We start from the raw sequence: 60,948 nt of genomic DNA, 5'->3' as shown, positions 1-60,948 counted from the left end.
ACAATGAGTATGTGGGGAGTGGTTGGGTAGTGGGAATGGTCACAAACTGCTCCACTGGAAGAAAGTCTGGAGAAACTGTAAGCATGGATGTGTACTTGTGTGTGTGAGCAACGATTTGTACTTGTGTGTGTGAGCATGGATGTGTACTTGTGTGTGTGAGCATGGATGTGCACTTGTGTGTGCGAGCATGGATGTGTACTTGTGTGTGTGAGCATGGATGTGCACTTGTGTGTGTGAGCATGGATGTGTACTTGTGTGTGTGAGCATGGATGTGTACTTGTGTGTGTGAGCAACGATTTGTACTTGTGTGTGTGAGCATGGATGTGTACTTGTGTGTGTGAGCATGGATGTGTACTTGTGTGTGTGAGCAACGATTTGTACTTGTGTGTGTGAGCATGGATGTGTACTTGTGTGTGTGAGCATGGATGTGTACTTGTGTGTGTGAGCATGGATGTGCACTTGTGTGTGTGAGCATGGATGTGCACTTGCGTGTGTGAGCATGGATGTGCACTTGTGTGTGTGAGCATGGATGTGCACTTGTGTGTGTGAGCATGGATGTGTACTTGTGTGTGTGAGCATGGGTGTGTACTTGTGTGTGTGAGCATGGATGTGTAAGTAGGGTGAGATGGGGTGTGTGTTAGTGAGTATGAGTAAGTGTGTGCAATTTGAGGGGCAAAGGGGCTATGATGGCACAGACTAGCCATTGAAGTTGTGAGCTGAATAGAATTTGTTCATGTCTCCTGTGTATGTTAAAGTTTAAATGGACACAGGTATAGCTGTTGGATGTAACAAAGCCCTTGGGCAGATTCTTATTCACAAAAATGTATTAAATACAGTAACCGCAAGTATAAACAACTAAATCAATAATTAAGATTATAATTAATCCTGTATTTCAGGAAGGATGGCAAAATGCCGTAGACTCGAGGAAGAAGGACATGAGTCGGAAATGTATAAACCATGTAGTATTTTCCACATTAACTGTTTTCTAATTATTGTAATTGTTATTATATACTGGACTGAGGCTGAAAAGTGGCCCTAGCACTTTAAAGCCAGTGGCTGTTAAATGGCATCTGCAACGGCTAGCTCATTACGTGTGGCCGCACAATATGCATTTTCCTGGTTTACCAGATGGCCAGTCCCAGCCTGCTTATCACACACTTAAACATTAATGCACATACAAGCTGATGTAATACACACATGCATATTGTGTGTAAAACTGATTCGTTCGTTGAATTGATGAATAGAGGTATATAATTGTGGGCCTTGTGGCTATATGAAAGGGGCCAGGTTAAGGATGGAATTTACAGACATAGTTCCGGAGAGCTCCGCACCCAACATCGTTCCATTTCTTATACTCTGAAAGACAGCACAGAGAACAAGATGAGATTGTGAAATTGAGACTAATAAGAGTAATAAGCACAGTAACGTATACCCATTATCATATGCATTATTTCTGAAGGGCTGGGATTGCTTTGCAAAGTATTCGATGTGAGAGTAATGAAAGTGTGCCGTGCACCACATTTTCGCTATCCATCTTTATTAAATGCAATTATTCTATATTTGAATAGATATGTGTTCTACCATGGAAACACACTAAGACTGCAGTCAGCTGCTTGCCTGCCAAACACTGTCATGAACAGTGACACAAATGTGCTTGTAAAGCATAAGATGAGATATACTTCTCCAAGTTAGAGTGTCTGTGCTATATATATATATTTGGATATATTGTGAGTGATAAATTCTGGGTGGCAGTGCTTATGATCAATACTAGATATGCGCATGAGGACCAAGATCAATGTGACTTTTTTTGTTGTTTTTTGGCTTATTAATTTTTGGAAAACAAATTTAGTTTCATTGAATTTTGGTTCAGATGAACTTTGGAGGTCCTTCCTTATTTTGGAAGCATAATTTTTTAAAATTATCATTCGTACAACTCTAAGGAATACTGATGTTTCCAGCCCCATTGAAGAACCAGCATTATGATCTACTTACTGGAACCACTAACAAGTACAGCACAGAACTCTTTCCCTTTTGCATTGTCTGGCACACCCGCTTTCCAGGCTGCATAATTGTACATGGATCCATCAGTCCACTTCCAGCGTCCATTCTGCAAAAGAAGGGCAAAACCCTTAGATATTAACCAATGTAACAGATAGCACAGAAAATATATATATATATATATATATATATATATATATATATAGTTGAAAGCCAAAAAAAAGCCATCTCATCAACAATGAGATCTGACTTTTTTAACTTACAAAGCACTGGTATAGGCAGGTAAACACAAAAATATAAGCATTGTTCTCAGGTGTGACATCAGCAACAGTGCCTCATTATTGCATGTGTGGGGCCATATCATGGAATACTATATGTCTTTAGATAGACAACTAGCTATGAAGAATGGAGTGCAGATGGCTGTCACTATTAGTTTGTACTCTAATGAGAGTTAACACATGTTACTGCTTTCATGAGATTATGATTAGCCATAAACATATGTGATATATAGATCCTCTGGGCAAGCAAAAGAGATTGACATTTGACTAGTTGCCTGGGCAGAGCTTTGCCTCAGGAGGAGTGGGTCTTGTTGGTTGTGTCATCTCTCATTGGAGTCTAGGAGAAAATACATTCTCCAAAGTAAAACCAGACAAATCCATGGGATCCAAATGGCATACACTCAATCTACATTTTATTAAAGCATTTATTGCTGTCAAATGGCATATATTCAGAAGAAGGTAAGATATGTCTTTTTGCAGATGATACAAAGGTCTGCAATAAGGTATACAATCATCACGGAACAAGGCAAATTGCAGACAGTAATACAATAAAGTGTCAGAAAAAGTACTGAGTTGTATAGCGAGAGGCATTAGTAGCAGAAAGGTGGTTCTGCCACTAGTTCTCTAGTCAAACTTCACTTAGAGTACTGTGTACAGTTCTGGAGATGTCATCTCCAGAAAGATATTGACATTTTGAAGACAGTTTAGACTAAAATGGTGAATGGTTTACACGATAAAAATGATCAGGAAAGACAAAAAGATCTCAATATGTATACTTTGGAGGAAAGTAGAGAGAGGAGACCACATGGGTTGAATGGTTCTTATCTGCTGCCAAATTATATGTTTTTATGCAATACAACCATTTCAATTGATAAAGGGATTTAACAAAGTACAAGAGGGAAATGTTAGAACAAGTTCATAATTTAAAACTAGAAGTCAAAAGCTTATATGTAATGTAAGAAAGTTTTACTTTAATAAAAGAGCAGTAAAAACATGGAACAGCCTCCTAGCAGAAGTTGTACAGGTTAACACAGTGACAGAATGTAACAAAATAAAAAGAAGCAATGTCAGGACACAAAATATCAGGTGTCTATTTGCCACTTTAGTTGTTCATAGCAAGTATTCATTTCACTTACCTTCTCAGGATCATGTAGGCCTATCCACACTCCTTCTGTATCCTGATTGGCTGACACATGGCTTGCAATGATCGCACCTTCGGAATCGTCCATAATAGAGGCCAGGTGTGCGCCATGTCCATAGCTTCCACACTCATACTGCAAAGGGACAGAGATGTGTACATAGGTAATTAAAGAGTCAGTATCAAGGGAGGGCTAGTAAGATGGCAGAAGGGCAATAACCCCCTGGGCTGGTCTGATTTTGCACCAGAACCTGAATTGTTTTTGAGTGTTTTATAGCCATTCTACAAATAGCCACCAATATGCTTAGAATGAGGACTAATTGCATTTCTGTAATGACCGGATCCTTTCTGTGCTCATGGAACATGTTCTCTGCCATATGTTTATTGGGCTGTTTTACTTTCTGGCCACATGAGGTGAATGCTACCAGCCCTACACTGCATGGCACAGATCAGTTAATGCAGAGGTAATTAGTTAATAGTTTTTGAAAGGATAATAAAAGAATACTGTACATAGATACTGCAATTTTTTTTAAACTAATAGCAATAAAAATCCAGTGATGCTTTAACACCAACCAGAACATTTTCAGTTTCCAGTGCCATCCAGGGAGGCTCCATGTAGGATATAATCTGGCTACGTTTAAAACTCTGCTGTTAATACTTTCACATGAACAGCTTTCTTTCTGACTGTACTACAGGTTAGCATAAAAAACACAACCACACAGGTTTGAATAAATGTTCAGTTACTTCATCAGACTCATAGGTTCTCTGATAGAACCCACAATGCTGTGTGACAAGAATAGGAAGCCTAAAAACTCAAGCTGTTGACTACAACTCCCTAGACTCCCAGCAACTGATTTACATATATACTCATTGATGGCCAAGCATCAATGTATGGGCAAAGTAACCAGATGGCTGTTTTTATATCATATCCAACACTGTCATACTAATAATCAGTATATAAATCTTCAGAAAATTCCAAACAAAATTTGGACAGCCCTATCCAATGAGTGAGGTGCACACTTTTCAAGCCTATTTTCAGACCACAAATTTTCTTACCCATGATAATAAGCATTAGCTATAATGTGTAATTCTTATAATAAGTGACTCACCTCTGCATCAGCCCAAGATACTGGGCTTTTACTCACAGCATAACAATGTGATCTGTAGAAGAACCAGCCAGGAGGGCACGAGGATCGGACAGAGGCACCTGGAATAATGGGAGAAATGTGTAACTAAACACTGGGATTGTGGGACCAAAAAATACAGTGCACAAATATCACACTCACTTTCACCAAAACACACAACAAAATAACTTCCTAATGCAAGACAAAACATGCACCATTCCCAAACAGAACATTACATTTTCTTTCGTATCTTATGGTTCCATTGGAATGAAATGTAAAAAATCTAAATAAACAAACATGAGCAAAAATGTGCAGTCAATTATGAAAAAATAATCAAAACGGAAACATAAAATGAAATATTTTTTTCACATGTAAACCTAAGGATCCATACTGAATATCACCTTGGTTTTCCCTCACTAAATTATTGCATAGTTCTGTGTTCTCCAGCAAGCTTATACTTTTATGTTGTAATGGGTATGGGGGTTGGTAAGTAGTAGTATATTGTGGCCCAAAGTATAATCTCATATCCCCCAACTCCCTCACGTAGTTTAACATAGACGTTGGTCGTCTGACATGTTCCTTGCTTAGCATTTAGGTACCACTAATTAAATCACTGCTTTGGAAATCAGTAAAGGTATGTTTCGTCCCCATTAGAAGAAAAACAAACCATTACTCACCCTTAGTTAACCCCACTGTCAGGATAAGACATCCTGTTATACTCACGATGACCACAGAGGAACATGTCATTGTGTATCTCTCTTTTACTTGAAGGTTGGGTACTTGCTCTTGAGAACAAAAATCTCCAGTAAGCTTTCTGTTCTTGCTTTTATACTGTCCTTTTACTTGTGAAAGTCTTTATAATATACAGTAAGTATGGGTGGACGTACAATCTGGGAGTGGTCTTCAGGGTGAGTCAGATCTGGGGTAGCTCTGGACATTTCTCTGGGTGGTGGGTCAAGTTGATAGATGGACATGTCTTGAGTTATAGCACACTGGCTCCAATCATTTCTTCCACACCCTGATAACTGTTCAACATATGACATCTGTTGTACAATACTAGTGATAAGACTATTAATGTTTTTAAACACGCATATGTTTCCTGCATATAAAGACTAGAAAACAAAACAGTATGGTTGCAATACGGGATTATGTCTACACATTCACAAGGTACTATAGTAGGTATGTGTCTGTTCATAATGATGCTTAGTTGTGATTACCGTATATGATTCCTAGAAGATAATTTTTTTACAGAACCTTTAGAATGCTACCCAAAAGCAAAGTACAAACAGAGCATATTTGTGTTTTCCTCAAATCACATTATGGACAGAACTGAAATGATAACGGTTTAAGAGGAAATATTTTATATATATATTGTATATCTCAAAAGGAACTCTGTTGAACCCTATACAAGCAAACAATTATCACCACATTGAAAAAAGTCTTAACTATTGTAGTAATGAACTATTGATATGGTTGTTAATCACCATAACAAATAATGGAATGGTCCTGCTAATTTGGTCATTCCATTGGATCTTATAACGTTAAGACTACTTTTAAAAACTTGCTAACAGAATTTATTTTCGTAAGTCATCCATTATGTTTTCATGCAAAGGAATACCTTGTAGGTTACATTAAACTGTGTTGAACCATATATCCTCTATTACTGCAGGCACTTTAGCACTAATGGCTGCACAGCGCCTGTTATTCTCATCTGGTTTTTAAGAGCACAATTATGAATTATGAACATCCATTCTCCCACACATCTTAAAGTTAGTTAGTGACAAATACCTGTATTTGCCATTATGTGCCACAGGCTGGAAAATTAGAAAATGGATGTATGTTTTCTACAGGAATCTGCTACAGTTCACTTAACACCTGAAGTGGCGAAGTGACACAATTTTTTGAATGTGGGAAATTCAATTCAAGTCTCAGAATGTAACAAAAAACAACAAAATCCAAATATAGGGGATTCACTATACAAACTTTATGCAAAAATGGTCCTAAAATGAAGATGTAGAGTATATGTGGCTTCATTTTTTAGCTCCCAAGCTCTCTCTAGCTCCATCCTTTTGTTATGATGTGCTTGACATAGCTGAGTTGGCTCTAATAAGATGAAAGAGATCAATAGATTAATTTCTGGCTGTTGTGAAACACCCCAGAATGCTCAGCCTACACCAGGGTTGGCGATTTAAGTGTTCTTATAGTCATATCAATCATAAGCATCACTATTAAAAGTTTTCACACATAACACCAAAAGTATCCAAAGTCAATTGACAGGTTTGGTTATTCTTGGCCCAGGCCAAATGAGAAGATGAGTGGCTCTTTTCCTTAGATATCAAATATAAATCCCTGCTTACTTATCTGTCTTCGTGTTTCTCTAACTGAATGTAATGCATGAATGAAACAAAATGCACATACCCATATTAATATCCTGACAACTGTCTTCTCTGCTAGCTGATGCCAAAATTCTGCTGTCCCTCTGTCACTGGGTGTTAACTTAATGTACTGTATGATCTGTCATTGATAGAGCATGGACAATTTCTTCCTAGCCCTTGATTACAAGTGATAGCTCTTCATCATGCTGGGGGACTGAAAGATAATTACTGCTGAAGCCATGGTTAGTGCTAGTTCTCATTTTCTGACACTTGATGATAAGCTTCACAATGTATGTAATTAACATGATTCGACTAAAAATCAGGGTCTCAGCAGACTTTGACAGCAATATTTTTTCACAAAAATATTTTGTCTCAGGTGTAACCAAAATGGATGTATTTGTGAAACCAGAGGGTCAGTGGTGTTAAGTGAATTAAAATAACTAAATTACCTGTTGTATATAGATACGGTGTTACATTAGTAACACTGGAAAATGTGTGTTAGCATCATCTGGAAATGACAGTTCAACAGCATCACCTAGTGAGAAACATGAAGAGTGCAAGATAATGTACTAGACTTTAGTGCGCTAGTCTTCCAAAAAAACTACTTTTCTCACCAATTGTATAATCTGTTCTCTTTACCTTTGACAGTGTTGCGCCACTGACTTCTCCACATGACCTTCACTACAACTAAATCACTCGCTGAAGCATAAACCTACCATCTGTCTCATTGCCCCTCGTCTTCCTAAAATATTGTACGATTACAAGAGCAGTGCCTTGTCCTTTTTCATAAATTTTGTATTTTTTGTCAATTTTTATGTTATTGGTTTAACCTTCTCAATAAGCAAATTTTGGCCTAGACTGACCAGGCCTAAAGCAGCAGAACTGGAATCTACCTTGTAACTGGTCCATATACATTATCAAGCATTGTGCCAGCATATGGACATCATAAGGAAAAATAAATGTATGGGAAGAACACCAAGCACACTCTTTAACGTATAAGCTTTATTTATATGAGATACAAAGAGGATAGTGTATAAGAACGAGGAGAAGTCTGAAAGCTGCATATTGCTTTTCTATGGGATTCATGTAGATACTTAATTTTCTCCAGTGGACCTCTTAGAGCCCAAACAGTCCTGAGGGAAAAATTAAGCTTATTAATGCTACATATAGTGTAAAATGCATTTTATTTGTCTACAAGCTCTACATAGTTGGCTGGGAAAAGACCACGACACCCTCTGCATGTTCCAATCCACCATCCTTCATCCAGCATCTCAATGTCTGTTATCAGATCCTGAGGATCAAAGGAAATCTCATCATCTCCACCTATGAAACAAACAAAAAATATTAAGAGAACATGTATCATGCCTACGAGGTTTTCAAGCTGATCCAATGCAGTATAGCACTGTTTTTAACTAGGCATTATAAAGCAAACCTTTTGTTAAATTTGAGAACTTGTAATATTGTTTATATTTCTGAGCAGCAGCAAAGAATAATAAGAGACCAATTATTAAGTTGTAACCTTTAAAGAAAGTGAAAATAATCTAATTGTATTTTAACAATTCACAGTAGGTAGGGATATTGGGATTTGGTGTCTATTAGTGATGTCACTCGTGGTCTATAATAATAAATTAGCTGCCCTATTCACTTATTTTTAACGTAGGGTCTAACTGGGAATGAAATTCAGCCCTGACCTGAAATTCTGCTGACCATAATCAACCTTGTTGGCCCAAGGTTGCAGCATTGTCTATGCTGGTATTTGCCATAAGTACATTAACTGTATAAAGAGTCTCAGTCTTACTAGTAGTAGTAGTAACCTAAATTGTTGTTACATTAGCCACCCCTAAATTTGAGCTCACTCTTGATGAACCTTTAAGATCTTAAACCCCTGGTTGCAGCAAAGCTTCATTAAAAAAAGGTTTGCCTTTTCAGACTAGCAGTTCAGAAATTAACATCTATGTCACCCACTAGCCTCTATTTTGCCTTCCTAATACGTGCCTGCACACTGGCACTTACTGTTATTAAGGGGTTGGAGTTATATTAATGGATGATAGGCATTGGGTTGATGCACTTACCCCTTCCCCACAAAAAAATGTACTATATTGAATATCAATCAAAACGTACACCATAAGCTTGCCTCAGTTGTAGTATTTTCCCCATATCCCTGATCACCCTAACCAATGGCTTTCCACAATAGACTCTGGCCTTCAGCCTGCCAAGCCACAACAATGCCTTGCTCGGCAAGTATACAGATAAATTCCATCCAGATATGGTGTATTACCATAGAGTATGTACCTGTGATTAAAATGCCTTTACCAAAAAATATATACATTTTTTCCCTCTTTTCCATTATTTCATGGTCTCTATCTCTACCTTCTCCCTGTATGTCACACTGTAACGAGGAACTCACAAAACAGGATACCCTTTCCTAAAGTTGTCCTCTTTCACACATCATGCCCTTAAAAATTATCAACAAGCACAAAGTTTGATACTCACAGCTTCTAAGTCCTCCATTTGCACATAGAGTGAGAACATTTTGGGGGATTCTGGGACAGTGAAAGTGTGGCTTCAGCATGGTATCAGTGTGTATACACAAGGAGTTTGCAATCTCCTGCACTCATAAGGTATGTGGGCAACAAAGTGGATGTGTTTAAGAGCATTTGCACTGAAATTCCCTTGAAATTTTACCTGCTTTCAGTCACAAACATTGAAATTATAGAGAAATATGAAAGGGTCTTATATACATTTTTAACATTAAAGTAATAGATCCCTGATACCCTTGCAAAGATCTGTTCAGCACAGGCTAAGTAGCTATCGTACAGCAGCACCAGACTAGGAATTAATATATATATATATTTTAATAAATTACTGAAAACAAAAGTTATTTAAAACAGAGAAATTACTTTCACAGTAGGTAATAAACTTTACAAATAAACTTGAAGCTCTCCTATAAAATGTTTATATGTGTAACTGCATGGTGTTGGAGTGTATATGTATGTATGTGTAAGTGTATGGTGTTGGAGTGTATATGTTTATATGTGTAAGTGCATGGTGTTGGAGTGTATATGTATGTATGTGTAAGTGTATGGTGTTGGAGTGTATATGTATGTATGTGTAAGTGTATGGTGTTGGAGTGTATATGTATGTATGTGTATGTGTATGGTGTTGGAATGTATATGTATGTATGTGTAAGTGTATGGTGTTGGAGTGTATATGTATGTATGTGTAAGTGCATGGTGTTGGAGTGTATATGTATGTATGTGTAAGTGTATGGTGTTGGAGTGTATATGTATGTATGTGTAAGTGTATGGTGTTGGAGTGTATATGTATGTATGTGTAAATGTATGGTGTTGGAGTGTATATGTATGTATGTGTAAGTGTATGGTGTTGGAGTGTATATGTATGTATGTGTAAGTGTATGGTGTTGGAGTGTATATGTATGTATGTGTAAGTGTATGGTGTTGGAGTGTATATGTATGAATGTGTAAGTGTATGGTGTTGGAGTGTATATGTATGTATGTGTATGTGTAAGTGTATGGTGTTGGAGTGTATATGTAAGTATGTGTAAGTGTATGGTGTTGGAGCGTGTGTGTCTGAAATTTCTTAAGAGTTTCAGAGTCTTGATTTGTTTTGTGCACTTATCGGTCTTTACTATTCTAGCAGCAATGCTGAATGTTTATGTCTTTTTTTTTTTTTTTTTTTTGCTTTATAAGTTGTGCGCTCCCCTTTTTGTTGTATATTTTTTGTGCTGTGCTTATTTTCACATTAAGATGTGGTGGGTAATGGCTCAATATTTTTCGTTTTTTCCACAATGGATTTTAAAACAAGATACTTAGACAAAATGTAATTACACTGAGCAGAACAGTTGAAGGACCAAAACTCAGGTAAAATATTCATGGAATAGCACTGTTTTGTGAAGTACTAGTAAGTCTACTTCCTGTTCTTCCCAGTTTATCAGGCAGTTTTCTGTGTTAATGATATAGCTTGTGTTCACATACATGAGTCAGAGCAAAGTATTGATTTACAATAGTAAATGTAAAAACTGCACCTTTTTGTGAACAAGCCTATCCTTATGTAACCACTGAATTCATACAGATGACTTTGCAGGAACAGAAAATCTGCATCTACCATCTGGTGAGTATGTCGGTCATTTAACAAAATTGCTGCATATATCAGTGAGAAAGTACAATGACACCTACACTATGGATGATAACATAACACAGCTGTTTCAGACTTTTTTAGAATGCCAATCAAGGTTATCATAGAAGGATTAGACCTTAAACTATAAATGTTATTGTTGGCTAAATCATTTAAATAGTTATTGAAAGGAGCAATTTAATTACTCACATTTGCTGACTTGGTGTCACACGTGACTCTGCTCTCTCCTTTATCCCTCACATCCAGTCCTTCACCTAAAAAATAGCTCCCAAATGCGCCCATTCCCCATCTTTACCCGTGCTGCACCCCTTCTGTGGAATTTCCTTCTTTCTATCAGACTTTCTCCCTCGTACGTCATTTTCAAAAGCTCTCTAAAAACCCACCTTTTTGAGGAGCGTACAACCTTCCCTCTTAACACTCTCAGTCCTAATCAACCCATCTGAATGACCAACGACCTCTACAGATCATCCTGACTCAATCAACTTATTCCTATCCAAGCGGTTCTCTCCTACTGTGTAATCTCCCCTTAACTACTGACTAGATTGTAAGATAGCAAGAGCATGTCCCTCTTCTACTTATGTAGAAGTTTGATATTATTTGAGATTTACATTTTTTTACTGTACCTGATAGCGCTATAGAATCTGTGGGCGCTATGTAAACAAATGTAATGTGTCACTCAAACCATTACTTCATTGTCACACTGACTTCGATAGGCAGCATTTATGGGATAATAAACCCTTGGTTGAACCCCGCTGGCACTGGCTGAGTTAATTACACACAAAAAGAAGAGACTAGTCAATTAACTTGGTCTTGATGGCATTCACTGAGATATTGTAGGGTAGGATCCATTTTGACTATTAACTAACAGAATAATCTAGTCCATTAATTATTTTAACTGTACCTTGGTTGTTTATTATCACATTAAAGCTCACTATCATTTTACAATTTACATCCCTAGACACATGTGGTGTGTTGATAATGCTGTGGTTACTTTTATTGTTAACCCCTGTTTTAAAATGCATCCAATAAATGGTCACTTTAATTTGCTAAAAGAGTGAGCACTGGTATTGAAATTCCTTAGATACTTAATGCTCCCTATATTATTTAGCCAAGCTAAGAAAAACATGGATAACATAAAAATTACTATAAATATAAGTGTAATTATCAACATACAGTTCTATAGCTATACAATATTACAGTCTTGCGCTTAAAGTCATTAAAGGGGCAGTGTGGTGTCCTAAAGAGGGCCACCAATAAAAAATACATTTTACTTTACTCACATGGAAAAGCACATATGCCTTTAGAAGAGGTGGCATCTGAATGTCTCCTCCCTGCTCAACAGTTTATATCAGTTTTGGCTTCTAAAAGTAGCCAGTCACTGGCAAGAAAGTGTTGCCACTGAAACCAAAGTGCTTTCATTGCATATGCACAAGCTTCTCATTAGACCCCCTACAACTTTTGTGCAGGGCAACACTCGAGTATTGCCCGCATGTGCATTGATATGCGGGCAGGCGGGCATCTCAACACACCTCCTACAAAGCCAAGGAGCTCGGGGCAGAATAACAGTACAAGTTACTTCCTCTGTGCATTTGTACAGGACAAAAAGCAACCCCAAAAAAAAAAATTTAAAGGAGACACGGTGGTTACATACCTCCTTCATAATCATAAATTGCTACAGCACAGATCCCGGATGTTTGTGTCTCACCCATGGGACATGGAGGAGCTGAAAGCAGAAATAAATATAATACATATCAGAGAGCCATATTAGTATTCAAAATAAAATATTTATGATACGATTCTATGTGAAATGTTATTACATACATCCCTAGTGTCCCTATTTAAAAGAGACAGACCCTCTTTGGGATCCAATGTCCCTTTTTCCCTCCTTGGGTATAGGTGTATTACAGTGTTCAACAGCTCTAAAACTCACACTAAATATAATTATACTGTAACTATCAATAGGCATTAGTCCAGCACCTCTAATGATACACCTAAAAAAGAGCCCATTTGAAATTTTAGGAGGTACTGTATTTACAAGAGGACTATTTGTATGTATGTATGTGTGTATGATTTTAGTCAAAAGTCTCAACAAATTTACATTTAGAGGGTTTATAGTAAAATAAAAGGGGTACATTTGGTACAGTTATATAATTAGTACAGTGGATCTAACAACATTTTGATTGGAGTATGCATTCAAATGGTATTTAATATTTATACATTTATACATTAGGAAAGGAGGTCCCTGCCTTGTAGCGCATACAGTTCACAATTCTGCCCTAACTGTACAGCCAAGAGTAGCACTCATTTAAATCTATGTTCTTTACTGGTACTCTTGAAATCATATATACCTGTCTTTTAGCTTTCTGAATCTAAAACTTCTGCAAGACTCACCCATTCCATGGTTATCATCCTTCTTAGCAAGCTCCTCATACAGGTCATCTTCTGTTGGCACAGGAGGTTCTAGGACACATTCATAGTCATTCTCATCATCATAATCATCTTCTCTTCTAGGTGGAAGATCTGGGATTGGCTCATAATCCTCCACTATGTCAAGAAGGGGAACTGGAATGTCTTCATACATGTCCTCCTCATGGTCCATATGAGGTGAGGGGACATTAAACTCCACACCGAAACCAGGATGTTTAGGTGGGACACAAGGGGGTTCCTCATACACTGTATCCTAGATCACATTGAAAAAAGTAATGAATCACACCTCCCAAATATCCCTTTTTAGGAGAGAAAGTCCCCATTTGGACACAAGTCCCTTAGTCCCTCTTTCTTAGAAGCTCAGAATGTTTGATGAATAAAAGTGTATCATAGTGTTAAACATCCTTAAAAGTCAAAAGAATATACACCTAAAAAGCAGGAAAAGTGTTAATCAGTTACACAAATAAATCTATAAATATGGCCAAAATAAAAGCATCCCTCTCTGGCCTTTTTAAATGTTAGGAGGAAGGAATAAACCATGCTCACGTGTGGAATAATCTTTTCATTGGTGTTTCTACTCACCTCTTTTTTAAAAGGCTGTAGTGGAGCAGAACTGCGAGGTAAGGGGGCAGGTGGCTGTACTGGGAGTTTTTGAGACAATTCATTATCACGGTCTCCTTTCTGTGGAATCTAAAACAAATATTTCTTGAGTGACATTCTAATATCTTATATTTAATGTAACCGTAAAATATGTTTACTTCTACATCTACATCACCTCATTGTCAACCACTATATGATTAAAACAGAAACACGGGAAACATCCTACCAGTGAATGCTCTGCATCTCTACTTCTCTCCATGCCCAAAGACAATCTCAGATATCTCAGTTCTGTCATCTATAATGTAGCATTTGATGCCATCTTATACTTCACTACCTGCGTACTTGACCCTAATCCCTCACATCTCCTGCTGTCTCTCCCCACTACCCTAACATAAACACATATAACCATATATTCAGTCTATCTTGGTTTGTTCTCCTACTGGGAAAGTGGGTACTGCCTAACTCACTTTCATTCATTCATTAATTGATTATTAGTTTTACAATCTAGTTTCTGTTCACATCACTCTACTGCCACTCTAATTTGAGACACCTCCACTTGGGATTTATTTGGATTGTGCCACTCTCATAATCAACCTATTTTCCTGATCCTGGTCTACCAAATGATATATTTAGCTGTATCTTTGAAATTGTTTTCTAGTTGGCATTTTATTATATATCCCTCAATATCTAAAAGGTATTGTGAGCACCCCACAACATCAACATCTGAAATTCATTGTACAGTTGGCAACTCTATATCTATGTCACAGCCCCATGTGTTAGACATCAACTTTAGGTTGCCACCCATAGGCTGCATACATCCGGTAGCATGTATGTAATTTAGTGGCCGCTGGCCTTAGAGTGCCAAGGCCACATAGTCGTTTTCATATTAGTCCTGTCCATGACTGTCTTTTATTACTTTAGCCTATACTGAATACATCTGCCCAAAACGTCTACCAAAGCCACAGCTATTTATCTTCTGCCTTGTTATTAGGTGGGACTGACACGGGGACAAGGTGGCATTTGCTCCTGGGCCAGTCCAGATTCTTCAAACAGAGCATCGCATTAAATAAAATTTTTCTGTTTTCGAACAATTACAATTTGTCAGGTAACAGAATGATTTAGATTGCAAGCAGGGCCTTCTCTACCTAATGTATTGGTTTGTTTTTGTCTGTCATTTCTAGTCTTGTCATAATCCTTTAACATATGTATTGTAAGAAGCGCTGCGTAAATTGTTGGTGCTATATAAATAAAAGATAATAATAGCTGGAATTTGAAAGGGTCTACTAGACAATCTACTCGTTATAATATTGCCTTGTGGTAAACAACAGACTCTCGGTTTTAATCACCCAGCGGGACTTTCTGAAAGTCTTTGGAGTAAATAATTGAAAATGCTTAGAAAGAAAAGTATTGCACGGACTGCTAAACAATTACTTATTTTATTTTGTAGTTAGGGTATATACACTTACTACAATTTGTGGTATATTTAAGTCATTTTGTTTGATACTCTTGACCTCTCTATACTATTTGATGACCCAATTTTTGTAAAATTCTGGTTTAATGTATTATTAAAATAAGTTGTTTGGTTAGGATTTTTGATAATGATGTTAACATTAATGTAAAATACCACACCACTTTTAAAATCTAATTTACATTTAAAAAGGGATCTTGGGTAACAAGGACATCTGGTCATACTACTTTACTAGCCTCCTTTGCTTGTACCTCTCGTGCTATCTGTCCTCTCTCCTCTTTCTCTCTCTTCTGCCGTCTTATTTTCTCTTCCTCTGCTCGTTGATGATTCTCTTCTTCTGCAGTTCTAGCCATGTTCTCGAAACGAGATCTGAGGTCATGAGTTCCACTTGTCACTGAAACACACGGCATTCACATATTTTGATATTGGTACATTGGTTAGGTCATCCGTACAAATAGTAGAAATATAGCGGATTTCACTTTTTAATTTTAAAATAAAGCGGAGCTACAAAAAAAAGAATGTCAAATATAACAAATATCAATATGAGAAAAAAACATGTTATAGTCAGCCAATAAGGCACATGAACACAAAGGAGCAATATCTGTAATATATAACCTATATAGCTCTTTATCTAACACAAATGAGATGTCAATGCTGGATTTATATTCCAGAGGCCATAAAACATACAGACTTCAGGTTCCCTGAACCCCCACAAACAGACATATAAGGAATACATCCTGCCAGCCAGGCTGCAATTAGATTAATTGAGTTCATCCGTATAAATTGTCCAGCCATGCAGGTGAAATGTGTTACCCTACTCTATAATGTATAGCATATTCATGTATACTGCTTATCTCCTTGTCCTTGTTCAATACTGTACATTGTGCATGGCAGGGACATTATCCACGGGGAGATGTTGCTTATTTCGATGTAGATAATGTTCACAGCAGCCAGCATCCACAATGTAAAGTAAAGCAAAAGTGCTTTAGTGTTTCTAAACTGATCACAATTTTAACTTACAGGCTTCCAGTGGCTGTGTTTTCTCGTAAGCAGAACTTGGAGATTCAATCTCACTAAATCCTGAGGCACACTGAGAACAGACCAGGGAAATAAAAGGGAAAAGTACACTGAGAGAAACAAAATCATTTCACCGGACTTGTTCCTTACTAATTAGTAATTACTGTACCTTTACATGAACTTTCCTCTAAGATGGGTTGCCAGCACATGGGTCAAATTTACTATATTGCATATTGTTACAGAAACTATTACTTGCTCTATACCAATCTATTTTTATGCAACATTTCTGTACCTATTCTTCCTCTATAATAGCGTGTCTAATGATATAATTACTATAGTGTATTATTGCTCAATTAATAGACAATTGCAAAATCAGTGTTCAACTGCACAAATGTGTTTAAAGATATAAGTTTGCGGAAGAGTTGCAGTATTAAGTGACTGACATCACTACACCTTATGACCTGCTAACTTTTTTATACTATGTGGGCTGGTCCTGCATAATGCACGTTTTAATCAGTTAGGGGGCTTTTAAGAAATCAGGTATAACTATACATTATACGGGGCCAACAAATTACTTTTTGCAGGGGAATCTCACTGGGGTCGATAAAGCCTTGTAAAGTCATGACTTGAAAGAATAACTTTGTTGCAGATTGGCCTGACAGCTCCTGTGTTAGCAAACAATTAATTGACCGCACTGTGTGAATCTCTTACTTTGTCTACACGATCAGTCTGTACACCATAACGACCACCGAAACCTTTGGCATAATCTAAATTTAGAAACAAAAAAAAAAACATTATTCTAGAAATAAGCCATTCCTAGGCAATTAAATGAATATAATATATAAGAAGACAATTTAATTCAAGACATAAGAGGCTAAACTGTAATTTTGAAGGAATATATAAAAATGTATTATTTGTTATATTTTGTACTTGATGGTATTTTTATTGTCATAAGTTTGCCATTGTACTTAATAGTATTTTTGCATGTATACAAGTTTGTGTTTTGCATCACCCAAAACAGGACAGTTGGAGATTTAGTACATTTTTATTTTTATTTGAAAGCTTGTCATCGTTGATCTCTTATTTAGAAGGTCAAATGTATGATCGTCTGATATTGCTTGAGTATAATAGTTCTTAAAGCCGTTCCGGCAGGTGAAAAGGTAGCTGCACACATATAGGTCACTGAACAAGACAAACCGTTTTGAATGGTGAGAAGACAGAGGACATCAATCTGTGAAAGTGACAGCTATGAACTTGGACAGGGAGAACAATATTGAACTGAATGAAGGCGTGCACACGTACAGAGATGGGGAGATGGACATGTGTGCGCAAGATGGGAAAAGACTAGAATAAATGGAGAGAATAAATGGAAAGATGAAAAGATAGGCTGGTTGTGAAGGAGTAAGGAATAATGTAATGGTGTTTTTTTCATTTATTTAATTAGGTGTTAATTAGTTGGGGAAAGATGTTACCAGTCTGTGATTCATGGGGTTTAATCTCTTCTTTGTAGCTCCAACTGTGAGCAGATTTATCTTGTCGATCTTTCTGGACTCCAAACCTCCCTCCAAATCCTTGGGAATAATCTGAAAAAGGAAGAAACGGAATGGATGAACATTAAATACAATGCTTGTTATTACTTGACTTGTTAAAAAATTAGATAATGAATATGGTTGTCAAGAGATCATTGTCATTGTAGGAAACACATGCTGTTTATCATTAGCCTGGACTTGTTTTTACATGGATGTGGATCTGTGATCAGTACCTGTCTGTGATTGATGGGGCTGTATTTCTTCTTTGTGACTCCAAGTGTGAGCAGATTTATCTTGACAATCTTTTTGGACCCCAAATTTACCCCCAAACCCTTTGGAATAATCTGTAATACAACAATGAGTAGAACAAACAACCACAAGAAAAAAGCACTAATAACCCCTAAAATGTAATGAAGTTCCATCATTAATATGTCTTTTTTCTCTCCTAGCTTTTTTTTTTACTTTCCTGTTCCCAACTTGTTATTCCACACTTGCCAGCATATCTAACAATGAGCTCCCAGCTCCCACCTTCAACGCAAGAGTCATGGCCTCTTTTGATTCCCTTTCACTTATTATTCTTTCTGTAGTCTTCTTTTTATTTCTTTTTACATCTCTGCCCTCTTCTTCTGTTTTTAAATTGGTTTAACATTGTTATGATCTAAGTTGAGGAGTGGCAAAACTTGACACCCAAGCTACTGGTGAAATACATATACTTCAATGTAGACCAGGATAGGTACTGGAGAAGAAGGATAGGTACTGCATGAGCGATGGAGTTTAAATAGTTGGTGTAGACTTGCAAGTTAGATCATTAGCTGGTGACAGTGGATACATTGTGGGTATTGAAGGATAAATAATGCCTGTGTGTTATAGGATATATATAATAAATAGAAAAATTATTATTGAAGTGATGATGGGTAGATATTAAATACATGTCAAGAGACGGAAATTGTGACTAGATACCAAGAGAGATAAAGATGGACAAATTTTAATGAGTAAATTGAAGGCTGTGTCTCATTGTGAGCATTGTAAAGAGATGGTTTACTTACCTTGTTGTGATGAATGCTGCTGTAACTGAGCCTTGTAATCAAACCCAACTGATGACTGAAGAAAAATACAAAGGAAATAGGAGAATATGCCCACATCATGGCTAAATGTCTGAAAGAACTAAAGTGGCAGGGAGTATGGGGCATCATCCAATTGGTATAAAAGGAGAACATCTACCATAATAGGACCTCTTGCTCTAAAACTACCATATAATGTGAATGTCATATTATTATTAACTTGTACATATCTCTTTATAGTTCTACATAATGATAAATAAGAGATCTTTCCAAGTGTGTCACCTTGTCCACACGGTCTGTCTGTACGCCATAACGCCCTCCAAACCCAGTTGCATAATCTGGATACAAAAAATAAAAAACAGGGTTAACTTCCTAAAGCCTTTCTATGCTATTTCATTTCTAAATGGTGGTTAGTGGTCAACTATGTGCCATTTTATTGTATGGGTGTAAGTTGACTCGTATCATTTTTGTTTGACAAGTGCCATTGTGGGAGCTCCTCACCTCAGACCTTCTGGTGAATGTTAAAGTAAACTGCTCTCTATGTGTAAATGTGTAAAAATATCTAAGGTTATGATATACTTTTTAGCAGGAAATGTATGGCTCTTTGGTGAGACCTATTATCCTGAAAAATCAGTTGCATATTATGAATTGTAAATGCTGTGCAGTACTCACCTTTCTGGGAAGAATGCTGCTGTAATTCAGCCTTATAACCAAATCCAACTGCAGACTGAAATATAAAGGTACTGCATCAAAATACATATGCTAAATCAGTTAAATCAGGTGCAAAGCTATATGGCTTATATAAAATATTTCACTTTAATGCCACTATAAATCTAGTTGTATAATCAAACCTACATGTAGCTCTAATATCAAGTGAGCCACTGCACAATTACTATTGCTTAATATCTATGATTTTCTTTTGTAACTACAGGCGATACAGTATATCTAGTAAGACGTCACTAAAGGCAAGTCATCTTAGTAGATGGGCATAGAACTGCATAAGACGGAAACTATTCAAGCCATTGTTGATTAACAGGAAGGACTTCATTGCAAAACCTTAACCATATAGCACAACAATCTGATAAATATCCATTGCCGAACAATGAAAAGACAGATGGACAGAAAGCAGACTGGGTGGATTCTGGCTTTTTAAACCCTGGATATTAGCATAGAGATACCACAGTAAAAACGGCTGGCGCTAGAATGCTGCCAGGTCTGCATCACTTACCTTGTCCGTCCGGTCTTTCTGCACCCCATATTTTCCACCAAACCCCTTGGCTGCATCCGTTTGGGAGGAATGCTTCTCTACTTCTGCCCGGTAGTCATGACCCAACGCACTCTGGGAAACCAAACAAGACCTTAGTTAGTGCCTGTTACAGGGTCACCGTACCCAAGGCTGGGTACCCCTGTTTGAGGGCTGAGGAATCACCAGTCAGTCCCTCATACGGATAGCACTCAGCTATCCACGGATCATCCAGACCACCATTCGTAGTAAACCAAGAAGAACTCTCTTTATTACAAACACACAGAACTTTATACAATCTCAATGCAATGTGTACCGAACCCAACCCCCAATCCCATCAGCCACATCCCATCACAAATCCCATCAGTATACAGGGGATGTATCAGGTGAGGGGATTACAGAATACAATGGGTTCCCCCACCTGTGTTATCCCCCCTGTAGTGCGGGTGCCGTCTGGGCAGACAGGGCTGTGCTGGCTGATTAAGAGGATCGTCTCTTTGAAGGCTGGGGCTGAAGCCACATCAGTCTCTGGGCCGGTTACACAATAAACACAACATAAAACATTACCGGGTCACGGTATACGGAACCGGACACAAAAGTGCTCCATGACCCGGCTAAACTTCATATGACCTATGAGCCAGCTAGCCTGGCCCTGTCACAGATCTCCCCCTTGACCAACGGTCCGGCAGACCAGGCAGATCCTCACGGGTCTGCTGCAGGCTGTCCGAGTGGACAAAGTTCAAAGGTGCAGGCCTTAGTTCATGGCCCCCTTTGTCAGAAGCATCCATTGAAGGTGGGCCAGGGCCCTGGTTGCCCAAACGGATAGTCAGTAGTCCTCTGTGAATTGGAGGACGGTCCCAGCTCAGCTGGGGGCACATGGCTATCCCCCTCACCGGGGTAACAGGGGCACCTGGAGACTCTTGCTCCCTAGTCTTGGGAACTGAGTCTGGGGCAGCTGCCAGGCCAGGGTGGTTGCATGGAAGGAAAACCCTGCTGATCGGGCCGGGGGCACTCGGGGAACCAGGGAAACACGTAGAGGTAGTAAGCGAGGCCTCTACCGGGACACTGGAGTAACCTAGGGGACACACTGGGACAGGAACAGGTGCCCTTACAGGGTTATTGGGCGAGCTAAGCAGCTCTGCGGGGTACTCAGGGGACCCAGGGGAATACTCCGGGGCAGGGACAGGTGCCAATACTGGACCACCGGGAGGGTTAAGCAGACCCTCGATCTTCCTCTCTGGGACAGGTGCCTCTGCCTGGGCACGGGGAGAGTCAGAGGAACACTCTGGGACAGTGACCTGGGCTTCTAGGAGGACACTTGGGGAACCAGGGATCACTTCGGAGAACACAGGGATAGGAACCAGGGCCTGCGCCAGGCTACTGAGAGGACCCAGGGAACTCGGCAGCCCCTCTGGCGTCCTCGCTAGGTTAGGGAATGGTTCCTCTACCGGGTCACTGGGGACTTCAGTGGGAACCTCTGGGGCAGTGACCCGGGCTTCTCCCAGGACACTCAGGAAATCAGGGGGACAGTCTGGGGCACTGGCTTCTACGGGCATAGCTAGGGGTTTGGTGAGGGGGATTGTGCCACTTACTCGGGCGGTGGGGACAGTCATCTCTTCTGCCGGGGTAGAGCAGCCAGGGTTGTTGGTGAGGACTTGGGTCGGAGCTTTTGGCTTCCTCCTCCGCTTCTTCTTGCTGGCGAGGACCTCGGTTCTTCTCGCCAGGGCAGGGGCCGCGGAGTAGGTGAAGAGGACCTCGGTCCCACTCCCGCAAGTTGTAGTACCATGCTCCCAGTCTCCTTGTAACTCCTGGAGCTCCACTCTCCGCAGCAATTCTTTATAGTCCCTCTCGAGCTGCCATTCCTCTTGGACCAGGCAATCCATAACAGTCTCCAGCTCGGGGGGAATAGCATAAACCAGGACTTCTGCACGGTTGTCCCAGATTGTATCCCTGCGGTACTGGCAGGGGCTTCCGAAGGACGAGTCAAATTGGAAGGCATCATATATCAGTCCTGGGTCGACGGGGCTATACAGCATCAGAGGGTCGCTGTGGTCTTCACCTGCTAACTGCTGGGAGAATCCCTGGTAGCGGCTCTGGAGGTCGAGCTCTGCATATATGAGACCCCTCAATTCGTCTTCCCACTCCGGCAACGGGTTCTCCCCCAGGAGTGGAACTCGTATATCCCACATTGTCCAGTACTGTGCCCAGTATGATTCAAAGTGGGGATGGGAGAAATCATCCCTCCAGTCTGCAGGCGCATACTCTAACTGCCATTGCTGGTGTTCCAGCTCACGCACCTCGGCTGTAACCTGGTCTGTCTCATCCTCTGGTTCTCGGAAGGGTTGGATATCCTGGTATGATATTTTGGTGGTCTGTTCCCCTAGTCTGGGAGATACAGACCCACTCTGGCTCAGTTCCTGGTGACACATTTTAATCACCGCCGTCACTTGCTCCGATGTAGCCCCTCCTGGGTACAGGGATAAGTGCCATAGAATGTTCTTTTGTAGAGCACTCAGTCCGAGGCTCTCCTCTGGGGCATCCTGGTGCCGGTCCATCTCTCTGCAGTCCGCAATCAGAGTAGCCTTTCCTTTGCTACAAACCTCCAGGAGCTCTCTCGGTGTCTCTCGTCTGCAATCCCAGTTGGTGGTTTGGATTTCACCCAAGTCGTGGGATTCTTCCCACCGCTGCCAACCAAATGTTACAGGGTCACCGTACCCAAGGCTGGGTACCCCTGTTTGAGGGCTGAGGAATCACCAGTCAGTCCCTCGTACGGATCGCACTCAGCTATCCACGGATCATCCAGACCACCATTCGTAGTAAACCAAGAAGAACTCTCTTTATTACAAACACACAGAACTTTATACAATCTCAATGCAATGTGTACCGAACCCAACCCCCAATCCCATCAGCCACATCCCATCACAAATCCCATCAGTATACAGGGGATGTATCAGGTGAGGGGATTACAGAATACAATGGGTTCCCCCACCTGTGTTATCCCCCCTGTAGTGCGGGTGCCGTCTGGGCAGACAGGGCTGTGCTGGCTGATTAAGAGGATCGTCTCTTTGAAGGCTGGGGCTGAAGCCACATCAGTCTCTGGGCCGGTTACACAATAAACACAACATAAAACATTACCGGGTCACGGTATACGGAACCGGACACAAAAGTGCTCCATGACCCGGCTAAACTTCATATGACCTATGAGCCAGCTAGCCTGGCCCTGTCACAGTGCCTTTATCCGTTTTTAGCAATAATCAGTTGTCTCCTGACCTACCCAACCTAGCAATCCCTTAATCCTCATTTAACAATTTCTAGCTAGCTTACTAAAACCAGCTGTCCCAAAGCAGGTTTTGAGCAGTCTGAAACCTGCACCTGACCTTTATTTCATAGAATTGATTGCTCCTATTGTAATTTCCCTCAAACACACCTTATCCATCCTGTCTTTCTCTGTCCCAAATTGTCCTCCATATCCATATGATGCTCGGGGCCCATCTTGAAGTTCTTTTTTCTTCAAAATCTCATGTTCTTTAGACACATTGCTTCTCAGTTCACGTATACTTAAGAAGAAGAAAAAAACAGGGGTGGATTAAATTAAAGTGTGCAAGACGGGTAGGTGCATTTTATACACAAAATGAAAACTTGATTCTGCTTTGGATGCAGTATATATGTATACAAATCCATATAACTATAGATGTTGTACAGTAAAAAGTGTTTCAAACTTAATAACTGCTAGAGAAGTTACACGTTTTCAGATACCATCAGAGGACATATTTGTATATATTAATGTATGCATAATTTCAAATGTTTTAAATAAGACATGCATAATATATTAAATGAGACAGCAATTTAAAATTCTAATTGTTAGATGCAAAAGGTCTTGCTTACTTGATATGTTGAGGGCGTCCTGAACCCTCTATAGTTTTTGCTCCCCAACGCTGCTCTTCTTCTGAGATGTCATTCTGAGAAAAAAACACATCTCAGATCTCATGAAGGGTAAAAGCACAATGAACCTGAGACAACTTCTAAGATATGCGCTGGGCTGTTGTGTGGAGGTGGGACTAGGTGGATGTTGAGTGGTCAGATAACAGAAACCCTTAGCACACCTACCATGTAGAGCAGCTCCCAGGTCTTACCCCACCAAGGCTTTCTTCAGCGAAAGTGGGCTCTTTGAAAATAGCACTAATGACATTTTCTGCTGTTATTAGTTGTTGTCATATCAAGACACACGTTTACATACATAACAGGTTACATTTATGGAAAAAATATTCCATTATTTTCATTATGTTAGCCATGCTTTGCGATGCTCCAACCGTGACAATTTTTTATAATAATAAGCAAAAAGTATAGTTTGATCAGATGTTTCCTTTAACCTAGGGAAAAAAGTCATATTTTATGTCTGAGGAATAAGAAACGTACTTTCTTAAGTTGTTAAATTCACCATGGCAGGCATTAAACATGTTGGAATCAGGAACAGGAAATAGGTTGTGAAACAGGATACCTGACTTTAGAAAATACGGCAAGTACCACAAGACTTAACATAGTCAATGTGAAGTTATTGGTTTTTGTAAGTGTATATTCCCAAAAAGAGATGTCATCAAAATTAATTTTCCACACATTGGCAGGTTGCTCTGTATAATGCATATTTAAAAGAATTCTCACTTATTTAACTATGCATTATACAGGGCCATCCCAAGCTCTTTTTGTTCTTACTGGGGTTGGGCCTTTATAATGTAAAGTAGGCCAAGTTGTTGAAACCTTAACTGTCCTCCAAACTCTCCTGGCAACTCTGTTTTTACCCCAGTTTGACATGCCCCGCTCCCCGCCCATTTTTCTTTTTAATAGGGGGTGTTCCCGCTGCCGTCAGTTGGGATGCCCCCAACGCCAGCGGGACCGCCCCCGATGTCAGCGGAAACTCCCATTGGCGTCAGCGGAAACTCTTACTGTCGTCGGCGGGAACTCCTACCGATGTCACGGGACCGCCCGCGTGGCCGGAGAAGTTCCCAGATATGGAGATTAGTAAACGTAAAATTAGTAAAATTGTGCGTCTTTGTCTTCGTATACGTTTTGCCACCAACATGTTCGTATTCGTTTTTATGTTTGCCCGAATACGAAGTCTAGAAATCGCTGGGTTAATTGGTCTTTGTCCATGATCTGTTTGAATTGAGTGAGTGTTTTGCATACTTTACCCTACACAGTATTAGCTAGTCTTTCCATTGCATGTGATCAAATATTATATAACGAATACAAAAGGAAATCAAGTCATTCAAGCTCAACGTCACATCAGATCCCAATCTACAGATTCACTAAACTAAGCTCAGAAACAGAAAATGCCTAGGAAAAAAAAATCACTTTACACTTTCAATACATCAAAACAAAAAGCTTTCCTTAATAACACCACATTGTGTATACAACTGATCCATATGGTGAAACACAGAAAAGCAAAATGATCCAATAGATCTGCGGCTGTTGTACACAGCGCCATGTGCAGTGCAGGAAGACTCACATATCCAAGTGTAGGCAGCGGTATGTTTGAAACAGGGGCGCTGGCATATCACCATAAAACAACTCACCACAAAGTCTGGGTCTGTTTCCCAGTCGTCAGATTCTGTTTCAGCCACTGTCACTTTGTGTCCCACTGCTGCCTTCCACATCTGGTATACAAAGAAGGGAACAATATTCTGGTTACAGAAGGAGAGTATTACATTGGTATTACATTGCTAGTTAATTGCTTTTATTTTATTAATGGAGATGTCACTATCAACCAAATAAATAAAATAGTCCAAGATTCTTCCATCAGACTTCGAGATGTAGAAACCCATTTCTGAAGGCTTCCAGCACACAGTGCTTGTGTTGATGTTGCTTCCAGAGGCAGTTTGGAACTCTATAGTGAGCGATGCTACAGAGGACATACAACGTATACATGCTACACACTTTAGAGCCCTGCAGCTGTGCTCTGTTAGTATGCGTGGACTACCACTTCGTGATTGAGCTTTTGTTACTTTACACTTCACAGCAATAGCACTTACAGCGGACTGGGACAAACCTAGCAGGCAAAAATTTCACAAAGTGATTCATGGCAAAGGTGACATCCTATGATAGTGCCACGTTTAGAGCCATTCTACTGTCAATGTTTGTCTATGGAGATGACGTACTTGATTTTATATACCTGTTAGCTATGGGTGTGGCTGAAACACCTCAACTCAATAATAAGGAAGGGTGACCACATACTTTTGGTCATATAGCAACACATATTTCTTAGTATTATTCTTTTTTTTTTTAAGTGGGAGGGGAAAAGCATTAACTTAGAATTTCTTCTGCTGAATGGGTGCCACTGTGGAAAAAGAACACAATTTATGTCAAGCAACATCCCCCAGTTATGGTAATACCACACATTGTTTTTTTATTAGGGACACATCTTTCTCTTACACAGTACTTTTGAGTTAGGGGCGGAGGTTTTTTTTGTAATCTTATACTTATAGTGGTACAAAGTATTGGGACACATTTTATATTGGGATTATTTGTGGATGTTGGTTTCCGATAGAGGACAGTTCCAATACTGCCCCTACTAGTTATACTAAACTTCAAATCCAAAAATATCAGCTCATTATTAACAAGGACACATGTGAATTTCAAGTTCATGAAAACCTCATTCAATTCATTATAATCATAGAAAGATGATGTGGTCATCTTGTCCAAATGAAAAAAGATATAATCTATGTATCGGTACTAGTAGGATACATTTCAAATGACAATATTCCATTTTGTTGACACATTGTTCAAATTGGCCCTCAAAAGAAAGAGGTTGTAGGTTAAAACAAACTCCAGTAATATCAATATATAGTCAGATGATAAAGTGCTGTCTTGTTCAAGAAAATAGCAGCATGCCTGAATGCCAATAGTACGTGGAATATTGCTATATAGCGATTCGACATATAGACATGCAAGGTTTCCATCTTCAGAGATCTGAATGTTTATTTGTTAATAGTGTCTTATATGAATGAAGGTAAACCGTTTACAAGTGGTCTCATTCCCTGAAATAATGGGTCTCTATGTGTGTGTGCGGTGCTACTGTTCTTATGAATTTTAGGTAAACAGTAGAAAGTTGCAATAGGGGGTTTAATGGGGTCATATATTTATATTCCACCTCTGCAATGTATTTCTGTCCTAACTCTCTTATCAACATATCTATCAGGCTTGATAGATACTTCATAGAGGGGTCACATTTTTTCATATATAAAATTTTATATGGTATGACTTTACCTGTCTTATCCAATGGCTTTATAATGACTTTTGTATCTGATGGAAATTGTATTTGTGAGAGGTTAATATTCTCAATTTCAGCTTTAGGACTGTAAATATTAATATTCCTTCTGTTTTTTCTTGATCATCAGCCAATGCTTCCAGATAGTTAAGACTATATTTGTTTTGTGTCCCTTTTGTTTGTTGAATTTGAAATGTAGCAATAATCGTGAGCAAATACATTTATGTTTGTAATCCAAATTAATTTGTGGGGACAAAGGGCAGGTCTTTGAGTTGTGCAATCATATGTCAATTGTAAATGTAAAGATTAGTTAAAAATCTGATTTTTCGACATCTTAATCTCTCTCTTTGACTGGTATTCTCAAAAAAAAAAAAGATACATGTTTCTTCAATATACAGTAATTATTTTTTGGAGGTTTTGTACGGCGTTAGAAAGACCACACGTATTAGAATATTTAACGGCACTGATCAGTAGTATTCCAGTTCTGGTTAAGTACCGGGAATTACTGTAAATTACTACAGCACTCAAAGTATCCAAGCCCAAGTGAGTTTAGTTGGCTTCTTTTTAGGTGAAGACATACAATGTAAAGTACTGTGCTAATTGCAATATAAATTAAGATTAAAAAAAAATCTGAATGTATAGTCATATTGTGCAAAGCGTTTTACGTGCGTAGGAGGAGACTACAGTTCCAAGTAACATTTCTCCTTATTTAGCACGAAATCTCTGTCTGCGGAGGCAAGTCTGTGGTGGCAGAGGAAGTAAATTGAATTTGACAGCAGAAAGAAAATAAATGCGAGAACAACTTGAGGGGACTTGAGGGGACTCTTCGCTAATTAAGTTTTGGGTGCGAATCATACCAGGAAACTGTTATGTCACAGTAAATTGCCTGGTTAAATATAAATGGTTTAATTCAGAATATCTTTACCTCCTAATAAGTAAGGGTTTTCATGCCTAATTATCAAAACCGTTTGGTCACCCACTGGCAAGTCACCCTAACATTTTTTTGATAATTATGAGAAAAGATTTAAAAACAGTACAAGGGTCCGTTCATTTAGAAAGATCTCAGGTTAAGGTTGTGATTCTGTGAAAAATACCAACGGTGGTGGTGTAGTTAACAAAAACAGAGGAGGGTATTTATACTTGTCGTGTTTTGTTTGTTGAACCCCATCACCCTGAGACATGCATAACTAAAATGAAAGTTGGAATTAAGTTTTTAAAGCAACTAGCTTAGAGCTTGCCGATATGCTAATACTCTAGACCGATATGCCGTAACGAAATAGAAGCGTGCTTTAAGTCTCAAACAAGATGTGGAAGGTATGTGCATTTCAATGTTGCCAATTTATTAACCAATATAATGAAAGCTGTTACTCACCCTTATGGAATTTCTTATAAGTTATCAGTCTGTAAAATGTCCTTCTGTCTCTCCAGTGCAATGTCTCTGAGTGAAGGTCTCTTGTCGTCACCAGTTTCCTGCTGTGACAGTTCCTCTCTTTCATTTTGTGTCTCTACAAACTTACTTCCTCTTTTGTGGTCTCTCTCTGCCTCTAACCTGCTGTACAAGCGACTTACAATTAGCACGCTCATCTCAGATGTGAACGCCTCTCAAACACAGTATACGGGACTTTATTCCAAGAGCCCCACTATATGTATATTTCATAAACTAATGACGGGTGCACAAGGTTATAAGAAAGGGTGGTTACACGAAACAGCATTGTAGATGCATTTGTAAACTATAGGAAAAACTAATGGTATAATGTAAACAGAAGCAGAGACCACTGCAGAAATTGATATAGTACAGAAAACAAAACACGTGTATGATGGGCAACATTAACTTGTAAAGAACAATCTCAATGCTGACTAGTAAAAGTTGAAAGAGTCAACACAAATGTCCCATTGGTTGCTGTGGAGACTGCACCACATTTATAACTTTGCACAAGGAAAGAGGACCGTTAACGTTTAGGAAGAGGGCCTTCGTTTTCTGCTATTCTGACTGTTCATACTGGACACAGTTGGCATCTTGGAAATATTACTACAACAGGTAGGCATTATTCTTGAGAGACTAATACATTCTTTTGGTAACTACAAGACCGGGAGCAGAGATAGGCCTCCAGTCGTGATGGCGGCGGAAAAATATAATGTGTACACAGTTCCTTTACATATAATAATGATTATATTTTAAATTAAGGACATAAGGGATAGATACAGAGTCTTGCTATTCTTGCCATTTTATTGTGAGTAATTTACCATTATTCAACATCACAGTCACCATTGGCTATCTAGCCAAGAGTCTACATGATTAGCTTTTTCCTTTTGTAAAGGCCTTTAAAGCAAATTTGATTAAAAATTAAAAAAATACATGTATTCAATTCACTCAAATAATTTGTTCCTTTCTACAAAGCCTAGTCAAAAGCATAGTTACGATAACAAGGTATCATCGGGGGATCTCTCCACCCAATGTATCGGTTTGTCTTAGTCTGTCAACTCTAGTCTTTCATACCCCTTGAATGTATGTATTGTAAGAAGTGCTGTGTAAATTTTTGGTGCTACATAAATAACAGATAATAATAATAATAATAATAATAATAGTGCTCTGGAATGATGATGAAGTTACACAAATCTCATTTGAAAAATAATTTTATTTATAATTAAAATTCTGGTTGAGAGTCATGTGATCAATCAGAAGTAAGTAGATACTACTCCATTCCAACTCCCTGGAGAAAGAAGCAGATAATATACACACCCTTTACAGGCTACATTAAGGTTTACATATACAAAAAATCTATGATATCATAAAAGCATATTCAGTTTACAGTTTAGGAATTTAGAGCAGACATGGAATAATTAAAGAAACAGTTTAAACATGCATCCTGTTGGCAAAACACAACATCCGAACAGCTTGGGATCTGTTTAATTAGAAACAATTATGCCCATAAAATAATCTTTTCAAAGTACTTTTTTTTTTTAAACCATACTTAATACATATTTTATTTATAGAATGTAATAGCAAAACAAAATGGAAAAAACCTACACCTGCTCAAAAACACAACTGTTTTGGGGAGACAAACCTGAGATATTCCCGTTATAAAAATGTGACTACCTAACTAGTGGCAAGAAACATTTGTAAAAAGAATGTGATGTTGTGAAAGGGCTTTCCAGATGACAAACAGAAACATCAAAACACAATGGAGAAGAATGTTGAATTGGCGCAGTAACAACTGGAATGATATTATGTCTGGAATAAAGAAACTCTTACAAGAAATCACCATAAAGTTATCATAAAATCCACTTCAGATAATTATATATATATATATATATATATATATATACACACATACATACATACAACATATATGCATACCTTTGTTGTGTTAGAACATGTAGACAAAATAGTCCATCAGCTTTTGTGAAACCGCAGTTCCCACACTGCTCAGCCAGTCGCAGGTACACAACCTTAAATTTTCACAGGCGAGGCATTGGTCATCGTTCCACAACTGTTGTAGGGCTATTTGTTGGAAATCCTGGATTTAACAGCACCATGCTATTGGCAACTTTCATCAATCGAGAAAGTTTACAGGCTCACAGCAACTGTACTGTGAATCCTAATACATGGCGTGACAAGGTGGTTCCTTTAACAAGGGGCTGAAATACTCTTAATGTAGCAGTATATTATATATATATATATATATATATATATTATACATATACACACACATATATATATATATATATATTTGGTTTATTTGGGGAAACTTGGTCACCCTATACTAGAGGGGGGAGAGTCACATAAACTGCACTAGAAAGCAACACAAGCCAACTGTAGCTTTTGGATTTGTGAATAATGTTTTACCTAGAATATTACTGTTATGAAATTAAATTAAACACATGCAAATACAAACTAAGTAGTGTTACAAATAGTCAAAGTACACAATGCTTAAACCTTTGGCAACACATATTACAAATGAGAATTAGTGCCATGAGTTGTTTTTCCCTGGATCAATGTCGCATGAATCAATATTAGAAATTTTAAATCGAAACTACAAGTTATATTGGAAAGTGCTTAAAAACAAGTTTGAACAGAGACACAGAAATCAAGATCACAAATCAATAAGTTATCAGAGGTCGAATACTCACAACCACTACAGTGATTGAGAAACCTGAGACTGGGATAGTATACACCCATAAATTAACACACGCAGGATGACATCATACATAGCACATTCAACCTATACATATAGGAACAAAACCTCACACACTGCTCAGTAAAAAATCAGGCAATAGTATTCTTAATGATGGTTATGGAGCACCTCCAGGCATCTATACACCTCTACAACAGCGGTGTCCCAAATCACATGGACCTCTGGCACTCATCCATGCAAAAATATGCAACTTGGTGCTTTACGTAATATTCACAGGAGATATTTGTATTTCTCTAGTGCACTGAAACTGTAATGGTTTCATTATTATTTGAGCAATCACAAGACAGAAGCTAATAGGTAAATGGGGGAAAAAATAGTCAGACTTTGGGTTGTAGAAAAGGCAACAAAGGTGACTTGGAACATAGGGAAGTCATAGAAGTTACATTTTCAGAAGGGAACCAGGTGTAGCTCCAAGTGATCCTCACAAAATTATTCAACATTTCTGTGGTTCTAAAGTAATCACACCATTGAGATAAAGTTCTTATTTCTGGTCACTCAGCTGAGGCATCCCTTGCTGAGCGCAGTGAGGTTATAGCATCACCCACTGGTTTTTGCGCGACGGTAGAATTCAGAATGATTTCAAAATGGAATCCACGCACAGGGTTCAACATCAGTGCTGCCTGGGCTCCGGCGAGACTCCTGCAGGGTGCAGTAAGTGCTTTCACAGGTGTCCAGTGAGACAGAGCAGCAATACTACATGGATTAATAAAATGTAGAGTGCAGCCAGTAGAGGAGTCCGTGTACGAGAGCAGAATGTGTGACGCAGGGATCTACGTACAGTTGAGCTCCGAACCTAAAAGGATACAAGCGAGACAATAAACATATGAGTGATGCACAAAGATCTAGAGTGACAAGGGCTAAAGTAATTTTTTTTTAAAAAGGACAAGGATGGGGCACATTGTTGCTAATTAAGAAAAAGGGAGAACATGTGGAGATGTCATGCAAGAGGGAAAATCTGAGACATGGATTGAGGGAAAAGCAAAGAAAAGTAGTGGGTTTAGAATGACAGATGATAGTATAGGTCTCGGAGAAATAGAAGATGAGGACATCAGGAAAAAATAAAGTATGATTTTGTGCAGTCAGGAGCTATGGAAGGTTTCATGACTTACCTTGTCCTTTGATGTGTCTTCTATCAACAAAGACAGCTCATGAGATGCATCAAGATCCTGAGGGACTGACCAATCATGTGACTGAAACCTGATCAAGAGCAACAGTGATTAGAGCGCACCCTCTCTCCAGGACCAGATCACTCACCTGTCTATAGTTGAACATTTCCATGCTCTCTGACTATACCAATTTTCCAATTATTTTCACTAGCAAATTCTGCCCTTTGTTTAAATCATTGTGTGCTCCTATTTCTCTGGGTGTTGTTTATTTGATAAAGCCTGATGTAGGCCAAAACATTATTTATTGGGTCCTAGGGGGATAAAAAGGTAAACACTTGATCTGATTTAGAAGTGTTATGACTCTCTTCCTGTGGAGTATTTCCCCATTTTTTCAACTCGTGCATATGTTTTTACTGGCACATACTCGCTATAATACTCTTAATCTTATCTTAACACTACGGCACATATTTGGATCCAAATAAGAATCAAGTTGCACACCAAAAAGGAACGTAAGGAAAAATTAAATTGATGATAATGCTCAAAAAGTATGATGCAAAGCAAGTCAAAATGATTTACATACCCAAACTTGTCAAAAACAATATAAAGGTTGAATAGTCTGAAACATTGGGGGATCTCACACTGGGTGTCAAACACCTTTGTCAAGGGTAGGATTTGTAAAGATGTTTGTTTTTTTGTACTATTTTGGTGTGCGATTCTGATTTTGTATTTAATACATATTTAGATAGATAAATAGATATTTTATGTGTATTGTTCCATCCACTTAGTAAAGTGCTCTCTTTTTGTTACTCACCTTCTCATGTTATCCATTTTCTGTTCCCGGTCATCTGCTCTCTGACTCTCCTCTTTTAATTGCCTTTCCAGTTCTGTCTTTGCATTTTGTAATTCCCTGTTTGACTGCTCAACCTCCAGATACCTAAAGAAAGAGAAAACCACAACATGTTTTCTTCTTCAATCACATTGATGCATGGCTCTCTCACTTTCTTTCCTCTCCCATCTCTACATTGATCCTAGGGGACTTCAATAAACCTATTGATGACCCATGCTCACCTGCGGCTTCCAAACTATGTTTTGCTCTCCTCTCTGACTCTCGCAATGGAGTACCTCCCCACAGAACTCTTCCTACTGTCTGTCTCCCCAGAGCCTGTTAACATATAAGCCTGACATGCATTCCAAACCTTTTCTTCCTAAAAAAACACTACAAACCTACCAACACCTACGTGACCACAATACACTACAGCTTACAGACACACTCCTGAATAAGCTACAGTTCAGTATAACCATACAGTAGCTTCAAACTTAGATATGGTTGCTCCTGTAACTGTCCGTCACCCCCCAAGCAGTCCACATCAGCCATGGCATTCCGCACAGGCCCGTCTCCGTGCCTATACATCGACCCTCCATCACTCCAAACAAACCTACTTTATTTCCTTCCCCATAATCCTATCTATTTCAGACCATTCCCACCCTTGTCTGCCAACCAACACACCAAGTTGGCTGCCTTGGTGTCACATCCTGTCCCTACAAAATCCTGCCACCTTCACCTCAAAAATATCTCCAGAATTTGGCCATTCCTCAAACAAGAAACAACAAAAATAATATTCCACTCCGTTGTGATATCCCATCAGGATTATTGCAACTCTCCACTAACTGTTTCCCCCTCTCCCATCTTTCATGGTTTTAATCTGTCCTCAACACTGCTGCAAGATTAATCTTTCTCTGTCAATGTTCCTCATCTGCCGCTCCACTGTGCCAATCGCTCCATTGGCTCCCCAAATTCATACTTCTTAACCAGACATACGGACAATCCTCCATATCTCTACCCTCCTAGTCCTATCAAAATATACCCCTAACCAATCTCTCTTGGTTCCTCTTATGACCTCTGTATCTCTTCTATTGTCATTACGTCTCCTCACTCCTGTATTCAGGACTGCACCGGTGCACCTTCCCCGTTACGTCAAAACTTTCTCCCTCGTATGTGACTTTCAAAAGCTCCCACCTTTCTCGAGAAGGGAACAACTTTTCCTCCTAACAATCTCACCCGTCATCCAAATCAACCCATGTGAAAGAGCAGCAACCTTTACAGATCATCCAGACCTTATCAACTCACCCACATCCAAGCAGTCCTCTCTATTGTTTCACTTCCCCCTTAACCACCAACTAGATTGTAAGCTCACAAGATCAGGGCCCTCTTCTCCTTTTGTTATTATGTGTGATTTTAAATTATTCCGCTGAATGTAACAGCGCTACGGAATCTGCTGATGCTACATAAATAAATGTAATGTAAGCATTGTGAGATTTGCCCATAACTTTCGGGGATAGTCAGAGATGTTATGTTACATCAGAGCATTCTCCTGGTAATAAACAAGAGGTAAATCTCACCGTTGCTGCAATTCCATCAGTTGCCAGTCTCTTTCTGTTTGGTATTCCTTCTCCATGAGATTTCCAGGAGCTGAAACACTCAGTGACATCTCCTATAAAAAAAAAAAAAAAAAAAGTTCATAAAATAAGTTGAAGCAGAAATGTGTTTTTCTCACATAATTAGTTTACCTATAATGTTAAATCTTTCCATGTATTATTTATATAGCTCTGTAGAACGCAATACATTCAGTACATCTAGTCTTCCCCATTTCCCCCCCCCTGTTTTAAAGACTCAAACCTCAAGAAGTCCTCGGTTTTGCCTTAGATCCAGGACAACCATATGCCTGCCCCATTAAATTCTCATAACGTATTAACTTCTGCCACTTCTGCTAGAAGGCTGTTCCACATATCGAACACCCTCTCAGTAAAATAAAACAGCCATCCAATCTAAGCCTCTGACCCTCTTGCTTTCGGTTATTACCTTTTCTTCTAGCATTTCCCCTCTTAAAATAAATGTCCTGTCTGCTAAATCCCTTTACATATTAAAGTGTTCCTATGACATCTCCTCTCTTTTTTTCTCCTTCAATCTTTAAAAATTGAAATCCCTTAGTCATTACTGAGTGTTATCCTTTAAAACATTCACCATTTAAGTAGACATTGCCTGAAAACTAAAAAAAATGCATGTCTTTCTGGAGAACTGTAAACACTCTTGGCGGGGTCTGACCGGAGATCTATGAACCACTTCCGTCTTCTTGCTACTAATGCCTCTAGCTATACAACCCAGTACTCTACTTGCTTTTTCTGATGGTTTTTAAAGATTATTTTACAAGTGGTAACTGCATTGTCAATGTCTTTAGGTCAATGTCCCCTGTTTGCTTCAGTTTTGTAACCTCACATTATTTAGTTTACACGTGTAGAAAAATGCACCCCTAGTTCTTCTATGACTGACCCCCTTTTTCCCCCACCAACCTGAGACTTGGGCTGCAGTTCCCATAGCTTTTTCTCGAGGGACGCATTTCGGTTGAGAGCATCTCGCAAGTTCTGACTGCTTCCCCGAAGCTGTATGGACAGAGCATTCTTCTCCTCAAACATTTGAGACAGCTGTAGACAGGAGATAATTAAAGATTTGTGGTAAGAAACCCCAAATAAAAATAGGAAAACAAAATTAAAAAGTGCCCGCAACACTGCCTGATCATAAAAAGCTGATATAAGGTTTCATTTTACGTTAACATTGCATTGAAAATATCTACTCTTTTAGTAGCAATACAGCGCAAGAAGCACTAGGTTTACAGGCATAGTGAGCAAATGCTGATGTTTTTAAAATTATAGTTACATGGGGGGGTTACATTTGTTGTTCTTTGAGCTACAGATTTAACAAATATTGGTGTATCACATATTCCAAAGGACTTCCAAAGGAATATTCTAACTCGTATCTTATAGCAGACTCTTCATCTATTGTGAGTCCTTCTTTTTGAACCAGTGGGGAGATTTTGCAAGGAAAATGCCTGCTGGTAAGACGCCAGACATTTCTGTCTTTCAAGTGTCGAGTGGACTCCTCGAACAGGATGTCTAAAAATGTTTAATTAGAACTCCAAGAAAGTGTAGATCTTTCCAGTGTCACCTTTCTTGAACAACACATATGCGTTAAACATGGCAGCCTGGGTCAGGTAGACAGCAACCTTAATACCCTGTTTTGATTTTACGCAACGCCAGGTACGGATGTAGACAGTGATCGCAAAGAGCTACTCTCCCCATGCTTTTGTTGTAGTCGATAATGCACTGAGGTTTTAGGACCTCTGCATCACCTTCTCCTCTCACACTGAAGGGCACCACTCCTTCGTTCTGCATACTGGAGAGAACATACACATCTTGTACCTAAGGGCCAGAATTTCATCATTGCGCAAAGCGCAACTGAGCCTGTACAGTATATCCCCTGTGACCTCTAGGGTCCATTGGGTATTATCACTAAAATGAAGGAAAATTAAAAGATCCAACTATCTGATCCTGGTCATAATACAGGAGAAATGGGGGGGGGGGGTAAAACTGGGTCTGTGCTCCAATATTGAGTGTATGGTGGGTTTTCTTATAATACCCATCATTAAGGTCAAGGCCCAAAATTTTTCAGGAGTCAGTGGGGTGCCACGTTTGATATCTGCTCCCTTGTTTCAGCTGCCAGACACTTGGCAGCATAGACATCAGCTTGAGCTAAAATTTTAAGAAATGAGTTGGCTCACTGGAATCAATGCCACATCTGATGCCAGGAGTCGCAAGAAAATGGGGGATTTCAGGTTCTAACATATTTGGACAGGTTCAACACACCTAGGAGGTGGAACCATGGCAAAAGCTTTATATGACATGCCAGGTTATGCCTTAATATCAGACACTGTCATGGTGGCTTCATCAAAGACAAAATAGAAGAATTCCATTATAAAAATGTAACAAAAAAAACCCACCAAAACTTTATATTTTTTCTCTCCCCTAACCTACACGATCCACTCTATCGACCCACCAAACTACTATAACACTATACACCAAAGTATATGTTTTTCTCCCTCCTTTAAAGCCAAAGCTCTCTACACTATGCCCAATTCCCTGTGACCACCCACCAAACAACAAAAACAAACTAAAATATTATAATTTTTTTATAAAGATCAGGGGGTGATAGAAGGGTTAAAGCTTATGGTCAGGGGGTCTCATTAGGCCACCTAGAACTCTTGTGGGAGCCAGGTGGCAGTGAGTAATGGGCATAGAAACACCAACACATACATACAGTATTAGACTTGGGGCAGTAGAAATACATTTTTGCTGTTTGGTGGGTTTCATGTTGGACAAGGCAATACAAAATAAAAAGTAAAGAATATAACTGCACAAGAGTATACAAAAAAAAGTTTAGTTTTTTTTTTATATATTTAACATTCAGTGTAAATAAAATCTAACATATATAAATATGGCCTCAAACGAAAACCCTAAAAATGATATATAATTTGTTAGGGTATATTAAAATGGTTCAACACGCATATGACAAACACGCTCTGATTTATGAAGCTTGTGGGGGCTGACACCCAATCACATAAGGAACGCTGGTGCCCTCTTACTTTGCCATTAAGCTGCTCAATCCTCTGCTCTTTGTGATGTAACTGCGCAAGCGCGTCAGTTAGCTGCGTTTGAAAGTTCTGCACTTCCTCCTGGTTGATTTGCAGCTTTGCCTGTGTGGAATCCTTGCCACTAGATTCAGAGACCTGTGAGGGAAAAAGAAAGCTATTCAGTGTGTACGTGCACGAATGTGTACATTATGCATCAACACATTATGTATCAACATTACACATTACATACTTCTATTTTTCACCCTGCTTAATGGTGAACATGTACAACTTTGTATGTACATTGAAATGTTTATGTCAGTACGATTATAATCTAAAATACCTGTCTGATGCCGATGTCCGGGGTTTGCGATATCCTCTCTACCTCTACGCGGGAATTCCTCAGCTCTAAATGCAGGCGTTCACGGTCTTCCTGAAGACTTCCCATGGTTCTAGAAAGTGTTTCAAGCTGGTTTTGCAGAGACTGAAGGTCATCAGTCATTCTACTTAACTCATCTTCTCGAGCCTGCAACAACCTAGCCTGGTCTTCCAACTGAATTTGCATTTTGAGTTGTTCCTCCTCACTTTGCGAAACCAAGTCTCTCAATGTGTTCCTTTCCAATGTCATATTGCTGAGCTCTTCTTGGAGCACCGACACCTTCTTTTGCTGCTCCTCAAGTCTCTGAAGCTCTTCGTGTGCAAAGTCGTGGCTATCTTGCAGTGATCTCATGGAGCCTTCAAAGGCTTGGAGCTGGGCCCTAACAGAGGAATTGTCCTCATTTGCCTGTAGCAGTCTTTGTTCTGCTTCCAACAGATCCCTGGCCAATTCTGCTACTCTCTCCTCTGCAGTCTCTGTTTCATTGCGCAGTATGCCAGTGTCATGCTGCAGACTCTTAAGCTGCTTTTGCAGTTCCTCCTCTGCATTCTGTACTTTCCTCTCAGCTTCTGCTTGAACCCTAGAGGTCTCCTCTTTCAAACATGAAGATTCCTTTAGTAGCCGTGATACCTCTTCTTTGAGTGTTTGTATCTCTTGCTCGTCCTCCATAAATCTGATTTCTCTTTCCTCCTTTTCACTTTGTAGCTGTGACATAAATTGTGTCAGGCTTTCAACCTCCTGTTGGATTTTTAGTTTTTCCAAACTCGCTCCTTCTAGTTCTTTCTGTAGAGACTGTGTAAGATCTTTCTCAAGTTTTAGTTGCTGCTCCTGAACATTATGTTCCAGCCTCATTTGTTCTATTTCTTGTATCTTTTCTCCCAATAATTGTTTCAGTTGCGAATCTTTAAGGGAGATGAGCTCCTTTAAATCTTCCCTGTATCTTGTCAGCTGAGCATTTAACTTGGCATTCTGTGCATTTAAGTCATCAGTATGGCTACGATGAACTCTTAGTTCCTCACGTAGCTCGTTACTTTCTTTTGCAGCTTCCTGGATCAAAGCATCTTTGGCTACAATTGCATTGAGGTGTCGCTGCTCAAGCTGTTGGTAATCATCTAGCACCCGTTCTCGCTCTTCTTGCAGAGAGCACATGGACTTGGTAATCGCCTCTAGTTGAGCCTTACCTCGTGAAGCCTCCTCTTGAATGGCTAGTAGCTCATCAGTGATGGTTTCTAGTTTCTCTTGTACTTGCTTTTTCTCTTGCTCAGTTTTAACCAGCCTCTCTTCAAGTACCCGGGTCTCTGCAGCATGCAACTCATGCAATTCGCCTACAGCTGCACTCACTGCTTCATCTCGAGCACTCAGCAGTCTTACTACATCCCGTTCCTTCTGCTCCAACTCACAATGCAACTGCTCTGTCAGAATTTTGGATGCTTGCAGGTCACTTTGAACCTGCTCAGTAGACAGCTTCCAGTGTTGCATATCCATCTCCAATGTTTTGAGCGCCGCTACCAGATCTTCTTTTTCACCCGTATGCTGCTTCAGTCGGTCCTCCATAGCTTCAAGGCGACTTAATCTTTCTTCGGCTTCAAAGTTTTTTAATTTCAGCTCTTGCTGGCAGGCACTATGCAGCTTTTGCTCTTCTTCCAGACAAGATGACAGTATGGTCTTCTCCTCAAATATGGAATCTTGTTTCTTTTGATTAGTCTCGGATTCACTCTGCAAAGCTGCAGACAGTTCCTGATTTTCCAGCTCAAGTCTATGAAAATGAAAAATAAAAATAACAAAAATGGCACAAGACACTTTCAGTACAGAAGCCAGGAGGACAAGACAGTGGCTTCATTTTGTAACCCTAGTTATAAGAACGCATGCACCATTTTGTAGGTTTGCTTCTTTTACTCAAACTGTTTTTCAATGTACATTCTGGGGATATGAATTTGGGATATATAATGGACAAGACCAATAGATTGGATTATCTAATTTTCTGTTTTAAATTAAGCATATAGTGGTAAACATATAAACAGACTTTTAAATTATATTACCTCCGTGAACCAGTTTACTGAAAGAAGTTTTATACATGGAAGATACAGGGCTGTTTCAAATTCATTACTGCGGCCCCTTATATTTAATAATTTGAATACATCTGTCTTTTCTATAATGGAGAATAATTACAGTTTTAGAAGCCTTATGCTCTGTGCATATGTTCTCATCTCACCCAACCACTTACAACAGGCTATGATGTGGATTCCACACATTTTTCACTAATCACTAGAGAGAGAGAAAATGGCTTCTCCTTTAAGTATTGATAAATACATTGCTCCATATACATTTTTCATTTCCTGTGACAGTTCTAGTCGATTTTGTCCATTTTAATTAACATTAATGAAGAACCTTTGTATGTTAAATGTATATTTATTATTACACAGGAGTATGTGTTTGTAAATGTAAAATAATTGTTACCTGGTTGTTTGGATTTGCAGCTCCTCAACCTTTGCAGTTATCTCTTTAAGTTGGTTTCTAAGAGATACACAAGTCTTTTCCTTCTCAGTGATTTCATTATCCTTTTCCTGCATGGTATCAGTGAAAGTTTTATTCCATTTTTTAGACTCATCTATGATGCGATCTCTGTCATTCTGTAAAGAGCACATACTACGGGTGAAGGCTGCCAGCTTAGCTATGTTTTGGTTTAAGTTATCCTGCATCTCCTTCATCTCCAGGCTCTTACTTTCCAGAGCACTCTGCAAGTTGCTGATGGATCCCTCCAGTTGCTCTTTCTCACTGTGCAGCAAATTAAGTTTCTCCTGCACATTCCTCATTTCTTTTGTGTGTTTAAGTCTCTCTTGTTCCAGTCTGTTTTCCAGATCCTCGTCTTTCTTCTTTAATGTTAAAGCATTGTCCTCTCCTGCTACCTGCAGTTCTTCTCTCAGTTTCACACTTTCGGCTAAGACCCTTGCTGTCTCATTGCGTGCATCATCAAGCGATATGCGGAGAGATTTTAGTTCAGCTTGTGCCTGTTGGGCATCTTCCAAGGCTTTAGCTAATCTCTCATTTGAGGCCAACTTTTCCTTCTCGTATTCACTACTGGCAAACTCCATAGCTTTGATGGTCCTCTCCAGGCTACTGATGGTCTCCTGGTACCCTATGCAACCTTTCTGTAGGTGCCGTACTTCCTGTTGTTTCTCTTTCAGCAATTCTTGTAGCTCTTTTGTTTGACTGTTTCTCCCTTTCTCTCCCTGTACAGACTTCAACTTTTCTACAAATTCTTTCTGTGCTTGTGACAGTGCTTCTGCCTTCTGTCTCTCGAGCTGCCGCTTTTCCTCCTCCAGGTGGAGCTGAACATTGTATAACTCTTTTTGTAAGCTGTCATTTCTACCCTGTAAATCCATAGCATCCTGCTGGTAGTTTCCAATACTTCCATTAAGTTCAGCAAGCTGATTCATCAGACGCTCTTCTAACTCATCCTTCTCTACCTCTAGGATGCTCTTTTGCCTCGTTATCTCTTCCACATCATCCTTGGCTTTCTGGTGTTTATTCTCCAGTTCCACCATCTCTTCCTTCAGTTTAATCACCTGATCCTGGGCAGCTGCCAAATTGCTCTCAGCTTTTATCTTCTCCTCTTTTAACACGCTGATGCCTTCTTTCATTTTTTGTATTTTATCTTCCCTTTTCCTGGCGTCGTTTTCAAGTTGTTCTATAAGACCTTCCAGTTGGCATATTTTCTGCAAGTTCTCCTGTTCTGTGTTTATTTCAGAAACCTCATCTTTAATTATAACTTCTCCAGCTTGCTCTTTGGTCAACGGCGAAGACAAACACTCTGTTTCCTTTACAATAATTTCCTTTTGCATGGTATCGGTTGTAGCCTCTTCAAGGGTCTTCTGCAATTTCAATTCAACATTTTCCAACTGAATTTTAAGATTTTCATTCTCGTGAGCCAAAGCAGCCTTTTCAGACTGGACCGTTTCTAACTGGGTATCTAAATCTTTGCTTTCTGTGTGCACTCTCTCAATTTGAGACTTTAGTTCTAAATTTTCTGACTGCAATTGTTCCAGCTGACCTATCTGTTCCACTGTGAAAGGAGGCTGGTCTCCTCTCAGTTTTTCATTCTCTTCTTCAAGCTCAAGTATTTTTTGCTGCTTAGACTTGGCAAACTTTCTCATCTTTTCCTTGATACCCTCTATCTCTTGCTCTGCTTCTTCCAGTTGCTTTTCAATATCTCGCTTTGCTGCTTCCACGGCTTTCATCTTACTAAAGATCTCTTGCTTCTCTCCCTTGACGGCTTCTAAAGCTCGCTTCATTCTGTCTGTCTCGTCGCTGACGTTTTCATAGGATTGTAGTAGGGTCTCGTACTCTTTCTGTAGTTCAGAATGCTTTTCTTGCCATTCAGAGCTCTGCGTTTCCTGTGACATACGCATGGATTCCAACTCTTTTTGTAACAGCTCCTTATCTTGTGTGATGTTAACAAGTGCAAGTTTTAAACTTTCACATGAAGCCTCAAGGTTTTGATTTACCATAAGACACTTATCAACTTCAGCAATAAGCTTCTCTCTTTCTTCTTTCTGGTTGGATAGTTTTTTGTTTAGTTCATCATTTTCTGCAGTCAGCTGTTTAACTGAACACTGTGCAGCTAACAGACTCCTGGACAGCTCTTCTTCATGTTCTTTCATTGCTTTAAGTGTTGATTTCAAGGTCTTGCTTTCTTTAAGTGCCTCTTTTCTAGAAATCAGGGCAGCCTGTAGTTTCCTCTGAAGCTGATGTTTGCTCTTAGATTCTTCTTCTTCACCCTCATCTTGTTTCCTTTGAACTTCAAGAACCTGCATTTCAAACTTGCTTTTGTGGTCCATAAACTCCTTAGTTTGATTCTCCAGTTGCGTTGTAAGAGCTATAATCAAATTGTCTTTCTCCAAAACACGTGACTGGGATGCTTTAAGAGCTTCGTAGCTTTCTTCTAGAGTTACACAAAGATGCTTCATTTCTTCATTCTTAGCATATAACTGATCTTTAATTTGCTTTGTTTCTGATTCCAATACCTGGAAGGACTCTGCTAATTTATTTTCCAACTGCGTTTTCAGAGTAACAGCTTGTCTTTCAGACTCACAATGCTTTTCCCTTTCAACATCTAATTGTCTGGTTAAATTCTCCACGGTCTCTTGTAGGTGTAAAATCTCCTTGAAATAGTGAGTAAGTTGATTTTCCATGTCCACAGTCTTGCATTCCAGTTCATCTCTTTGGGCTTTGAAAAGGTTTAACTGTGTTTTATAAGCTTCTAGATCATTGGCTGCAGCAGTATCAAGAGTATCTTTAACCTCTGCTTGAGTGAACTCCACCCAGTCATTACCCCAGTTAGAGTCTTCACTACCTTTCTCTAAAACAGTAACGTTTGAGGACTGAAATTCTGTCTCCTTGCTTGGAATCTCATCTGGTGAATTGTGACTTACACTTTGTGTTTCTTTTTCGTGCTGGATCTCTAAGCGCCCTGACAGTGTATTTTGATTCTTTTCTAGTGCATTATACTTCTCCTGCAACAGACTGAACTCATCTTTCTGTTGCTTCAGTTGTTCACGGTGGTGCCTGTCCTTTTCTTTTGCCTTTTTGATTGTGTCTCTTCTAGAGTTCACAGCATCTTGAATTTTGCGTTGTAAGTTCTCATTTTCTTGTTCTAGAGTTAATATTCTGTTCTCAAGGTCCATTCTGCGATCAGCTATAGATTCTGGGTTGACGTATTGCGCCATGTCTTTAATGTCAGAGGACAGAGGTGGTGCAGACAACGAATGAACTACAGAGAGATTTTCCATATTCTCTGTTTTTAGAGATTCAATTGTTTTGATCTTCTCGTTTAAATTCACCTTCATTTCTTCAACTAGCGATTGAAGACTTTCTTCAGCTGCACTCTTCTCAAGCAGCTCTCTCCTGACATTCTCTAGTTCTGATTCTTTTTCCGAAAGTTGTTGTTTTAGGAACTCTTCAGCTACATTTTGCTCTGTTGTTTTAACTTCAGCAATGTTGCCACTACCAATAGACTCTTTTTCCAGCACTGCTGCACCTTTTGCTAGCTCCTTCTCTAGTTTTGACACCTTCTTCAAAAGTTCTTTTCTATTGGCTAGGGCAGCCTGCAACTTCTTCTTAAGATGTTCATTCTCCTTCCTCTGACTTTCTAGCTGATGCTGCAACTCAATGCCCTCTTTTGCTTCAAATGGACTGTTAATAGTAGTTTGCAGCTGATGCTGTAACACACTCTTCTCTGTCTGCAAAAGATGTATGCTATCCAGATTACGTAGTTGCTCCTCTTTCAGTATACGCAATTTTTCTTGTAGTTCCTCTTGTGTTTCAAGATGTATTTTCATTGTATTTTGCTGCTGCACATAATCATGTCTCAATGATTCTATCTGAATCTGCAACTTTTCCTGATTTGCCAGGTGTTCACATTCCTGGGCTTCCCATTGAATCTGCAATCTTCCTCTCTCTTCCTGAAGAGATTTGATCAATTCTTGGTCCTTAATGCTAGAGAGTCTTAGTGTTTCCAGCTGTTCATGAAGTTCGTCTTTCTCCTTCTGCATTATCTGCAATGTTTCCTGCAGTTGGCCTTTCTCATTGACAATATGTTGTAACTGAAGGTCCACCTCATCTTCTTTGCCTGGTGTTTCTGATGCATCTCTTCCCTCAGTCTGCTCTCTGTTCAACTGTTCCTTCAGTGCTTTAATTTCTTTATCCATAGAAAATTTTTCTTCATTTAAGAGGACCATCTTATCAGAAAAACTGTGACTTATTTCTGCAATTTGATGATCCTTCTCTGAAAGAGCCAATTTTAAATTTTCTATTTCTCTGGTCTTCTGAGTAAGCAGATCCTGGAGTGAAACCGTTTCACACTCATTAGCAGCAAGCACCTCAGAAAGTCTCTCTTCTTTTCTTTGGCTATGGTCCAGCATTTCTTGCAGTCTCTCCACATGGATGGTCTCCTCATTCAGTTGTCTTGCTTGTTGTTTTGAAAGAGAGTCTTGTAGCTGAAGGTCCACCTCGTTTTCTTTGCCTGGTGTTTCTGATGTATCTCTTCCCTCAGTCTGCTCTCTGCTTGCAGAGTTCAACTGTTCCTTCAGTGCTTTAATTTCTTTATCCATAGAATATTTTTCTTCATTTAAGAGGACCATCTTATCAGAAAAACTGTGACTTATTTCAGCAATTTGTTGATCCTTCTCTGAAAGAGACAATTTTAAATTTTCTATTTCTCTGGTCTTCTGAGTAAGCAGATCCTGGAGTGAAACCGTTTCACATTCATTGGTAGCAAGTACCTCAGAAAGTCTCTCTTCTTTTTTTTGACTATGGTCCAGCATTTCTTGCAGTCTCGCCACATGGACCATCTCCTCATCCAGTTGTCTTGCTTGTTGTTTTGAGAGAGAGTCTTGCTCAGACAAAATTAGCTGTAGATTATCCAGGTCCTTCTGCAAGGCTGTGATTTTTAAGTCTTTTGATTTTGACTCATTTTCCGTGCTCTGTAATTGCTCTTTCAGCATGTTGTGACTCTCATAACTGCTCATCTGATGCTGCTCTAGGTTTATACCAGAATTCTGCAGGCCTTCTGTGAATTCTTGCTCTTGCATCAGATTTCCAAGCTTCACGGTCAATACTTCCTTTTCCAAGGCTAAAGCCTCCATTTGGACTTCAAGATTGGTTACAAGCTTTTCAAGTGAAAGGATCTTACAATCTCTGTTTTCGCACGCTATGCACTGGGAAGAAGACGCAGTCTCACCAATAGCACCATCTACCACACAAACCTTTGTCTGTTCTTTTTCATGCAAATCATTTGAGATTTTGGATGAAATATTAGTGGCGGTGCATGTTTCCTCCCCGTGAAACTTTGTTTGATCTGTAGAGATAATTGTCACTTGTTCCAACTCCTTTCTTGTGTGTTCTGATGTTCCATAATTTGACCCACTTTCTTCTGTAAGGTGCCCTTTCATCTTTTGTATCTCCTCATGTGTATCCCTGATGTCCATCATAAGAATGGAGAGCTGCTCCTCCCTAAGGCCTTCAACAGCAACAGTAAAGTCTTCAGCATCAGAAGGCATCAGCATCTACAACAAGACATTTAGACTTACTCAGTCAAAGTGTCCTTTTCATCTACACACACACACACACTCTATATTGTATTAAAATTAAATATATATATATATGTTTGCATTATAATTTAACTTGAATGGCAGCAAGTCTGATGACATCATGAATGAGTGACATCATTAATACTTGCGAGCAGATGTATTAATTTTCTCAATACTAAATATGAAGTTGCTTTCTGTGCTTATCACACAGCGGTTCTTAATAAAACATGTTTATTAATAAAATATAAAATATGTACATTAATTTAATACAAACATGCCATGTACCTGTATAGATTGCCCATCTGTTGAGTTGTGATGGCTCTCAGAAGATAAGGTGACTTGACATACTGAAAACAGAAGGTGAGAAAGATGTAAGAACAGGACATAGCAGGATGTAACATAGCATATCAGGACATAGCTGGCTGGCAGCTCACCAATAATGCAGATGTTTTACCAAACACATACAAAACATACCATGTTAAACCACAAGTGGCCAAAAATAAATATATAAAAACAAGGTTGAATCTCACCTGATATACTCTCTTCTTGTTTCATTTTCAACGTCTGCAGCAGCACTGGTTTTCCAAACATTTTTGTCTCTTCTAAAACTTTGTCGTCCTGATGCAGATTAAACTCAGTTTCAGTGTTTTGGTTGTCTACATTGCTAATGTCTTGATCTTCATTTTCCAGTACCTCTTCAAAACCCGTACCTTTCTCAGGGGCCTCTTTTTCACCACTTTCAACAAGGAGGATTCTCGCTTGTTCTTTTTTATTTCTGTCCAGATGATCATTTACTGCCCTCTCCTCTTTTAATTGCCTAGTGAATCTCTCAGCATCACCCATAACTTCCATTTCTGTTGTGAGTGTTTTCTTCAATCCCTCCAGTTCACTCTGAGCTCCCCTCAACCTCGCTAACTCCTCTTTTACTCTGTTAAGCTCATCGTGGACATCTCTTGCCTTTTCCAATTCCTCTTTTACTTTCTGTAACTCTGTCTGGGCTGCATGCTGTGTTTCTAACTCCAATTTAACTTTATCCAATTCATCACAACCTTGTTTTTCTCTTTCCAGCTCCATCTGCACCACTTCCATCTCTTTGTGAGTTTCACTTCTCTCAAGGTCGTCTTTCTTTATTTCAGGCTCATCCTGACCAGTGTGCTCACTCCTTAGCTCTTCTCTCAGCTTCTTCTGTGCTTCTTGTTCACACTTCAGCTCATAATGCATCCTTTTCAGCTCTTCATTGGCTCCCTTCACATTCTCCAGCTCCTCTCTTACTTGCCCCAACATCATCTGAGCATCTCTCTCCCTGTTCAGCTCGCATGTTGTGCTCTGCAGCATGTCCTGTGATCCCTTCACCCTTTCCAACTCTTCAACAACTTCTTGAAGTGCCCCCTGAGCTTCTATCTCTCTCTGCAGCTCCTGTCTCATTCTTTGCAGCTCAGCCTGAGCTCCCTTCACTCCGTTCAACTCCTCCGTAACTTGTTTCAACAATTCATGTGCATGTTTTTCTCTTTCCAACTCAGTTCTTATGTTTCCTAACTCATCATCCAATCTACCTAATTCTTGTTTAGCAGCTCTTTCTTTTTCCAGGTCATCATTGAGTCTCTGACAGAAAAGGTCTTTCTTTTTTAAGAGTTCCTCAAATGTAGCAGATTGGCAAGATTTCTCTTTCCTCTCCATGTCTAGATTATCTTTTAGAGATAGCAGGTCCCTCTCCATCTGCCGGAACTGTTCAGAGAGAACCTGAGAAAGTAACATTTATTTTAGTGTGCATTAGTAATTAATTAAACTATATAAAAAAGGTAGGTTAAACATATGCTTTAAGGTTATAGCATACAAATAAAGGCACCCATCCATACACCTACAATTGTTAAAGCTTGGAGACGGACAGTGCAGCAGATACAAGAAACTTTACTTATGTTAAAATGTTTATGTCCAAAAATTAATACACAATACACTTTTCATTCTAGATGCAGATATGCAAATAAGGATACAAGGTAAGTCACATTTTGATTCCTATATATAATTTGTTTTGATCGCATCAGTGTAAATTGGCAATGGCTTATGGTGAACAAAAAGCCTTCCATCGTCAAATTGAATGAACAGGTATTACACAACATTTTTAAGAAGGACAAGATCAATATGAATAAAGTAATTAAATTCTATATAGAAATGCAATTTTACATACTGCAAACTTGTCAAGGGGCATTGAGGGTGAGAATATACACTATATGGACAAAGGTATTGGGACACCTGACCATTACACCAACAGGGACTTTTATGACATTGTATTCTAAATACATAGACATGAATATGTATTTGGTCCCACATTTGCAGCTATAGCAGCTTTCTCTATCTTGGGAAGGCTTTCCACAAGATCTTGGAGTGTTTCTGTGAGAATTGTTGCCCATTCATCCAGCAGAGTATTTTTAAGGTCAGTCCCTGGCTTGCAATCTCCATTCCAGTTCATCCCAAAGGTGTTTCATGGGGTTGAGGTCAAACTCATCCAACCATGTCTTTATGGGGCTTGCTTTTTGCACTGGGGCACAGTCATGCTGGAATAGAAAAGGGTCTTTTCCCAAACTGTTCCCACAAAGATGGAAGCGTAGCATTGTCCGAAATATCTTGGCATGCTGAAGCATTACGATTTCCCTTCACTAAAAGTAAGGGGCCCAAACCCTGAAAGACAGCCACAAACCATTATCCCTCCTCCACCAAAAACTTAACAGTTGGCAGAATACAGTCAGACAGGTAATGTTCTCCTGGCATCCAGCAAATCCAGACTCGAACAGAGAAGCAATATTTGTCAACTCGTTTCCACTACTCCAGAGTCCAGTAGCGGTGCGCTTTACACCCATTGGATCCCAAGATTGGCACTGTACTTGGTGATGGGAGGCTTGCATGCAGCAGCTTAGTCATGGAAACCCATTCCATGAAGCTCCCGCCGCATTTTTGTGCCAATATTAATGCCAGCAGGAGTATGAAACTCTTCCACTATGGGATCAGCAGACCATTGGCGACTTTTACACACCATGTGCCTGAGCGCTCGGTGACCCTGCTCTGTGACTTCACGTGGTCTTCCGCTTCATGGCTGGGTTGCTGCTGTTCTTAAACATTTCCACTTTCCAATAATATCACATACAGTTGGCTGTGGAATATTTAGCTGGGATAAAATTTTACAAGCTGACTTATAGTAAAGGTAGCATCCCATCACAGTACCACACTTGAATCCACTGAGCTCTTCAGAAACTATTTTTTCATAAATGTTTGTAAATGCAGACTGCATGGCTAGGTACTTGAGTTTATACACCTGTGGCAATGGGTCTGATTGGAACACCTGAATTCAATAATTAAGAGGGGTGTCCCAATACTTTTGTCCATATAGTGTATAACTGCCTCTTGAATATGCAGCACAATTTTAGGCACCATGTCAAAACCACGACATGCCAAAAGTTGAATAAATGGCCTACAATTAAACAACAGGACTTGTGCAAATAGACCAAAACTGATTCGAACAAATCTTTAGTTTGCTTTTCGGACAACAAATTCTGTTTCCTGCCCATTCATTCTGTACGAAAATTGGGGGGGGGGGGGGGTTTACATTCAGAAACAAATTTCATTGTCACTCACCCTCATATGCTCTTTCAGGCTCTCTTTCACACTCTCATATTCAGTCTCTCATTCTCTCGAAACATCTCCCTAACTTCTCCGCTAACCAAATCTATGCCACTATCTCCTTGCTGTGTAGCCATGCTTCTTCTCTTGCATCGTCCTGATCTTCTTGTTCTTCTGTCTCCTTTCTTCGTCCGCATCACCATGGACATGACCTCCCGTAAATTTCTCCAAAATGGCAATGCTTCCATGCAGTCTCTCCCCTGATTGGAGGAACAGGGGAGAGGGTATGCCCAAAAGCTCTGCCATTTTGCAGATGTTCACCTTGAGGTCCACGGAAAAGCGGATGAGGAAAGAAGACTTTTTGGAGTAGCAGGTGAAGAATTAAAAAGACAGGAGAACAAGAAGAAGCAAGATAAGAGGCAGAGATGTGTGGCACGGAGACAGGAGACTTAATTATTATGAATCCAAATGCACTTACTAGACAATAACTTATGTCTGTTTCAACTTTAATACAATTACCTGTATGCATCTACACAAACTATGGAAATGAAAAAGATACATTTTCTATAGTTATTTATTTGATCTTCTGTGTAATATTACCTGTTTCTGGACTTCCGCACTCTGTAGTTCCTGTTCCAACATCTCCACCATCTGTGTACGTGAACTAAGAGTTTCAACATGCTCTTCCAATTTTCTTTGCAAATGCTGAGTCTGTAACATAAGAACAAGCCAGTACTGTAAGTGCCGTGATACATAAGGTGATATAATTCAGGGGTTCCCAGTCCACACCTTAAGGCACACTAACAAGATAGGATTTAGTAATTAGGCATTTCGTATTTTCATGCCACATTATTTTCTGTGGAGGAGGCATAAACAGTGAATAGACAAGTTGATGCAAGAAAGGGTCCGAACATAAAATAGGCCAATATTTGTTAATTATGTCCTTAACAACTGGCCAAGCCAAATCATAGGTCCCAATGTATCTATCCAAATCGCCCTCATATTTTTTATTTGACTCACTTATTAGGGTATCTCTGTCAAAAAAAAATAAATGATGTTGCCGACTTGAAGAAAGGATTATCACTGGTCCCTACATATGAAATTCATTGTTTTCAATGGGTCAAGGATACTAATCTTTTCGTTAGGGCAGGGCTCGACAAATTTGTTGTGAATCTAGGCGCCAGCTAAAAAAAGTTAGGAGCCAGGATTTCTTTTAAAACTAACTAAACTCACAGCGTTTGAGTGCTGTTTTTTTGGGGTTTTTTTTGTTTTTTTTTAACTCTTTCAATGCTGATGTTCCATTGGAGCACAGCATTGACTGATATTTAGTCCCCACAAGCTTGTGGGGAAAAATGTTAACCCCTGCAATGCCACGAATGTGTCATACACAATTGTGGCATTGAAGGGGTTAACGCTGCACTGTCGCTCTCATGGAGCGATCAGGCAGCAGGGGAGGGTTGGGGCTAGTCTCTACACTTATGTGGAGACCGAAGAACCCTCTCCCCCTGTCCCTGAAGCTGCCTCTGGCAGCTGGGACGCAATTGCCGGTCTATAGACCAGCCATTGCAGGGGGAGTCTCTTTGATGACTGCTGTAGGCTTCAAAGACCATCAGCAGCAGAGCCCCTTACAAAACGGGAATTAACCCCTAAATGCCGCGATCGCGGCATTGAAGGGGTTAACGCTGCACTGTCGCTCTCATGGAGCGATCAGGCAGCAGGGGGGTGTTGTGTCAGGTCCCCACACTTGTATGGGGACCCAAGCAACACTCAACCCCCTTCCCTGAAGCTGCCTGTGGCAGCTGGGATGAAATTTTTGGTCTATAGACCAGCCATTGCAGGGGGCAGTCTCTGATGACTGCTGTAGGCTTCCATGCCTACAGAAGTCATCAAAGGGCTTGTGGGGGCTCATTTTTGCTGTTGCTGGTCTGCCTGGGCAGACCACCAGCAGCAGAGCCCCGTACAAAACGGGAATTAACCCCTAAAATGCCGCGATCGCTCTCATGGAGCGATCAGGCAGCTGGGGGGTGTTGGGTCAGGTCCCCACACTTGTGTGGGGACCCAATCAACACTGAACCCCCTTTCCTGAAGCTGCCTGTGGCAGCTGAAAACACGATTGCTGATTTTCCTGCAACCGCGTTTTCAGCCTACAGGATCACTCCGTGGGAGTGATCACAGGCTTGGGGGCGGGCTCTGAGTGGCTGTGCTGGTCTGCCCAGACATTTTGTGAATGTAAGAGGCTGACAAACACCTAGGCGCCAGGGCAAAATTCTCTGTCGCCATGGCGACCGGGATTTGTCGAGCCCTGCGTAAGGAAACATGATTTCTATGTTCCTATACTGTATAAAATTCTTTAAAAATAAAGATAAATTGGACTTTCTGTGACTGATTATCACTGTCTCAAGGTCTTGTGGGCTGTCAGATGCTAACCCGGAGATATTTATTCCCCCGATAATTTTTTTTTGTTAACGTTTTCTGCAATTAATTTGAGTACCCCCACATGGATTACGATGAATTCAAAAGTGTACCTTTTTACATAATCATGTCTGTGGTTTGCTTTATATGTATTATACCCTTTTCTATTATTTGTTTCCGTAAATATCACCACGCTACTGAGCTTTAGACACTGCATTAACTCTCACTACTGCTATCTATTTTCAGGCAGGCACAGTAGGGACTATGTGAATTTACCATTACCAATACATACCCCTCCTCTGCCTACGTTTTAATTATAATACAATCGGGACATTGTATTCTGTCTTCCTCATTTACATTAAAGGAAGAGTGCTATATAGACTTCACATTTCTCATTTGCTCCTGGTGTCCCCCTTTTTTGTGTAGAATTAAAAGTTAAGTTTCATTGTTTAGTGTTGTACTTATATTTTCATTTTTTTTTAATTTAAAAACTCCACTACAGGTAGTCGATGGCAATCAGTGATATTTTAGTATAATAGAAACGTAACTTAAATAAATATTTATTTCTGATTGCACCTTCTTTTATATGCATACATTTCTTTTTCATCATTCCAGTAAATTTAATGTATGCGTCCTGCTCATTTGCCTTATTACTTCATTTAATCAAAATATTCAATATATATATATATATATATATATATATATATATATATATATATATATATATATATATATACACACACACACACACACACCTAATATCAAGATATACATCTGCAGTGTTCCAATGCAGAATATATCATATTTGTGTCATATACTAAATGATTGTTACCTCTGCTTCCTGTGTCTTCTGCCTTTCATGTAGTTGTCTCACAGTCTCTTGATTGTCATTGAGCTCTCTTGTTAGCTCGGCGACATCATGCTGACTTTTATGGAGCTGTCTCGTGAGTTCATTTACATTTTGTTGACTCTCATGAAGCTGTCTTGTTAGCTCATTGACACTCTCCTGTCTCTCCTGGAGCTGTCGTGTAAGATCAGACACAGTATCCTGCAGCTTCTTTCTCTCTTCCTCAATGTTCTGTGTAATCTCCACCTTCCCCTGTGTGCATGGCTCCCCACTACCATCTTGGTCAACCTGTACAGGAGAAGTAGAAGATCTTTTACAGCAGGCAATACGGTGGATATTACTCAGGTGCCAGAGCAAGAAAACAGTAAAAAGAAAAAGACAACAAACAGAATGAAAGAAAATAGGCACAACAAACTTCAGGACATGGTCTAAGGCTGCCATGGGTTATTCAAATCTTTTCTTAAACATGGGTATACTGTAGAACAAAGTTATGAATAAAAAATATTTTTACTAGATTTTGAGAGGTCATCACATGGGTTATATCATAAAAAAAGATACTAAAGAATGTGATGGAACATTATGGCCTCGGTCATAACAGACATAGTAAATTAATATTTGTTATGGTTTTCCTACTGTAAAATGCATGTTTAAATTCTCTCCCTCTGTTAACCTCTACTACTTTTCACTGCTGTTCAACTACTCTCTTTGTGAAGTAAAAACAAACAAAAAACCCAAACAAGGTGTTTACTTGATTGGCTGCTGTCCTCTTTAGTTCTTCAATTTGCTTGTTCAAAGTTGTCACTTTTGCCTTTGCTTGAAGCTTCAGTTTGGCAAATTTAGCATCTGAAGACTCCCGTTCAAGCTGCAATATAAGGCACAGATCTTTTTCAGTAAGACTTACAGCAAGATCAACACTTCAATAAGGTGACACTAAATGCCAAGGCCGGTAGAAATAAAAAGTTACGAGGACAAAAATCCTACATTCCCCTCTCTACTTAAAGAGGGACCGTTTTCTGAGCTCTGTTTATTCTGTACATGTCTCCATATGTTACCAGCTATAAACAGATTATTATTACATGCAGGAAAATCAAGTCACATGTGAAGAAGGGAGCTCCCTGAGAATAACAAAAAAAAACAAGAGCCAAACAGTATAAAACTACATTCTCCAGGATATGCAAATATTGTAAAAAGGATGTGAGCCAGTAATGAAAATGTTTTCAGAGCCTTTGTTATAACGGAAGCTTAGTGATAAAGCGATGCACTCTTAGATCACTGGAAACTAAGCTGGTAGGAACTACACGTCCTGCTGGTATTTGCCCCTTTTTTTCTTTCACTTGGTAATTTTAAAAAAACCCTGCAAACTAAACAAAAGTTGGTAAAGCAACCTTGTATGCTCCAGAGCTATTGGCCAGGTTCCCAGTGCCACAACAACAAAAAAACAACCCCACAGGAACCAATGAGAGCTGACCAGAGCGATGTGATAAGCAATTTTCTAAAATATATAAAATTTACATAAAGCTCTGAGGTAGAAGCAATGGGAGCAATGTAAAATAAACTAATTTGAGTTTCTACTCCTGCGGTGATCATGAAAATGTTTACAGCATAGAAAGAGGAATAATATGGTAGTATATTGACTCCTTATCAGTCATAAACATATTTGTCCAACATGATTCGATACAGATGATGTTGGTACAATCCATTATTATCAGGCTGGTTGACCCTTAAAGTGTAAAGTACAAGGATTTTGTCTCTATACAGAATTATGTACAACAATATACCTTTAGTTGTGCGTCTCTCTGCTGTATGTCTGTATCTTTCTGCTGGATCAGTTCCTTCAGCTGCACCACAAGCTGTTCATAGTGGGCCAATCTTTCTTTCTGGTCCTCTGACATGTCCTCCTGTAAACCAGATTCCCCCTTGGGATCCTGTAAGAAACAGAAAACATTCCTTTTGGTTAGCACTGTAAACAGTCTGTATATAAGGATGTTTTCTGGGTCATAATGGACTTTTTCTGGTGAGAGAGAGAGGTTTTTGTTTTTTTTACAATTTTGGGATCACTTAGAAATATTCATTGTTTTTCTAAGAAACGCACATTTTGTCCATTGAAATAACAGACTGATTTTTAGAAATCTCTTTACAGGTGTACAGGGGCCCATTCTCCTATGTCCCAATGACATGTTGTATGCACTAATCCAAGTTTAAGCTTAAAATGATCTAATTGATCATTAGAAAGCCCTTTTGCAATTATATTACACAGCTGGCTCAAAACAAGAAGATGCAAACTCTTGTACAGAATAGCACACTTATAAACTGAATAGTAATTTCAATATATCTTATATTCCTCCATTTATTTACTAGAGAATTTAATTTGTGGAATAAATACTTGTACATAAATAAACCAAACACACATCCAGGTTACTTAAAATACCTAAACATGAAATATTAATTATGGTTTAATACACGCATTACTTTCTATTACTGGACGTTCTTGTTTAGATGTAGTGGACTATTGTAGCATCAATAGTAAAGTTCACTCACCAAAATCTCTGCATTTTCAGCTCCCTCTCCATCACCAGAGAGTTCATGCAAGACCGTGTTAGCAAGACCTGAAAGTCGGCTGAACATCACGAGCAGAATCCAGCCTAAAGGAACAAAAAACCGTTGAATAAAGTCGCAGGTGATGGAAGTTCTGAAAGAACCCGCTTACATTAAAACCATTGAACACAAACTATTACGTTTGACAGCCTCAGAGAGAACCAAACTGGAACTTAAAACAGGCACTTTAAGGTCAGTAGCCAAAAAATCACAAGTGTGGATGTGTGCCGTGTGCTCACTTGTACCCAGGAGGTGGCCACAAGCTACATTACTACATTAGCCACCTGATTGTAATGACAGTGGTTGGGAGGGGTTATTGGCATTTGCCCAGGGTGCCCAATGGCCAGCCTGGCCATGATTGCAAAGGCAAGTGGGTATGAATGTATCACATTTTCATACAGTCTGGAAAGTCAAAATCATTATTAATAGGAAGAAATATATTTGTATTTTGTAAATAAAAATATTCTTACTTTAAATACCTCACCCAATTACATAAATAACAATAAGCAAGTAACAATGTCACATATAAAACCTTACTCTCTGTCCATATATTAAAGCGGACCATTCACCTTTTCATTTGTTATGTTTTTACAGTTCGGTAACCCAAGTAACTTCATGAGAAGCTCCTCAGTTATACAAAAAAAGAAATAAATCGGGGGGGGGGCAAGTTTAACATCACTAGAGAGGGACTTCATTGGGCAAAACCAAGCTTGTGATAGGATGTCCACTTTGATTAAGCAAGTTTTAAAATGGATTAAGGGGGCAATTTTTTTTTCTTTTTCTGTAATTAGATAATCAAACCGAGTTTACTTTATTCTCCCATCATGAATAAACATCAAAATCCCCGAAAACACTGAACCCATTCCATGAAGAGTTGTTTGTACATTTGCTCATAGAATCTGATGGTTGATGAGGACTTTCGGCTCATCCCGTTTGCCCGTTTTCGCCTCGCCTTTGGAGTTGGATTTTGCACTGAACCCACAGATCCAACCTAAGGATGCTGGGGGGGGGGGTGTCTTTTTTTTACTGTGTTGAGGGACTGACACAAATCCAGCGTCTCAGTAGTAGAACGTTTAATAATTCTAAACAAGTTTACTCTTTTTATAAGAATACAAAAACAAGAGATCCATGAGAGTTACTACATAACTCCTACAGCAGAACTCAGTGGTGATCCCACTTATCCAGTGTTCTCATTCTACAGATATGTAATGGGCATTTTCCGTAGTGGGAAGCATTATATGCATCACTTTTAGTGAGTAAGGGAGATGCATGAGGGTGTCATTGACTATAGATGTAAACGGAAATAAGTGGAGCCCAATGGTTAGGCATCCTTCAGAGCAGGGTAGTGAAAGTCATGTATTAACACGTCCAAAGCACAGTTAAAGTCTAAGTCCATCATCATCGGTTACCTTTCTCTCAGCCCTCGATGTTCCTGCACACTAATTGACCGAGATCTCGCTATCTTCGTTATTTTTCCCGTGCCTCTCGGTACCCGACTCCTCCTCCGGCCACATCAGCAACACGGCAGTTCCGGATTAGCCGAAGCACCGCCTCTCCACAGAGATCACACCAATCAATATTTGTGAACCATGGTTTTCGGCCGGCGTGCCAGCGTCAACGTGTTTACGAAGAACCAATCGGAACCAGGTGCAACAAATGTCCCGCCTTATTCCTGAACATCTGGCCAATACGAATACAAGTCTCCTGAGTAAAACAAATTACCTCAAGAAAGGGCTGTAGAAAGAGTACCAATCGGTATAGGGGAGGCATGACCTGTTTCCAGCCAATTACATATAAGAGGCGTGGCTTTTTAAGGTACCACAACACCCGAGAAGGATTCGTTCAGTCTGAAGGCTGTTGTGTTTTGTAAAGTATAACTTTTCAACCTTTGTTTTTGTGAATATTGTTCCATTTGGTTGTATAGATTCTTGGTAGTGTGTAGGTACAACCTGAATAAAAACCAAGGGGTTTTTCTTTCTGAAATTATGGAAATTTTTGTTTGGAATAATTCATGACATGCAAGTTGCTATGGAGAAAGCATTGCCACATAACAAATATCCAAAACTCTGGACCTGTGACAGAGCAGCTACAGAGTTTCTCTGTTTATTTTAAATAAAATAAAAAAAATGAAAAATAAAATTGAATGTAAAAGTTAAAAAAAAATGAAGGACCTTTGGGCCTTGGAGCAATTATACAGGAAAACAAGGGCAGACAGACATATTGGCCACTGACAGAGGGTCCACAAGGGTTGGGGGGCCTGTCCGCTAGTGGTGCATCTGGGGAAGGAGCGGTCTACCTCGGGTGTAAGCCCTTCTAGAAGAGGGTTATACTGCCTGTCGCTGGAGGAATGAGGCTGGTTGGGGAGATTAGGGATCTCCCTCTAATAAGCCCCAAATCAAGGGAGATGACCTCAGTATCCTGCCCCCTTGCGATGCATTCCTCCTTCTGATGTTGAGCGACGGAATATATTATATCCCAGCATTCAGCACTGAAGCCACGCTCGCTGACCAGAACACAAGAGAGGAGGAAGAAAAAGAGGAGCTGCAGGAAAGGAGACAGAGACACTAGAAAGGTTGGAAGACATTGTGAGAAAGCATTAGTAAGCGTGTGATGGGAGTTATAGTGTACCACGATTAGTGCCTGACTCAGTATAAAGTCGTAGGCGATATAGTGTACCACTGCCAATGTCTGTCTCAGTATGTAGTGATGAGAGTTATGCTGTACCACAGTTAGTGTCTAGCTCAGTATATAGTGATGGGAGTTATGCTGTACCACTCTCAATGTCTGGCTCAGTATATAGTGATGGAAGATGTATCACCGTCAATGTCTGGCTCAATATATAGTGATGGGAGTTATGCTGCACCACTGTCAATGTTTTGCTCAGTATATAGTGATAGGAGTTATGCTGTACCACTGTCTGTGTCTGGCTCAGTGTATAGTTATGGGAGTTATGCCGTACCAGTGTCTGTTTTTGGCTCATTATATAGTGCTGGGAGTTACACTGTACATCCGTCAATGTCTGGTTCAGTATATAGTCAACATGAATTTAACTTTGATGAAGTCTTCGGCATTTGCAGAAATGGAGGCTCAGAAGTCTAGTTCAGTATAAAGTGATGGGAGTTATGTTGTACCACCATTATTGTCTAGCTTAATATATAGTGATGGGAGTTATGCTGTACATTTGTCAGTTTCTGGCTCAGTATATAGTGATGTAAGTTCTGCTGTACCACCCTCAATGTCTGGTTCCGTTAGTAGTGAACATCAATTTAGCTGCGATGATGTCACTGACCAATTTGCAGAAATGGAAGCTCAGAGGCCTGGCTCAGTATAAAGCAGTGGGAGTTGTTATGCTGTACCACCATCATTGTCTTGCTCAATATACAGTGAATATGAATATCTCTCCCACTTAAAGTGAAATAGGAAAAGCGCCAAAGAGAAATTAGAGAGGCCATAAAAAAGAGGAAAGATAATGAGAAAAGGAGGGTTTGTTAAACAAAGTGCTGTTTAACAATATTAAAAAAACACATCTCAGTATAGAGACGTGCTCATGGATCACTGTGAAGCTGAGTAGAATTGGTAAGTACCCATAAAGGAAAAGACTCTTCTGCAGCCGTATGCCGGAAAAGACTTCTCTCTCATTTATAGTCTGAGTATCTCAACCATTGAATATTCACGTATACAGCATAAAAACATCTCCATCCAACGCTAATTCAAAAGAGGATCCATGTTGTGACGGCCCCGGGTTAATCGGTGCCATCTGTAGTAGTGGTTCTGACCATCCGGGGTTAAAATATTTGGATATATTAATTATTGGTGATTTATGTATTTTCCCCATATATGTGGTGTTTATTTGTGTATACTTTGTTTTCCTTCATGTCCTACCCTATCCATGTGCCACATGTCTTGCCCCCAGACTTTTAACCCTGGATAACCCAGACACCATTGGCCTGACCACAGCACTATCGTATGGAGATACCCCACGGGTGGTGGGGGTGCTGACCAGGGGTGGTCCAGGGAGGCAGCCGACTGTAGACTCCCGGCCGACGGGACTTCCAGGAGAGCGGGGGTTAGCCGGCGCAGTTACGGAACCTGCGCCCGGGTACCTCGCGGTTCATCCCGGTGGAACTTTGAACTGCTGCCGCTCGGGGTCCCTTTGACCGATCACGTCGCTTTTTGGACAGGATATCCTCAGGACCCCGAGCTATCCATCGGTACCCTGAGATCACCGCCGCTCATTCAGGATCACCCCAAAAACAAAGGTTTAAGGTTGTACAGACCTTGCGGGGCTCGGTGGCCAGAGTATGGTGCCGGACTGTCTGGGCAGGGCGGGGTTATGTGGACATGGTTTATGGCCTTTTTCCTATGTTGGACCGTATATAAGCCTGTGTGTTTCCCAAATAAAGACTTCCTGTTTTACCTCACTACGAGTCCTGTCTTGTTATTGAGGTAAGCCTCGGTGTTGCCCTTATGGGGGCGGGTAGAGTGCTGTATTGCTATGCTTCCTTATATTACAGTGCCGCCAAGGTTCCTGAAGAGCTGTGTCCTCTGCTATGATCACTTATTGTCCTTTTCAGGACAATAGCC

General features: G+C 39.6%; 2 protein-coding genes across 2 annotated transcripts; both read right to left on the bottom strand.

Moving 5' to 3' along the window:
* Positions 1-1,288: 1,288 nt before the first annotated feature.
* On the bottom strand, positions 1,289-5,285 carry LOC149298686 (regenerating islet-derived protein 4-like). The gene is made up of 5 exons (XM_089487046.1): positions 5,216-5,285; positions 4,524-4,621; positions 3,413-3,550; positions 1,993-2,107; positions 1,289-1,356 (listed from the first exon to the last, which is right to left on the bottom strand). Exons 1-5 carry the CDS (start codon positions 5,283-5,285, stop codon positions 1,289-1,291), a joined length of 489 nt encoding a protein of 162 aa, XP_089343172.1.
* A 2,811-nt stretch (positions 5,286-8,096) lies between these two features.
* LOC149298685 (uncharacterized) lies at positions 8,097-43,736 on the bottom strand. The gene is made up of 23 exons (XM_089487045.1): positions 41,269-43,736; positions 38,779-40,567; positions 38,451-38,594; positions 36,325-36,456; positions 35,377-35,468; positions 33,788-33,910; positions 32,980-33,067; positions 25,984-26,064; positions 24,299-24,372; positions 23,841-23,970; positions 20,399-20,509; positions 19,772-19,897; positions 19,453-19,542; positions 19,156-19,210; positions 18,343-18,453; positions 18,053-18,163; positions 17,292-17,347; positions 16,584-16,653; positions 15,815-15,957; positions 14,078-14,185; positions 13,460-13,748; positions 12,720-12,791; positions 8,097-8,236 (listed from the first exon to the last, which is right to left on the bottom strand). Exons 1-23 carry the CDS (start codon positions 43,647-43,649, stop codon positions 8,097-8,099), a joined length of 6,516 nt encoding a protein of 2,171 aa, XP_089343171.1. The 5' UTR covers positions 43,650-43,736.
* Positions 43,737-60,948: the final 17,212 nt, after the last annotated feature.

Source organism: Sceloporus occidentalis, unplaced genomic scaffold, assembly GCF_023333645.1.
Source record: "Sceloporus occidentalis isolate IW3139 unplaced genomic scaffold, rSceOcc1.0.p SCAF_31, whole genome shotgun sequence".
In the NCBI taxonomy this organism is placed as follows: domain Eukaryota; kingdom Metazoa; phylum Chordata; class Lepidosauria; order Squamata; family Phrynosomatidae; genus Sceloporus; species Sceloporus occidentalis.
The sequence above is the reverse complement of the archived record's forward strand: the minus strand, read 5'-3'. Positions and strand labels throughout refer to the sequence as shown.

What these genes read in the sequence shown, in the direction of transcription:
- LOC149298686 (XM_089487046.1), bottom strand. Translation starts at nt 5,285, where the DNA reads ATGACATGTTCCTCTGTGGTCATCGTGAGTATAACAGGATGTCTTATC. An exon ending in GACAGTGGGGTTAACTAAGG is followed by an intron (nt 4,622 to 5,215) that starts GTGAGTAATGGT and finishes CCATTATTCCAG; the next exon opens with GTGCCTCTGTCCGATCCTCG. An exon ending in TATCTTGGGCTGATGCAGAG is followed by an intron (nt 3,551 to 4,523) that starts GTGAGTCACTTA and finishes GTCCCTTTGCAG; the next exon opens with TATGAGTGTGGAAGCTATGG.
- LOC149298685 (XM_089487045.1), bottom strand. Translation starts at nt 43,649, where the DNA reads ATGGACCACAAAAGCAAGTTTGAAATGCAGGTTCTTGAAGTTCAAAGG. An exon ending in CTGCAAATCCAAACAACCAG is followed by an intron (nt 40,568 to 41,268) that starts GTAACAATTATT and finishes TCATTTTCATAG; the next exon opens with ACTTGAGCTGGAAAATCAGG. An exon ending in GAGGACAGATAGCACGAGAG is followed by an intron (nt 14,186 to 15,814) that starts GTACAAGCAAAG and finishes TATTTGTTTTAG; the next exon opens with ATTCCACAGAAAGGAGACCG.